We start from the raw sequence: 72,089 nt of genomic DNA on the forward strand, positions 1-72,089 counted from the left end.
TAAACAAACACACTGTAGCACCCACTACACACACTTTATAGCACACACCCACTTTAAACAAACACACTGTAGCACCCACTCCCCACACTTTATATTTATGGATGAAGGATTGCACTACAACTCGTACACCTTACTGTAAATTGTACCTAAAATTGTACCTCATCCCATTTCTGCTTTGCACTAGATAGTACTGTACATTAGTACACTGCATAGTTGTGTATTGTATATTATATGGTAACTCAGAACATTGTACATATGTCTATACCGAACAACTGTGACCTCATTTTCTTCTTCTAAATTCATGCTATATTATGTTATTATGTTATTTGATACTATCTTGTCTAGCACAGTCTCTGGAGCGTAACAGTAAGAAGCATTTTGTATGAAAGTATTCTGTACTTCTGTATGACAACTATTAAAGAACTTGAGAACTTGAACTTGAACATGGATTTTATGTCCGGATGGTATATCTATGGAATGGTCACTGTCTCTATCACACTCTCATATGCGCATGTTTAGCCGCATACAAGTATCTAGGATACACATATTCGTATGTGTACATAATAGGTTTACACACACTCATATGCACAAGGCTAAGTTATACATGTCAGGGGCACACATACATGCACATACTCACTTATAGGAAATAGGCATACACACACCTACATATACACATAGTTGAGGTATAGGCTCTCACTGACACATATGGGGGATATACATGTACATAGGAGACACACACATACGTAGCTGAGACGCACATATATATGCACACCTGAGATATACACTCACATAGGGGGCGGAGGCACACATGGATACGAGACACACACAAGAGATAGGAGTACAGTCGCATACCTGGAAGATGCACACACACACACACATGTGAGGCATGTACACATGCTTACGTGATACACGTACCCACATACATATGTTGGAGACACACATGCATGCATGCTATCATGCACACCTACATGTGTCTGGGACGCTTTCTCTCACATGCAATATGGAGAAGGGTGGCATCCCGATAGAGTTTGATTGATTGATTGAAAAGTTTATTAACAGATTGCAGAATGGGTACAGTACAGTACAGCTCAATACATACAATTGTTAAGGGGATGCAGACCAGAGAAAGACTTTCGACTTGTTTACATCAGGGTCCCCCATTTTCAATTCATCATAACATATATGACATACATGACATACAGATAGACAGTACTGCTACATCTATACATTTATGACATATCAGATTTGCAAATACAGTACTGTTTGTGATACAAAAGTGTCCAGAAAAGGAGTGTATATACATTTGGCATAGAAACTGTACATTGGAGGAGGTTGGTTGGGTGGGGTGGGGTTGGGTGGGTTGGGTGCGGGCTGTACATTGGAGGTGGGGGGGGGGGGGGGGGGGGGGGGTTGGGAAGGGGACACACACACATTTTACACTGTACATTTGAATATTGACAAAGCCTTACTTGGTCATTTACTGTACAACTAGGTTAGGACATTTGTAGGGGCCAGTTTCGAATTGCAGTCTCACGTAGGTGTTTTTTGAGAGTGTTTTTGAAGGTGGGTAGTGATTCACATTCCTTTACAGCTTTCGGCAGGGCGTTCCACATTGATGTGGCATAATTGCGAAACGTGTTTAGTCCCTTGTTTGATCCGAATCTGGGTTTTACATGATTTGTGGAGCTCCCTCTGGTGTTGTGATCGTGGTATTCACTGACCTTTGGGAAGTATTTTGACATGTACATGGGTACCTTGGTCGCGTAGTGTATCTTGTAGACCAGGCCCAGGATGCAGCACATACCTGCTCGCAGGTAGATCGGTCTACATGCAAAGTATATATATCAGGGATGTATACGCACAATGTATAGTATAGTATTTTTCTTTTTTTCGTAAGTCTTTTTTATTTTCCATGTCAGTTGTTAATGTATTTGTATGAGTCCTTTACATGTTTTGTATGTTCTTACAAAAAAGAAAAAGGCAAATCTTGGAAGTTGCATATGGTGATGTGGAAAGAGATGTTTTGAATATTGGAGAGATTTGTGCAAAAAATATCAAAAAAAAAAAAAAAAATGAAATGCGGGTGGTCGTGCCCGCAAAGATGTGCATAATACAATAGTAATAACATATAATAGAATCCAATAGAACGACATTGTGCAATAAAACAAGTAAACAGAGTAGGGCATATCGGTATATGTACATAAGTTATTTACAGAGCATGGTAGGACATGCTAGGTCCTGTGGTAGTGCAATATTAGCTACGGATGAGGCACTGGGTCTTTATGTACATGCTATATTGGTGGTCAATGTCACTTGGGATTGCTACGACACATCTCTACTGCTTGTGACAGGCTGTGGTGCGTTCCAGACTTTACTCCTGTTGGGAAACTATAGCGATGGTCTGTGCTCACCACACTTTTCTTCGGCCTCCCCGCAGCGAGCCGTCGTCGACCCCCGAGCTTCATTTTACGACGGGCAACAGAGGTGGGTTGAGCCGCTATACTTGGCCCAGCACGGTTAGCGACTCGCCTGAGTGCGTGTGCACGTTTTGATGCATGGCTGATACCAGAGCGGCCGAAGGTGTGTAGCGCTGACAGCAGCTTGGAGGGATTCCCCTTCAGCTGATTGAAGGTCTTTATCATGGCTTTATCATCACCACCCTCTGTAGAGCCTCTTGCTCTGCCTTTGTGCAGCTGGATAACCACACAGACTTCACACAGACTGTCTGTACAATACTGCTGTAGGCCTATAATACTTATGTAAATAAGTAAGGCAATTGAAATATATCTGCAGTACAGCTCAATACACACAATTGTTAAGGGGATGCAGACCAGAGAAAGACTTCCGTCTTGTTTACATCAGGGTCCCCCATTTTCAATTCATCATAAATGTACAGTTCCCTCCCCCTTGTATATATTTACTGTATGTCACAAATGTAACAGTACTGCATGGTCTGCATCCCCTTAACAATTGTGTGTATTGAGCTGTACTGCATTCTGCAATCTGTTAATAAAGTTTTCAATCAATCAATCAATAAATCAATCAATCAATCAATCGGTCACTGTACCCATTCTGCAATCTGTTAATAAAGTTTTCAATCAATCAATCAATCAATCAATCAATCAATCGGTCAGGTCACGTGTACCCATTCTACAATCTGTTAATAAAGTTTTCAATCAATCAATCAGGGCCTGTGGTCACGTGTACCCATTCGGCAATCTGTTAATAAAGTTTTCAATCAATCAATCAATCTGTTAATAAAGTTTTCAATCAATCAATCAATGAATCAATCAATCAATCAATCAATCAATCAATCAATCAATCCCGCAGTGCAACGTGACCCAAATCATACGGCAATCTGTTAATAAAGTTTTCAATCAATCAATCAATCAATCCCGCAGTGCAACGTGCAACGTGACCCAAAATCACGTGACCAAAATCAGCCAATGGAAGCGAGGGGTTGCTATGTGCGGGCTTGTATGTGCGGGGCTTGTAAGCGCTGGTCTGAACGGCTGCAGCTGGGTACTATTGATAGAACGCCAGGTAGTTTGCAGGCTGTTTGGCGTGGAAATGGGCAAAGACACAGCTCGTCACGGATTGGGCAAACGCGTCAGTGGCCAATCAGAGAGCGTCTCCGAGAAATGCGGCTTGGTTTCGTAAGCACGCTTCCTGGACACGTCAACATCTACTTCCTGGACACGTCAACAACATCTACTACTGCTGCGGAGCTTGACGTAGCCTGACCCCCCTACCGCTGCAGCGAGAACACAGCCGGCCGCCGGTGACCATCATGGAGACTCTGTACGGGTTACCTTTCGCAGCGCTGGAATGTCCAAATATCAAACTAAAGAAGCCTTCGTGGCTGCACATGCCGTCCGCTATGACGGTGTATGCGATCGTGATTGTATCCTACTTTCTCATCACTGGAGGTAATGTAACGTTAAAGATGTTATTATGCTAATGCTAACCGTAGGTAGCTATAGCTTGCTGCTAACACATCGGCTAACTAGCTAGCAGGCGACATTGCATCCCATGTCCAACTACAATAAAAACACTACGGTGGTGGGTTGTATCGATTAATTATTAGCTATGTAATTGTAGTAATCTGCAGAACTTGAGCTAGTTAGTTAAAGGCTAAGTTTAGTTTTATGATGAATTGAAAATGGGGGACCCTGATGTAAGTTAAACAAGACGAAAGTCTTTCTCTGGTCTGCATCCCCTTAACAATTGTGTGTATTGATTGATTGAAAGTTTTATTAACACATTGCAGAATGGGTACAGCACAGTACAGCTCAATACATACAATTGTTAATAAGGGGATGCAGACCAGAGAAAGACTTTCATCTTGTTTACATCAGGGTCCCCCATTTTCAATTCATATAGTGTATTGAGCTGTACTGTATTGTACCCATTCTGAAATATTTTTCAATCAACCAATCAACGTTAGATCTAGCACCAACACCGATTCAACTGCCAAACATTGACATTAAAGAGTGATTACTTGAATGAGGATGGGCTTTTTTGTTGTTGTTGCAAATGCATATTCTTATGCATTTGTGATGCACAGGGCAACATTGCCCAAAGAGTCAAAGTCAACTTCAGTGTTCTGAAAACAGATTTTTAGATTAGAAACATAGACAACAAGTGTGTAGTAGAGCAGCCCCTACAAGACCAGTCTTTACAAAGACCTTGCTTTTTATACCCTGGGTCTAAATTGATTTAATGTTTCTAGAATCTAGAAGCATCCTGCTAACTGGGTGATATCATTCATACGACACAACTACCAGTACTGATGACAGGCTGAAAGAGGGCAGCCGTATCCGATAACTTAACCCATTGCTGAAACAGACACCAAAGGCCTTAGGGGAGATGAAGCATTGAACAATGTTATCCTAGTTTGTTTGTTGTGTACCCTGTGTAAGACAGGGTCCTATAATCAAATGTGAAATCCTGCTTATTTGTCTGAAAAACCAAATATAATTTCCCTGTTTTCCCCATGGGGGCGCTGCCATTTTGTTGCTGACGTCACGGTGTTGGTTTGGTCTGGCTCCTGCTGGGTAGCTGCCTAGTAAACATGGAGTGTCAGTAAATGCAACGTTGCCTACCAAACAACGGGACCGCAGTGGTTCTTTTTGTATTGCTCCTGGCTGTTCAAACTAATTTTACCGTGTGAAAGAGAGGAAAGCTAGATTAAATTCGATTACGATTCTTCAGGCAACGATTCAATGCATCATGAAATCTCTTCATTTGACTTCGATTCGATACATCAGTTCATTCCCCAAATTTTTTTGAATACACATGTGGGTGGGGGAACTGATTCACTCAGCATGAATGGACTATAGGTCAATAAAAACTCTACTCTGCTCTACCGCCCCCTGCAGGCATCATCTATGACGTCATCGTGGAGCCGCCGAGCGTGGGGTCCATGACTGACGAGCACGGTCACCAACGGCCGGTAGCCTTTCTGGCCTACAGGTACCTGAGCCACACGGGCCACATGATATAATGATATGATATTTGCATTTATAATGCGCCCCTCAGCCAATTTTTACATCGGTCCGGGACGCAGCCCGGGGAAAAAAAAGAATACGAATAAAATGGACAGGACAAAGAAACAGGGAACCAGGCAGACGGATAGACGGAGAACATAAGAACACCTCAGACACGCAACACGACAGCAAAGTAACTAGTGATCATCCAGAGTGAGGTGGGTTTTAAGCAAGGCCTTGAATGTCTGTACAGTGTTGGCAGACTTGATCTTGAGGGGGAGCTTATTCCACAGTGTCGGCGCCATCACTGCAAAGGCCTGGAAACCCTTTGTCACCAGTTTGGCCCACGGGACCCTCAGACACAGTTGGTCATTTGATCTGAGGGACCTGGAGCTGACGGGTTGGACCAAGAGTTATGAATGTTATTTGTAAGAGCCAATTTACATGGTTGTAGTGCCATATGTTATATTTTATGCATTTGTTTGGATTTATGTATTTATGATGAATTCTGCCTGTAATACATTGTGCCTGCCAGCCTGCCAAATTGAGTTTGTGGCATCAGTTCCCGTTGCTCACCAGTAGGTGACATACGTAGCTACTTAATGAGTAACGGGACTGATGACAGCAGGTGCGTTTGGTTACCGGTAGAGCCAAACAGTTTTTGACCGTCAAGTCGTCAAGTTGTCACGTCGACACGGCACGTTGTTTGTTATCGTTTTGTTTGTAGGGTAAAGTGTTTTGTTTGTTCTTTTGAAAGGTATCGTTTGGCAATTGCGTTTTATCACGTTTGTGTGGTAAATAAACCCATTTGGGGTGTTATTGGAACGAACCTTGTGGACATTCATTCCTTTCACCAGACGGTTACAACAGCGGCCACAGACGCGTCAATTATAGGTTTTTAGCCGGTAGCAGCCTCCTCAAGGGCTTATAGATTTATTGTTTTGTTAAATCAAGTTTGGCCCTTATACAAGTCAAAAACTAGTGCTCTTTAGTATAAAGGTGGATTGAGAACCACACCAAGAGCAAAGCAAGTCAAAAACTTGCTCATCAGTAAAGTGGATCAGCCAGAACCACAGCAAGACGAGCAAAGTAGGTTTAAGCTTTGCGCAACAAGAAACGTTGAGGACAGCGGGGAAGCCATTCAGCCTCGCTTTGATGCGCGCGCGGAGCTGATGCGTTGAGGACTGCGTGGGATTTGCGCAGTTCCAGCTGTTGGATGTCAACATAGCCAGGAGCTGAGAAGCGCTGAACGTCAACCTACTCATCAGAGCTCCGACTACAACCAACGGTACCCAACGTCAGCTGCCAACATTTTCATTGGTAGGCTACAAGCCGAGGTAAGGTAGCGCTACCCCCTTTTTTTGGCCATGGTAAATGTGTGCACACAACTCTTACGTTTTGCGAGCATAAAGTCCAATGCATTGGTAGCTGAAAATAGACTGCGCGTACCAGTCTACCGTTAACTTTGATTTGTTTGTGCGCGTTGAATCCGTTATGTGCGCCACGCACAACTATCGTTGACTGTTTGAATCCCTTCGTGCGCGCCGGGCATAACGTTATTGCTTCAATCATTTCACTGCTGATTGTCAACATGAGCGTTGCGGATGACAATCAAGACATTAATAATGAGCAACTCGTCGGTGCAGAGGCGGCTGTGAAAACTGTCACAATGGAAAAAAGGGAAATTAAACTGACCTTAAAGGCTGTAATGGAAAAATTGGGAAAATTGGAAAATAAAAGATCAGATATATTAAATAAGGCACAAAAGTTGTACAAAATGATGGAGGTATTTATGCACAATGCTGACGTGACAGGGGTACAAGATGTATTATGTGAATATGTAAGGCTGTGTGAGACAGCCAAATCTGTACAAAATGAATTTATGAATACGTCAACTATGTCCCCGGACGAAAATACATTACAAACTGCCTGGTTTGGGTCAAGAATAAACACGTTGGAAAGCTTCCACATGCTTGTTGAAAGTTGGCTGGCACAAAATATGGCAATTACAAATAGCCAGGGTGAAGTGCACTCAGAACCTGTGCACACAGAGGATGTGCACACTGTCTGTGTAGACACAGAGGCTGTGCACACAGAGGATGTGCACACAAGGGAAGTGCACACTGTCAGTGCACCCACAGAGGACGTGCGCCCAGACAACATACAAACAGTGGTTGATGATGTGAAACCAAAGGACAGTATTTCAAATATCTCCTTTGGACGCTCACAAGGCAGCAGAAAGAGTGGTAGCAGTGCCAGCTCTGAACGCCTCATAGCAGAGGCTAAAAGAGCATCACTGCTGGTGAAAGCAGCGTACTTAAAGGAAAGACAAGCTCTGGAGGATCAAGAGGAAGAGTTAAGGAGGAATAATGAGGAGCAAGAGCAACAGATAAGGAGGAGCAAGGAAGTGTTAAGGAGGAAAAAGGAGCAGCTTGAAATGGAGGCTGAGTTGGCTGTATCCACTGCCCATTTGGCTGTTATGCATACTACGTCAGATGCAGGGAGACGGTCACGAACCTCTAGCCAAAGGCATGTGGGAAATCACACTGGACCTCCTCATTCAATCCATACTGTGCTAAATACAGCAGCACAGCAATTCAGCATTCCTATGCCAGAGCCTGTTGTCAAGCCAAAGGTTAAACCTCACCTCTTCCACATGCCCTCACAAGGTGGAGCTGCTGCACAACCAACCCTCTTCCACTTGCCATCACAAGTTGGAGCTGCTGCACAACCACCCCTCTTCCACTTGCCATCACAAGGTGGAGCTGCTGCACAACCACCCCTCTTCCACATTCCACCACAAAGTAGAGCTGCTGTCCAACCACAATTGTATCAACCTTTTCAAATGCCACCACAAGGTGGAGCTGCTGCGCAACCACAACTGTATCAACCGTGTCAAATACCACTTCAAGGAGACTTGAGTACAGTCCTGCAACGGCAGAATGAAATCACTAATGCTCTTGTGCAACAACAGCTCACAATGTCTCTACCATCCAGAGACATCCCTGCCTTTGATGGTGACCCGCTTCACTACAGGAGCTTCATAAGATCCTTTGAGCACAATATTGAAGCAAAGGCCAACAAAGCTGATTGTTTATATTTTTTGGAACAGTTCACAAAAGGACAACCACGTGAGCTGGTAAGGAGTTGTCAGCACATGATGCCAGACCGTGGTTATGACATGGCCAAAGGTCTCCTGAAAGAACATTTCGGGAATGAATTTAAGATCGCTACGTCATATATCGAAAAGGCCTTGGCCTGGCCCGCAGTTAAGGCTGAAGATGTAAATGCACTACAGGACTATTCTCTGTTCCTGCGCAACTGTTGCAACGTGATGACAGAGATGCAACACATGCAGGAGCTTGACATGCCTACCAACATGCGCATGATTATAACCAAGCTGCCCTACCGATTTAGGGAAAGATGGAGGACAACAGCTTATGAGCTACTTGAGCGACGACATCATAGAGCTGTTTTTAATGATCTGGTCACATTCGTGGAACGTCAGGTCAGGATCCTTTCTGACCCACTTTTCGGTGACATCCAGGATAAACCAACCATAAAGGATGGATTGAGCAACAGGAGCAAGTTCCAGCCTCAGTCCAAGTTTGGCAGAGCTGAAGGCAACAGCTTTGCTACAACTGTCACACGTCTGGACTCCAAGGACCCAGACTCAGGCTCTGTCCATAGGGGACAGGATAGCGGAGCATATTCAGGCTCTGTCCATAGGGGACATGATTCCAAAGCCAATTCAGGCTCTGTCCATAGGGGACAGGATAGCGGAGCATATTCAGGCTCTGTCCATAGGGGACATGATTCCAAAGCCAATTCAGGCTCTGTCCATAGGGGACATGATTCTAAACCAGACTCAGGCTCTGTCCATAGGGGACAGGATAGCGGAGCATACTCAGGCTCTGTCCATAGGGGACATGATTTCAAAGTCAATTCAGGCTCTGTCCATAGGGGGCAGGATTTTGAAATGGAGAAATCTGAGTCTTGTGTATGCTGCTTTCAGGATCACTCTCTGTCAGAGTGCCCGCGGCTGAAAGGCAAGAACCACAATGATAAAATTATCTTCATAAAGCAAAATAGGATTTGTTTCGGATGTTTATGTTCCGGTCACATGAGTGCTGGTTGCGACAAGCGCCTAACCTGCAAGGTTTGTGAGAAAAAACATCCAACCATGCTTCACATTGACAGGCCTTACCTCAGCACATACCAGCAGCCTAATTCATCTGCAAGTGTCACTTCAGCTGTCAAGTCAAGTGTCACTATAGCCACGCAGACGTGTGGTCTTACTGGGGCCGGCGGAGGAAATTGTAAGCTGTCCATTCTGCCAGTCCAAGTCAAGTCCGCAAATGGAAAGATACTGCAAACATACGCCTTTCTCGACCCTGGCAGTTCTGCAACATTTTGTTCGGAACATTTAATGAGTGCATTGGATGTGACTGGACCACAGACTAACTTCCTTCTGCGCACTTTGAGCCAGGAGCAGGTGGTATCAAGTACCTCACTGAAAGGTTTGGAGGTCTCTGGTCTCAATGGGGACACTTTCTATAGCCTCCCAGAAGTCCTTTCACAAAGGAAAATGCCTGTGACAAGTGACAATGTTGTATCACAGGAAGATTTGCTGAAGTGGCCTTACCTGTCCCATGTCCAAATTCCCAGCATAAAGGCAAATGTTGATCTATTGATTGGTACCAATGCTCCCAGGTTATTGGAACCTTGGGAGGTGATCAACGGCCGTGGAAATGGTCCGTATGCTATGAGAACTGTTCTGGGCTGGGTGGTCAACGGCCCCCTGCAAGAAAATAATGGTCCTGAAAATGGGATTTCAGTGGCCACTGTCAATATGATTTCCGTGAGCAGATTGGAAGAGACACTGAGCAACCAGATTTCGGTGTGCCATCCCTTGAGTTTCCTTGGCCCAGTTACACTTCCTGCCAAGTCCATGCTGCTCAAACTGTGGAGAAGAGTGTGCAGCTGGGATGAAAACATTCCCAATGACATTGAGCGCCAATGGACAAGATGGCGGGAGATTTTATCACTTCCTGCCAAGTCCATGCTGCTCAAACTGTGGAGAAGAGTGTGCAGCTGGGATGAAAACATTCCCAATGACATTGAGCGCCAATGGACAAGATGGCGGGAGATTTTATTGACATTTGCAACTCTGCAGCTCCTCGGCAGAGTTTTTAGAGGCCTTCCCAGACGAGAACGGCTTGGGGTGCTCGGTGCTTAAAGCCAAGACATTGATCTTGGAATGACCATTGACCGGGCTTGGTCCTAAGTTTGTTTTGCACGAGGCGATAGTCTCAAATATTTGATTTGTTTTGTGGTTATATGGCACACTTTGGCTCTTTTTTGTTTTTCATTTTATGTTATAATTGTTATATGTTATGACATTTAACAATTAGAGGCCGGCGTGTAAGAGCCAATTTACATGGTTGTAGTGCCATATGTTATATTTTATGCATTTGTTTGGATTTATGTATTTATGATGAATTCTGCCTGTAATACATTGTGCCTGCCAGCCTGCCAAATTGAGTTTGTGGCATCAGTTCCCGTTGCTCACCAGTAGGTGACATACGTAGCTACTTAATGAGTAACGGGACTGATGACAGCAGGTGCGTTTGGTTACCGGTAGAGCCAAACAGTTTTTGACCGTCAAGTCGTCAAGTTGTCACGTCGACACGGCACGTTGTTTGTTATCGTTTTGTTTGTAGGGTAAAGTGTTTTGTTTGTTCTTTTGAAAGGTATCGTTTGGCAATTGCGTTTTATCACGTTTGTGTGGTAAATAAACCCATTTGGGGTGTTATTGGAACGAACCTTGTGGACATTCATTCCTTTCACCAGACGGTTACAACAGCGGCCACAGACGCGTCAATTATAGGTTTTTAGCCGGTAGCAGCCTCCTCAAGGGCTTATAGATTTATTGTTTTGTTAAATCAAGTTTGGCCCTTATATTATTGTTACAAGGACGGCACATTACAAAAACATAATAAACCAATAGGCTTACAGTTTCACATGACTGGCGAGAAACTGAACGACTTTATTCACCAGACAACGAGATGTTCCAACAACTCACAGGTTACATAGTAGGACAGGCAGGCATGGTACACTGATAACAGGGACTGCAGCCGACACAGTAGGACAGGCAGGCATGGTACACTGATGACAGGGACTGCAGCCGACACAGGACAGGCAGGCATGGTACACTGATGACAGGGACTGCAGCAGACATGGTACACTGATGATGGGGACTACAGAAAAAAGCATTTAATGGAAAAGTATTCTGTATTTTTTACTATGACAACTAATAAACAAACTTGAACTGCAGGACTGCAGCAGACTTATAACTCTCCATACATCACATTCTAGTACTCAATTCACACCTCAAATCACTCAAAGATAAGTATTTCTATCCACCAGTAGGAAATAAAATATTCTTTTAAATAAACAAGGCCTGGAAAGAGTACAGTGAAAAATATCACAATACTGGAAATCACGTTATCCGTTTAATATCACAGGGGGGGAGGAGTATCGCAAGATCATGTTGTATCGATATTTTCCCACACCCATATCAAATACTATGCATCAGTTTAGTGAGGTAGGGAGTCGGGACTGAGGTGATTAGTGTCAACTAGTACCGGTAGTTCATATAGTTCATTCTAGGGACGTATGTGATTAGTTTAGTGATAGGTTGCAGCAGGATAGGTTGCAGTAGGATGGAAGTAGTGATGCACCGATGTGAAAATTGTGGCAGATGCCGATAACCGATATTAATATTGCTGTTCTGGCCGATACCGATATTTACCGATGTCGATATCTCTGTATAGAAAACACTTTTTTATGATAATCAAATAAAGAGCTATTTTCCAAAACACTTTTTTTTTTTTTTTTTACTTTTCTAACTTATTTTCAGAAATGACTGATATTTTAAAACTATTTAAGGCCAAAACATGTAAAAAGAAGAAAAAGAATACACTGCACTCTTACAATGAAGGCCTGGGAACAATAACATTCGGTATGTACATGCACATGAACCAGATATAGAAGATCAATAAACCCTCATAACGGTTTAATGCCCACACTTGTCGGGGGACGAACTGCATACAAGGATTTAAAAACTTCATTTTCATCTAAATGTATAAGCTTGGCAAAGTTATTTTAATATTTTAAGTAGGGCTGGGCATAGATTAATTTTTTTAATCTAGATTAATCTATATGCAATCCTGGAATTAATCTAGATTAATCTAGATTAAAATGGCTCAAAAAAAAGAAAAAAGTCTGCCTAAGGCATTCAAAATATGTGTGTTCTACCCAAATAATGACCAGAAGTAAGTCCTTACTTTTACTTTCCTCCTTACGTTTCTCAGGCCAGGTGGCCCATTACACCATGAGCCCATCTCCCGTTTCCAAAATGCATTACAGACTGTTTGAAAAAGCTGTTTTGCTATAATTGGTAATGAAATATCAAAATAATGTTCAATAAGATGTACTTGTGTTTAATAAATCGTTTTATTCACACAAATAAATAATATTATCAGTACAGAACAGTACCGCATTTCAAACTTTCAAAGAGAGAGAGAGAGAGAGAGGAGAGAGAGAGAGAGAGGAGAGAGAGAGAGGGAGAGGGAGCCTCTGAGTTTCTGCAGTTTTCCCTTCATCTCTCAGACAGCAGCAACAGAGACACCAAGTGGTGACAGAAGGGAACAGCAGCAGACTGAACGGTTCAACTGAGGTTAACTGAATGAAAAAAAAAAAATATGCCGCTGAAGTGCTCTTGAGCAAGGCACTTAACCCCCAACTGCTCCAGTGGAGTTACTCAGTGTTGTTTTATTCACACAAATAAATAATATTATCAGTACAGAACAGTACCGCATTTCAAACTTTCAAAGAGAGAGAGAGTTTCAGCACTCTTTGATGAACATTGTTACTCAGTTGTGACTACAGTGGAGTAGAGAGCACATTATAGACAGGTCTGCAGGCTAAATCAGTCTGTAGACTACAGTGGAGTAGAGAGCACATATCAGTCTGTAGACTACAGTGGAGTAGAGCATGTAGGGGCCTATACAGACAGGTCCAGTGATGTGACAAACTACCAAACTGGAAATCAGTTAATATAATCTGACAGAATGTGTGTTAAAGGAACATGCCAACCAGGGGTGGCCTTAAGCATCTGGAGGCCCGTTTCAAGAGCTAACTGAATAGCACTGTGTTGTTTATCAACTAATAGTCTGCATTGAATAGCAGTGTGTTGTTTATCAACTAATAGTCTGCATTGAATAGCAGTGTGTTGTTTATAAACTACTAGTCAGCACTGAAGAGCACTTTGTTATGCATCAGCGGACATAAAGACCGCTTAAACAAATCCCTCAATTAAATGAACAACAAAAGCAATGCCATATATTTATCTTGGGAATTAAAAGTGCATGAAAGTACTGCTGCTGGTCCTTCCTGCTGACCTGTCGTACAGAACTTGTAAGTCGCTTTGGACAAAAGCGTCAGCTAAATGACAAAATGTTGAGCAAGGCACTTAACCCCCAACTGCTCCAGTGGAGTTACTCGGTGTTGTTTTATTCACACAAATAAATAATATTATCAGTACAGAACAGTACCGCATTTCAAACTTTCAAAGAGAGAGAGAGTTTCAGCACTCTTTGATGAACATTGTTACTCAGTTGTGACTACAGTGGAGTAGAGAGCACATTATAGACAGGTCTGTAGGCTAAATCAGTCTGTAGACTACAGTGGAGTAGAGAGCACATATCAGTCTGTAGACTACAGTGGAGTAGAGCATGTAGGGGCCTATACAGACAGGTCCAGTGATGTGACAAACTACCAAACTGGAAATCAGTTAATATAATCTGACAGAATGTGTGTTAAAGGAACATGCCAACCAGGGGTGGCCTTAAGCATCTGGAGGCCCGTTTCAAGAGCTAACTGAATAGCACTGTGTTGTTTATCAACTAATAGTCTGCATTGAATAGCAGTGTGTTGTTTATCAACTAATAGTCTGCATTGAATAGCAGTGTGTTGTTTATAAACTACTAGTCAGCACTGAAGAGCACTTTGTTATGCATCAGCGGACATAAAGACAGCTTAAACAAATCCCTCAATTAAATGAACAACAAAAGCAATGCCATATATTTATCTTGGGAATTAAAAGTGCATGAAAGTACTGCTGCTGGTCCTTCCTGCTGACCCGTCGTACAGAACTTGTAAGTCGCTTTGGACAAAAGCGTCAGCTAAATGACAAAATGTTGAGCAAGGCACTTAACCCCCAACTGCTCCAGTGGAGTTACTCAGTGTCAGACTGTGGTTGTACTGGGCAGCTCCCAGGTGTGATTGGAACTGTGTGACTGAAGCAGGGCGTAGCTGAAAAAGAGCATCTGTGCTCAGCGAACCTACCCTGGGTAAATAAAGGTTAAACAAAAACAAAACAAATGGCTTGACTCAATCAGTCTCTATTTCTCCTTCTTCCACCAGTCACTAAGGCAGACCAGCTTGTTGACATTGTCTGGTGACAAACTAGCTCTCCTCTTCTGCACAATATGGCCCGATAAAGAGAACAGTCTCTCGCATGGGACAGTTGAGGCAGGGCTCCCCAAGTACTTCAGGGCAATGTGGGCCAGCTTACCGTAGGCGGCAGTGTGGTCTGACCACCACTTCAGTGGACACTGATCCAAGCTGGCACTTGGCTCTACCTTGTACCTCTCCACAAGATTGGGCACTGGTGAGTCGTCATCAGACTCCGAGTCTGATCCCATCACTAGTGTTTTCTTTTTAGGTGGCTCAGGGTTCTCCTCCCTCGGGGGCTGCAGAGCAGGTTCTTCTGCCTTCACCAACCCACTCAGTGTTGCCCACACTGGCCCCCTCTCTGCTTTGGGCAGGCATTTGAGGTCCTTAAAGCGTGGATCCACAGCAGTAGCTACCTTTGATGAACAAAAATAAATAATAATTAATTGATGATGAAAAAAATAAAAATTAAAGTAACTTTGCAAATCCAACCACCATATTTCTTCATGACTCATTCATCTATCCATTGATCAATCTACTGGCTTAACAGTCTATAATGGTCAGACAATACAGTTATTTTCTAGTCTAGTCTAGTCAGCCATTCCAGGTTACTTTTCTCCCTCCGCTGGTTGAGGTCCTGGGTGAAGGCATTCTTGAATCGCACAATGTAGGCAGGATCCTCATCCGAGATCTTCATTGCGTGCTCAAGGTGGCGCAGGGCAGGTAGAACCACAGAGCAGGATACATACTTGTCCCCACCAAGGAGCTCAGTGATGTACCTACACACACAAAATATGGCCAATTAATTTAACTCAGATTACACTTTTTTAAAGTTCTGAAACACACACACACACACACTTTAACTAAGATTACACTTTTATAAGTTCTGATTCTGAATCATTTATAGTATTTAAGGGCATGCATTTCTTAATTAAATACAAAGTGACTTTTAAAAGAAGTTGTATGCCAATTTAAGAACACGCTATCTTTGTAGACCATACAGTACCTGCATGGCTCCAGCAGTTTCTCCAGCTTTGCCAGCTTCTCGTATTCAGCATCTGTTGGGAGGACCAGCTTGTGCTTATGCTGGGCCAGCGTTGCGTGCACTGGGACTCTGTTGCGCCTCAAACGATTGATCATTGCAAGGGTGGAATTCCAACGTGTTGGAACATCTTGCACGAGTGACTCTGGCTCTTGTTCACAGGATGCTTGCTGGACATTCAGCTCATCTGTGTTGGCCGGACTGTGTTTGAAATGTCCGACCACTTTTCGACACTTGGCCAGGACACCATCAAAACCACTATCCCGAAGGGACATTACAATGGCCCTCTGTATGAGGTGCGCAATGCAGGGCATGTGCTCGAATGGCAGTATCCTCCCTGCTGCTATCATGTTGGGAGCGCTGTCTGTCCCAATGGTGGTGATTTTGTCGGCTATCTCCCACTGATTAGCGACGTCCAGAAACTGCCTGGCACACGCCTCTGCAAAGTGGCGCTCCTCTGTTTTAATCACACCTAGTACAGACAAAGTAGATCAGAATAAGTTTGCTAGTAAAAAATGTATACCATATACAAGAAAAACAATCCACAGTTTAAACAAGAACAAATTAAATGATAATAATAATAAAAAATAAAAATAAAATAAAATATCTCGCTATTCAGATCACATTTGACTTTCATACTGACAATTTTTAAAATGTATATTACATCCCTTAAGCTCGCTATGGAGAGAATTCCAAACCTTTACACCAATAACTGAAGGACACATCTGTTTAAGTTTATTAATTTTATTTAATACTACATGCCACGGTGGGTTGGTTTCAGGTTGGAATGAATATTCAGCCAGTTGGATGGTTATATGGTTGGATGGCTGGGTATCCAGCCTGAATGAATGAATGAATGAATGAATGAATGAATGAATGAATTAATGAAAATGTTATTAACAGATTGCAGAATGGGTACAGTACAGCTCAATACACACAATTGTTAAGGGGATGCAGACCAGAGAAAGACGTTTGTCTTGTTTACATCAGGGTCCCCCCTGAAACCAACTTAACCGTGGTCAATTAAATAAATTAAATAACAAACGTACCCAAGGCGAACGAGTGAAGTTCCCAGCTGGCATCGATGAAGTGTGCAGTAACGCCTAGGTAATTATCGTTGCTGACCGATGTCCAATGGTCCCCAGTCAGTGCTACACACGACGCCGCGGCCAACTTCTTTTCCTTCACAACTTTCTCTGTGGCGTGTTGGTCATGAATTCTCCTCATGATAGTTCGCCTCGCAGGTAGCTTGTAACACGGGTCGCCTGTCGCCGCCCGGAGAAGAAGCTCAAGTCCATCATCTTCAACCACGCCTTCCTTCATAACATCAATTTGATGCTTCTTGCTCAGGTGGTATTTAAGACTCGAGGAACTCCTACAGTAGGTCATTTGCGCTTTGCACAAAGTGCAAATCACCTTCGTCTTGTCGAGGTTTCCATCTGGAAGCTTTTTGAAAATAAAATACCCCTGAAGCAAACTGTGCTTAATGTTACCATAGATATCTCTTCTGCTCACAGCGTCCGCCATTGTCATGCAGCTCAGCTGATGGTAATGAGCTTCACGCATGCCCCGCTCACGTGTTCACGAACTTCACGCCCCTCCCCCTCCCCCCACACACACACACACACACACACAGAGTAGTTCGACCAGGTTGGTATGGTATACATCCGCGAATGTCCCAGACGAGACCCAACGCTGAAAAAAATGTTAACGGCGTTAATTATATTATCGCGCGACACTAGTCTTGCGATAACGCAGCACGTTAACGCCGTTAACGGCCCAGCTCTAATTTTAAGCAATTGCTCTCTTACTTTAGGGATTTATATAATTTAGTTCTAAAAATCTATTTTTTTTCTCCTTTTTTCTGTAAGGTTCCAACATATGGAGGCCTCTCACTAGGAGAGCAATTACTCCTCACCCACCAGCAGGGGACAGGGGGGGACACAGGGACCCCCCCGAACGCCTTGGGAGCACTTTATGTAAAGTTTATGTTTTTTATTTATGTTAATCATTATATGTATTCGGTGAAGAGAGCGGAGGCTCCAACCGGAGGGGGGAATGAATGTGACATGGGGGGGACTGACAGACGAAAGAAGAAAGATGACAATGGTTAAAGGTATAAAAATGATGTCGTTAAACATTAATGGAATGAATAATGCGATAAAGAGGGGCAAAGTGATGTTGAAATGTAAAAAAAGTGAGATGGAAGTGATTTTTCTGCAGGAGACACATTTGGTAGCACAGGATCATGAGAAACTGAAGAGATTTGGATATGAAAATGCATACTATAGTTCCTTTAAACGGAACCCGAGGAGAGGAGTAATCACGTTAATCAAAAACACAGTCAAATTTGAATTGATCAAGGAAGTAAGAGACAAGGAGGGAAGGTTTGTTCTGGTGAAGGGGAAAATGGAGGGCCAAATGGTTACGTTAGTGAATGTTTATGCACCCCCAGAGAGTGAGAGGGATTTATATGAGACCATTTTTGATATGATAGTGATGGAACTAGAAGGGATATTGATATGCGCGGGAGATTTTAACATAGTACTGAATCACGACCTAGACACCACGAGTACTAGAAAAGGACGAGCACCCATCAGTAGATATATGAATATTCAGATGACGGAAATGGGAATTACAGATGTTTGGAGGGGGATGCACGCCATGGACAGGGAATACACACATTACTCACACCCACACGTGACATATGCGAGAATAGACTATTTTTTGATGACGACGGGGGACAGTTACAGGGTACGGGAGAGCAGAATAGGAGTAGCGGACATATCGGATCACAGTGCCATATATCTGACAGTAGATCTAGAAGGGAGACGGAGGAACACGATCTGGAGACTAAATGTAGGAATACTAAATAACAAGGGGGTGGTGAGTCAGATCAAGGAGGAGATATCCAGGTATAAGGAGGAAAATGACAACGGGACGGTAGACCCGAACATTCTATGGGACACACTAGAGCTGCCGCGGTATTGATATTTTCCTTACCGCACGAATTTGCGAAATATTTCCTACCGCCGCGGTTATTACCGCACAGTGCGCACAAAAAAAAAAAAAGGTTTGAATGCATTTTTTTTTTTTAAGTAGTCTACTCTTATAGCCTGCCTCTAGTCTAATGGCGCTTTTCCACTGCATAGTACCTACTCGACTCAACCCGCTTTAGGCACCTGGTACTTCGTTCCTTTTCCAATGCAGCCAGGTACTACTCCGTTTGTCTCCGTCCGTGTGGGGATGCAGGCGGGGCTGCTCGCTTGTGTACACTGAAAGCTCCGTGGGCATAGATGTCCGAGGGCTTGCAGCAAGCCAGAGTTTAACACAGTTTCAATCAATCAATCAATAACAACATTAACCAGACTCTCGTTGCGTCTATTCTGCCAAAGCTAACGTTACCTCTCATTGTGTATTCTACCAAGCAAACCCGGGTTTAACGTTACCTCTCGTGTATATCGGCTGACGGTAGTATTACGCTAATAACAACAACAAACTTAACACATCAGCGATCTTGTTGTGACACTAAACTCTCCGCTCTGTGGTAAATTGGGTTGATGTCGGTTTTGTTTCATCAATAAATAAGGCAGAATACACAGTGAATCCATTCTTTTGTTTATTGCACTTGGTTCTGTCGCAAACAAATCCTGAATGAAATACATCCTTAGCGAGGCAGTAAAGATGGCGGCGCGGCGTTCTGTTTCTGTTCAGAGTAGGGATGGGTACCTTTCACATTTGAACCGATACCGGTACCGGTACCTGTGAATCGATACCGGTACCCAACGGTACCTTTTTTCGGTACTTTAGTCTCAAGAAATTTAATTTACCTACCTCAGTCGTAAAAAAAAAAATCCAAACTTCAAATAACTACAATTTCGACAGTTTTCGGCTTGTCATTGCTCCGACTGCTTTGTTGTTGAATCAAGTCAAATCCTAGGTAAGCATATATTGTGCGTGTGAACGTTGACATGAAAAGAAAAAAGTAAAAAAAAAAAAAAAAGGTAAAAATAAAAAGTAATAAAAAATATTTTTTTTATTTTTTTTTATTTATTTTTTCGGTTTCTCACTTGATTCGATATTCGGTAGTACCGACGTGTTTCGGTTCGGTACCTCAAAAGTACCGAATTCGGTACCCATCCCTAGTTCAGAGGCTACAAAGTGTGACGCGTCTCTCTTCTGACCAGTCAGTGGTCTGCAATGTTTCACATGACTTTTCTGGTACCACTTCTACCCAATAGGGTCGCTTGGAACCGAGTAGGGTATATCTGCAGAGCCGCAAGCCGCAAGCCAACTTTATTATTATGATAAAAAACAGCGGTGACGCGGTATTCAGCCTAACTGAGCGTGATGCAACAGCGATACCGCGGTAATGCGGTTATCGCGGCAGCTCTAGGACACACTGAAGGTGGTGATAAGGGAGAAATTGATGGAGAAGACAGCAATGCTGAAGAAAGCCAGAACGGAGACATATCACAATCTGATAGGGAAGCTGAAGGATCTAGAGGGGAGACACCAGATATCAAAAGAACAGGGAACGCTCGGAGAAATCAAAGAAGTAAAGGCCAGGATAAATAGGGAATTATTGACGGAAATAGAAAAGAAAGCGAGGTTCATGAAACAAACGTACTATGAAGGGGGACCAAAAGCGACCAGACTGTTGGCTAGGAGAATTAGGACGCAACAGAAGTTGAACACGATACACACAATAAGGGATACAAAGACTAATGAAATATTGAGAGACCCAGCGGAAATAGAGAGGACATTTAGAGAATACTATGAGAAACTATACACACAGCCAAAAGCAGCGGGAGAAGAGGAAATAGAAGCATATCTGGAGAAGCTAGAGCTACCATCGATAGGGAAAGAACAGAATGAAGAATTAAATAAAATAATTACGGAACGAGAACTGGAAGAGGCAATTAGTAGAGCTAAAAACAACAAGTCTCAGGGGAGCGACGGATTCCCATCGGAATTCTACAAGACATTTAGAACTGAATTAGCACCCATGTTAGGGGCGGCGTTCAGACACACGATGGAAGAGGGAAAAATGCCCCCCCCCCCCCCCTCGTGGAAGGAAGCCATAATCACCACGATACCGAAGGAAGGAAAGGATAGAGAATTATGTAGTAGTTTCAGACCTGTGTCCATACTCAACGTGGATTACAAGATGTATACATCGATAATATCAAAGAGATTTGAGACGTTTATGCCAGACATTATAGATGAAGATCAAACTGGATTTATTAAAGGGAGACAGACACAGGACAACGTGAGAAAGACATTACACATAGTAGAGGAGATACAAAAACAAGGAGGTAGCGCGGTACTGATTAGCCTAGATGCAGAAAAAGCATTCGACAGTGTGAGCTGGACATTTTTATATAAAACATTGATGAGGTTCGGACTGAACGGGAGGGCGATGAAGATGATCAAGGCGCTATATCAAGAACCGACAGCGAGGGTTAAGGTGAATGGCAGCTTGACAGATAGAATCAGATTAGAGAGGGCTACCAGACAGGGATGTTGTCTCTCACCGACGCTCTTTGCCGTTTTCATAGAACCACTGGCACAACTGATCAGACAGACCGAGGACATTAAGGGAGTAAGGATAAAGGGAACGGAATATAAACTAGGCCTATTTGCGGACGACGTGATAGTATACATGAGGCAACCAGACAAGAGCTTCCCGGCACTGATGGATCTACTGAAGGAATATGGCCACTACTCAGGATACAAACTAAACGTGACAAAGACACAGACCTTAGCATGGAACTATACCCCAACGACGGAAATTAGGGAACAGTACGGGATAAGATGGGACATGGACAAGATTAAATACTTAGGGGTGAACATCACGAGAGGGGTGGAGAAACTATATGAGGCGAACTATACACAGATAAATCAGAACATCAAGAGAGACTTAGAGAGATGGACAGTAATGCCCTTGGACTTCAATTCAAGAATAGAGGTCATTAAAATGAACATACTATCAAGGTTACTGTACCTATTCCAGTCACTACCAATACAAATACCACAGAATCAATTCAGGGAGTGGGACAGACTGATATCGAGGTTCATATGGGCGGGGAGAAGACCACGGGTCAGATATAAAACACTACAACTACCAAAGGAAGAGGGAGGGATGGCAGTACCCAGCCTACAAGATTATTACTATGCAGCACAACTGAGAGCAGTGACGTGCTGGTGTAATGACAGATATGAGGCAAGATGGAAAGACATTGAAAAAGAAGGGGAGGGATACAAGGTACAAGCTCTGGTGGGAGATAGGGAACTATTTAAAGAAAAAGAGGGACTATTAGATCCAATCCCCAAATACACCTTGACCATATGGAACAGAGTAATAAAAACACACAAATTGGAGAAGCAGTCAGGGGTCCTGAGATGGGTAGCACATGACAAGAGATTCAAACCAGGGAGGTTAGACCATGGATTCAGAAGGTGGGAGAGGGGGGAGGGGGGCAACAGCGATATGCAAAATGATAGAGAAGGGGGAAATGCAGACACTACAAAAATTAAAGGAGAAATTTGGACTAGAAAACAGGGACCACTTCAGATATCTACAGGTTAGAGCAGGGGTGGGCAATTATTTTTCCCGGGGGGCCGAATGAGCAACTGAAAATATGTTGGAGGGCCGGGCCAAAATTCCAAACTCAATTATGCATAATATAAAAAAGCAGTAAATGGCATTGTTTTGACCCCTGGTAAGAGTGTATGTCAGGGTTAGAAATTAACATTTTTTTTCAAGGGCTTTTTTTGCCCCCCTTAATTGATTTTCGGGGGCTTTTTTTTGTATTTCGGGGGCACTGAATTTTTATGATAAAAGGTAGGGGTGGGACGGTTCACAAAATGGACGGTTCGGTTCGTATCACGGTTTTGGGGTCACGATTTTCAGTTCGGTTCGATATACGTACATTTTTATAAAATAAAATGTAACACTCAAATCTAAACATGCTTCTCATTTATTAAAAAGAAATAAAAAAGTTTACAGTGTTACAGTGTTTACAGCCTTAAATAATGTTTGGCACACAAAGACCGAACTGACTGAAAAATATAGGCTACATTTGTAGTATTAACTTAGTGCAAACAAACAATATGCTCAGCCAGCACTAGACGTTCCTTTCTTTAATATAAACACAAAAAAACAATGTCAACCATGTTTAAATTCCCTGATTGTCAGTTCTTAATGGAAAGATTCGTGTTCTGCTTGAAATTATTATGTATCTGTCTACATTTATTTAGACTAACATTATTTAAATATTGAGTGCAACTGTGGTGGATTACGTAATTCGGTGAGTTGGAACTATCTATGGGTTGGCGCCGGGTCCCCACGGACATTTTAGTGTCACGCACCTTCAGCTCAGGCAATGTTATTATCAGCTCCGGTAGCTCCGGTAACGTTAGGAGGTGATGGCATGCAGTCCCGGTTGGAGTTAGTAAAACACAGTTGTATGTTAGCCTTCTTGGATGTTGAATAAACGCCTATCATTGTCTTTAAACACCCCGCCTCTCAGACTCCCATTTCCTCCTCTGCTAGCTAGTAGCTACGTTAACATTTCGTTGACTGTATTACCTCGCGGGCTGATTCTATAGTTAAAACGTGCATTGTGTTGTACAAACTGCTAACGCTATGGCAAGATGTGTGTATGCCTATGTAATGTTAATGGCTATGTTTTTAAAGTCGTAATGAAGATTGATTTAGATTGTGCTTGCCATTTGTACACAAACTGACTAGCACCTGGCTCAGCTGCAGTGCTGCTGCAGCAGCAGCCAGTGCTCACCTCCGCCAAATGATTTTTTTTTTTTGCGCGTCATCTGAACCGTACGATACACAGACGCGCCATTACCGGATAAATATATATATATAATTAGTAAACTGTCGGGGGCATTTTGTGCCCCCCTTAACTGATTTTCGAGGGCATTTTGTCCATTTTCAAGGGCATTATGCCCCAAGCCCCCGTTAATTTCGAACCCTGGTGTATGTCATTATTTGGCAATTAAAAGGTGAGGTTAGCTTTCAAAAATATCATTTATTCAAATAGAATTTATTTCCAAAATGATAAACAAAATGTGAAACATTAATAACAAAGGGCATGTATGAAAAAGTGCTATACAAATAAAGTTATTATTTTGAGTTTCATATACTATTGAAACAAGGATTTTCTTAGCTTTCTAAAGACATCACATCATCTTATAGCCAAAATAAACAAGACATGAAAAGTGTCCCAGTAGCCTTTTTTACTCTACATGCCTATATTAAACATTTAATGTTTTCAGAACTGTGCAAAAAAAAGAAGAAAAAAAAGATCAAGTGTCCCATTTCACTTGTTATATTTCCACATTTTAGTGTTCTTCAGCTTTTTTTTCTTCTTTCATTCAGTGTGATAAATCCAGTCTCTGTTGAGCTTTAACAAGTCCATCAAAGTCAGGTTGCATGTCTGAGGTGGAGATGCGAAGCACAGCTGCCAGATGTTCATCAGTGAGAGAGGATCTGTACCTGGACCTGGTAAACGTCATGACTGAGAATGTCTGTTCACATATAGGTGGATCCAAAGAGAACCAACATCTTCTGAGCATGTCTCCTCATGTTTGGAAAGTTCTCCTCCTTGAGAGCAGAGTAGAACTCTAGCAGTGATGCTGACTTAAAGTGCTCTTTCAGTAGTGAATCAGACTGCAGGTCAATGAGTTCAAGCTGAACATCAGTGGGTGCACTATCAACACTGCAGGTAAAGGGAGAGGAAACCAGCTGCATTTCATCCTCAACCTTTTTGAAATCTTAAACCCCTTGAAAATTCATCATGCAGTGCTCCCAACATGGATGAGTACCTGTGCCGGTGATCAGCTGATGGTTTGACTTCTTTCAGGGTTTTCATGTGTTTGAGATTGTTGCTGCCTAGTTGCCTTGAAATTAATTGCAACTTTGTCATGAAGGCTTTCACATGGCTATGCATTTCATGAGCAAAAATGCCCTTGCCCTGCAGTTGTGTGTTCAGTAGGGATGGGTACCGTTCACATTTGAACCGATACGGTACCGGTACCTGTGAATCGATACCGGTACCCAACGGTACCTTTTTTCTGTACTTTAGTCTCTAAAAATGTAATCTACCTACCTCAGTTGTGAAAAAAGAAATCCAAACTTCAATTAACCACACTTTCGACCGTTTTCGGCTTGCCCCGACTGCTTTGTTGTTGAATCAAGTCAAATCCTAGGTAAGCGTATATTGTGCGTGTGAACGTTGACATGAAAAGAAAAAAGTAAAAGTAAAAAAAAAATAATAATAATAATAATAATATTAAAAAAAATATTTTTTATAATTTTTTTTAATTTTTTTTTATTATCATGTAATCTTTCGCGGGCCGGTCAGAATCATCCCGCGGGCCGTATCCGGCCCGCGGGCCGTACAATGCCCAGGTCTGGGTTAGAGACTACTACAACAAAGAAATAAGGGGGGCCAAAGACGAAGAACAGAATGGAATAATAAAGATGATAGTATGGGCATACGAAGGGGGGCAAGGAAGAGTAATATCAGCAATATACCGGGCTATAATGAACAGCAAGTGACACACGACCGATTACATAAGGGAGAAATGGGAGAGAGAGCTAGAGATAGAAATAACAGGGAAGGAATGGGGGAACATATGCGAGGTACAACATTCAACAACAGGATCGAGGATATGGAAAGAGTTTGGATGGAAAAACATAATCAGATTCTTTATAACCCCAGAACTGAAGGGAAAATATGCACCAACACAAAGAGCTTGCTGGAGGATGTGTGGGAAGGAGGGGGCAAATCACACGCACATATTCTGGGGATGTCAGAAGCTGAAGGGGTATTGGGAGGAGATAGGGGAGGCAATGATCAGAATACTAGGATACGGATTACCACAAACAGGACTGGTGCTTTACTTAGGAGATCTGACACGAGGGAATACAAGGGGGGGACAAATATTTAATAAAGATAATGTTGATAGCGGCCAGAAAAGCAATAACGAGACTGTGGTACAAGGAAGACCCACCGACAATAGCACAATGGGTAGGAATAGTGGAAGAGATACAGGATATGGAGAGGATAACACACAGGAAGAGAAATTTGGGGAAAGATGGGGAAAGTGGGAGGACTATAAGGGGAACGAAAACGACATCACAGAGGAAGAAACAAATGCAACACAAGAGGGAGAAGGGTAAAGGAGGAAAGAGGTTCAAGGAGGGTCTCTGAACCCATGTCACACATTTTTGCTTTAGTTAGTATTCTCTATCTCTATCATTTGGGTAGGACGATTGCTTTATGTTTTTTCAATTTATTATTTATGTCTGTGGAACTTTTGCTTAAGTCGGTATTTATTATTTCTGTTTTTGGGTATTATATATATATATTTTTTTTCCTTTATAATTTGTCTGTTTAACGGTGTTGTACATTATGTCTATATAATATGTACCTGGAAGACCGACTGAGAGGATAACAATATTCAAATATGATGTAAGCGCGCGAGAGAATTTTTTTTTGTCAATTTTTTTATTGATAAACGCATAATATGGTTTTTACCTATACATTCGGATCAGCAGTTCAGCACCTGCACTGTTGGTGGGTGAGCCTAGTAAAGGATGTCGCATTGCGTTCATCTTCAATGAATGGACCAATGCAATAGTCTACCAAAGCCCCCCCCCTCTCTCTATATATCTCACACACACACACACACACACACACACACACACACACACACACACACACACACACACACACACACACACACACACACACACACACACACACTTCAGAAACAAACATAGTATCAATCATGAGAGCATCAATAATACACCTGAGTGATGTCTAGTAAAATATCATTTTTTTTTCTTTTTTTTGGGGCCCCCCCAGTGCTGGGCCCTTGGAATCATCCTAAGCTACCCCCCCCCAACTACGCCCCTGCTTGTAATACAAAAATGCAAATAAAATTTGAGTAAAAAAAAAAAAAAAGTTCCAACATATACGTGTTAGTAGAAGGTTCAAATTAATATGCTAATTGAGGTATATTTTTCATTTCATTTAATTTTTATTACATTAATTGGAAGGTGCTAGACCAGTGGTTCCCAACTGTGGTGCGCGAGCTACCTCTAGGTCAGGGGTGTCAAACTCATTTTCACAGAGGGCCACATCAGCATTATGGTTGCCCTCAAAGGGCCAAAGACCGTAATGTAAAATAAATGTAGCTATACATTTACATATTGTTAAACATGGTGTTTCTGTATTTATTACTTATTCAAGTTATACATATTGCATATTCATTTGCATAAATGTAAAAATATATGTTAGCTTATGTTATTTTAACAAATAATTTTAGTTTATCAGAACCCCATATTACTCCACCAATCAATGATCAAACCATTCAAGTAAATAACAAAGAAGAATATCATCAAATACAAGCTATGATATTAAGTTTGTTCAAAACCTTTTTGTCACAGTCAAGAGGGGCAGAACTAACAACTGTGAGCTGCAAAGAACACGTGGGACAGATGTAGCAGATGTTACAAAAACAAATGGCTGCACACAACCTTGCAGAGGCCATACATCCAACTAATGGAAGATAGTTTAATTAACTTTAATTAACAGATTGCAGAATGGGTACAGTACAGCTCAATACACACAATTGTTAAGGGGATGCAGACCAGAGAAAGACTTTCAGGGTCCCCCATTTTCAATTCGTAATGAAATTGCTATTATGTGTCTGCATGAACACACAACTGTAACTGTACTCAAAAATAACAAAATAAGGGTTGTCTCAGTTCACAACTATATTGGTCAAGTTTTGGGTGGGACTTGTTTGCGTCCCTACAGCTTCTTATTCAATTGAGCGAGATGCTCGGTTATGTCACACAGCCAGTTTGCATCTGACAGTTCAGACAATATTTCTTCAACCCTTTGTTACCTATTCCGCCTGGATATTTTTTGTATTTTGGGCTGTAAAATTGTCAAAGAATGTCTGAGGAGTAAGTGCTTTTGGCTTTTTTCCTTTGTTACCTCAGATGTTCAACATACATGTATGTGTAAGAATGTGTAATAACTAAGGCTGTCAAAGTTAAAGCTTTATTAACGCATTAACCCACAATTATTTTAACACTGCTATTTTTTAACCCAATATTAATGTAAAAATTTTTTTTTTTTTTTTTTTTTTTTTTTTTTTTTTTTTTTTTTAAACCTGAGCTCTTGGGGGGCCACATCAAATGACGTGGCGGGCCGGATTTGGCCCGCGGGCCGTGAGTTTGACACCTATGCTCTAGGTGGTGCGTGACATGAAAAGGCTAATGGCGTTATTTTACTAATAAATATATAACTAATATACATTATTTCAAATGGGGATTTTCACTGTGTAAATCATGAAATTCAAGAAACGTTTTAATAAAAAACGTACGTTTTAATAATAATAATAATAAACAATGTCTCGGGCGAGGTGCGTGTCGTCTGTGCTGATGCGCTCCGCTCTGCCTGGAGTCTGTCCAGCGGGCCGATGACGGTAGCGAGCGCGAGCCAGTGCACTTAATAACTTCCTGCCAAAAGCGCGGGACCAGCGCGCGATTGTGGCACTTACAACATGCAGAGCTGGCTAAAAACATGGAAACTGTCAGGTGAATCTAAAGTCAATAAAAGTAATGAAAGAGGACAGGAGGCGAGAGAAGCGGAGAGCAGCGTTAGAGTGGAGACAGAGAGTGATGATGACACAACAGCCCAGCCCTCCACCAAGAAAACAGGGTAAAAAAGACAACGAGACTGGGCGACAGACTGGAAAAAGCAAAGGGAAATATGATAAATTATCTGTGTCTGGGCTTCACTTAGATTGGTGATGTGGATCACCCAGATCCCCAGTGTGTGATGTGCGGTGACGTCCTATCTAACAGCAGCATGAAGCCCTCATATCTACGTCGCCACTTAACGACTAAGCATGCCGAAGTTACTAAAGAACCCCTTGCATTTTTCAAATCAAAATTGGAGGACTTGAAAGGCAGACAAAATAAACTCCAGTTTCATTCATGTGGTGGAGCTAACACAAAGGCATGCAAGTCTTCTTATCTCGCAAGTTACAGAATTGCTAAAAAGGGACTACCTCACACACTTGTGGAAGACGTGTGCCTGCCAATTGCCAAAGATATGGTTGAATGTATGATTGGAGAGAAAGAAGCAAAAACATTGGATATGATCCCGGTGTCCAACAACACGGTGTCGCGACGCATCAATATGATGTCCGAAAACATCCTGGCTACATTAGTCAGTCGCGTGAATAACAGTGAGTTTTATTCTCTCCAAGTAGATGAGTCCACTGATGTGGCAAATCTGGCCAATCTGTTGGTGTACATTTTTGAAAATAATTCCCTCTAAGCACAGGTCTAATAATGACAACGATGTGTGTTCTATAATTATGTGTGTAGTGTTCTGATGACGACTATTGGTGAAGCGATGTCGAGATTCATTTGGTTTGGCAGCGAGAGCTAGATTTGCGAAAAGCATGCAGCTGCAGAGCCGCAGAGCAGACAATTGTGCGCGCACAGTGGCAATTCAGCTGTTGGGTGGGTGGCGCTGCTGAGCGGTCCCAAGACCGGACTGAGAGCGCCGCTGGCTCTGCGGCTCTGCAGTTGCATACTATTGGTATGTGCTTCGTTGGGACTGGGAGGGGAGATATAATAGTCATCACTAGGGATGGGTACCTTTCACATTTGAACCGATACCGGTACCTGTGAATCGATACCGGTACCCAACGGTACCTTTTTTCGGTACTTTAGTCTCAAGAAATTTAATTTAAAAAAAAAATCCAAACTTCAAATAACTACAATTTCGACAGTTTTTGGCTTGTCATTGCTCCGACTGCTTTGTTGTTGAATCAAGTCAAATCCTAGGTAAGCATATATTGTGCGTGTGAACGTTGACATGAAAAGAAAGTAAAAAAAAAAATTAAAGTTTTTTTATTTTTTTATTTTTTTAAATTCGGTTTCTCACTTGATTCGATACTCGGTAGTACCGACGTGTTTCGGTTCGGTACCTCAAAAGTACCGAATTCGGTACCCATCCCTAGTCATCACGCAACGTTTATATTTCACGATAATGTTGCCGTCTCTCTGCTAAATTTCTCAGTTATTCGCTTGATATAATTAATACAAATGTCCAATATAACGGAATTCGTTAGCTCATAAAAATGTGATTATAACACACTGCTGTTTATTAATGTCAGCCGACTGCCCACAGACACCTATTTGATTTAAAGTCAGCACGGAGTCTCTGGACTTATTTATTTATTATTTCTTTATGTTTGCATTGGGGGGTGCGCGAGCTAGGTCGGGAGGTGACAGGGGGTGCGCGGCCAAAAAAGTTTGGGAACCGCTGTGCTAGACCACGAGTGACATTCTATTAAATTAGAATTAAAGTTTTAGATCCTATGGCAATTAGCATAGGAAAGTTAAGGTTAAAAGGCTCACCTTGGGCTAACCGGTGGTGTAAGGGAGGGAGTTATACGCGAAGGTTGTGTCTAAGGAACACAGCCCTGTACGACTCTCTGAGGGAGGGGGATTGAGGGGTTTATTTGTATACATGTATGTTTTTAAGCTCGGCTCTCAACGGGACCTCAATAGTTGGATGTATATCCATTGTGAATTCGTACTCCAGAAGCATTACCAACAATTACACAACAACATGTATAGATTATGGCTAGTTTGAATATAATGATCTGGAATACTGGGGGAATAAATAATCAACAAACGCAAAAGCGTGCTCACACTGATGAAAAACAAACAGGTTGACGTGGCTCTTCTAAGCGAAACGCACATTTTAGTGGAAGACAAAGCTACGCTAGCGGACAACATATATCATAACATTAGTCACTCTTCCTTTGGAACGAGATCCCGTGGAGTTGCTATAGTCGTGAAACGGAAGTTGAATATTGAATTTAAGGAAGTATGGTCTGATACAGATGATCGGATAACCATAGCTAAAATGTTATACAGGAATAGGAAAATAGCGTTGGTAGCGGTATATGCCCCAAATTTGTACGAAGCTAACTTCTATGCTACACTTACCAGAACAATGTTAAACCTTCCTGAATACTCATTTATAATTGGCGCGGATTTTAATGCCATTTGGGATTCCGGGATGGATAAATCTTATCCCACCTTTTCCAACGACCAGAAAAATTCATCTAATGCGTTAAATGATTGGTCTAAGAATACAGGTGTAAATGATCTATGGCGATCACTCAACCCTACGACCCGAAAGTACTCTTGTCGATCTGCAAGACATAACACACTTTCCAGAATAGATTATATTTTTGCATCCCCTAGACCATAGGTGTCAAACTCATGGCCCGCGGGCCAAATGTGGCCCGCTACGTCATTTGATGTGGCCCCCCAAGAGCTCTGGTAAATTTTTTTTTTTTTTTTTTTAAACATTAATCTTGGGTTAAAAAATAGCGGCGTTAAAAGAATTGTGGGTTAATGCGTTAATAAAGCTTTAACTTTGACAGCCTTAGTTATTACACATTCTTACACATACATGTATGTTGAACATCTGAGGTATTGATGAAGTAACAAAGGAAAAAAGCCAAAAGCACTTACTCCTCAGACATTCTTTGACAATTTTACAGCCCAAAATACAAAAAAGATCCAGGCGGAATAGGTAACAAAGGGTTGAAGAAATATTGTCTGAACTGTCGGATGCAAACTGGCTGTGTGACATAACCAAGCATCTCGCTCAATTGAATAATAAACTGCAGGACGCAAACAAGTCCCACCCAAAACTTGACCAATATAGTTGTGAACTGAGACAACCCTTATTTTGTTATTTTTGAGTACAGTTACAGTTGTGTGTTCATGCAGACGCATAATAGCAATTTCATTACGAATTGAAAACGGGGGACCCTGATGTAAACAAGTCGAAAGTCTTTCTCTGGTCTGCATCCCCTTAACAATTGTGTGTATTGAGCTGTACTGTACTGTACCCATTCTGCAATCTGTTAATTATATAGTTATATAGTTAATTAGTTAATTAAACTATCTTCCATTAGTTGGATGTATGGCCTCTGCAAGGTTGTGTGCAGCCATTTGTTTTTGTAACATCTGCTACATCTGTCCCACGTGTTCTTTGCAGCTCATAGTTGTTAGTTCTGCCCCTCTTGACTGTGACAAAAAGGTTTTGAACAAACTTAATGTCATGGCTTGTATTTGATGATATTCTTCTTTGTTATTTAGTTGAATGGTTTGATCATTGATTGATGGAGTAATATGGGGTTTTGATAAACTAAAATTATTTGTTAAAATAACATAAGCTAACATATATTTTTACATCTATGCAAAATGTATAACTTGAATAAGTAATAAATACAGAAACAACATGTTTAACAATATGTAAATGAGTAGCTACATTTATTTTACATTACATTAACATTTATATGGTCTTTGGCCCTTTGAGGGCAACCATAATGCTGATGTGGCCCTCTGTGAAAATGAGTTTGACACCCCTGCCGTAAAGGCTAGTGGTACACGATAGCTATGAGCTAACTAACGCTACAGGCTCAAACACCCTACGTTGTCGCGTCCACAAGCTCGTCCGCAGGACACCCGCGAGGACGGGGGCACACAAAGAGGAGAGAACCACCCGCAGGGACGGCGGAGCTATAGGCTAACTGTGATGCACCGAGTGGGCCACCATTGATCTACATGCCCCGATCTCAAATGGTTCACGACAGTAGACATAATGCTAACGTTAGCCAGCGCCATATATCGAGTAGTACTATGACCCGGACGGGCAAGGCATACGTTTCCTGAAGTGACGTCACGGCCGTGCTAGCGTCTGATAAGCTTTTAGATTCGGCTCATTAATATGCACCAGTAGTGACGTCGGCGTTTGATAAGCTTTTTTGATTCGCGCGTGCATGTTATTCGTGCATGGACCTTTTTAACTCTTTCTGAGTGGCATTTTCCGGTGTCAAATGGAAAAAAATAAATAATGAAATTATATACCAATGATGTAAACTACCCATAATTGATCAGTAGGGTTTAACCTGGATGTTGGGCTTTAAGCCTCCTCGGAACCGATATCAAGCTGTACTCCAAGGTATTAGCCATCAGACTTCAAAAGCATATGACGTCTTTAGTGCATCCTGACCAGACTGGCTTCATAAGAGGCCGCTTGATCACGGATAATATAAGACGGTTATTACATGTGCTAGATGCCAGCAAGGATGACACCACACCTAAGGCGATGCTGTCCCTGGATGCGATGAAAGCCTTTGATAGGTTGGAATGGTCTTATCTATGGGCAGTATTAGAAAGGATGGGGTTAGGAAAAGGATTCATTGATATGATTAAAGTATTATACAAAGACCCATCGGCCATGATTACAACAGGTATAATCGCCTCCGAAATCTTTCCGGTATCGCGCTCCTCTAGACAGGGTTGCCCTCTTAGTCCCGGACTATTCGCTTTATCATTAGAGCCTTTAGCACAATATATAAGACAATCCCAATCCATAGAACCAATCGCAATCAAGGGCACACAACATCATATTAGTTTATATGCGGACAACGTAATATTGTTCATGCAAAACCCTAACACCTCAATGCCTCATCTTCTCAAGTTGATTGATGACTTTGGCAATCTATCGGGATTTAGGATAAATTGGCCAAAGTCGGCTTTCCTTCCACTTAATGCCCCTGCAAAGAATATACTCCTTCCAGAAGAAATACCAATGGTTAAACACTTCAGATGTTTAGGAGTTGAAGTATTCCCTACTATAAGCCAAACAGTGAAGTACAATTACATAAAAATCCAAGATAAGATCAAATACGACTTTGACAGGTGGTCCAAACTTAAAAACTCAGTACAGGCACGGGTATCAATAGTTAAGATGGATGTTCTACCTAGAATCAACTTCATTAGCTCAATGCTACCGTTACCCCCTCCAGATGGTTACTGGCAAAAATTACACTCCACAGCATACAAATTTATTTGGAATAACAAACCTCCACGTATAAAAAGATCCACCGCACAGAGAAACAAAGCCGACGGAGGTATGGCATTTCCAGATTTTTACCACTATTTTAAGGCGTACTCTTTAAGACCACTGCCAACCTGGTTTGATTCCCAAGCATCTGTATCCTGGAGAAACTTAGAAGTAAATATAGTAGCACCACATAGACTGCAGGACATAGTATACACCATATTATCAATTAAGCAATGCGAATTGAAATTTGGCCCCCTTATTACTCATGTGATCCGGATATGGCGTGAAACACACAAAAAACTATTCTAACCTACATAAATGGCATAGTCATACTCCCCTATTCAATAACAATGCACTCCTGATTGGAAAACAACCTATAAGATACGCTAAATGGGAAAAGCAGGGCATACACACATTAGGAGATGTTTTCAACAAACAGGTTTTTTGTAGCTATAAAGACATGCATACAATTTTTTATCTCACCAGTTCCACATATTATTTTTACGCACAGTTATTGGTCTGTTTGAAGGCTCATGGAGTCCCATTAAGGATACCAATTGAGCACCACAGATATCACATTCTTCTATGAAAGAGAGACATCGAGAGGTTTCGTATCTGATTTTTATCATCAATTACTAACGTTCTCGTATGGAATCCTCCCCCTAGACTCAGTCTGGAGGAGGGATATACCAGACTTGGAAATAAATTTTGATTGGCAAGAAGTCTGGGCAAACGTTCGAATTGCGTCACGTAACCCGGACCACCAACAAATTAATCTTAACTATATTCATAGGACATACCGGACTCCTATAAGATTGAACAGAATGGGACTTAAACAAGACTCCAGATGTTCCTTATGTACAAATGGGGATGAGGGTACATTTATGCACATGTATTGGGATTGCCCACCAGTTAAGATATTCTGGAAAGAAGTGTCCCAGCAATTATCAAATTTCTTATTTCTGAACATACCTGTACACCCCTCTGTATTGCTGTTGAATGATGTTTTTGAGTTTGCAGTCCCTATACCAGGGTTTCCGTTAGAAGAAATTGTTGCCGGTCTCAGGGTCCGGTAGATTTAAATCTACCGGTCAAATGAGAGAAATTCCGGTCAGAGTTTATTGAGCTTAAAAACAACAGGCTATAAAGAATGACATCCTCAAGGCATGTAGATTTATAATATTTTAACTTAAAACTAGGCTACTTTTGCGTATACAGTCATTATATTCCAAATAAAATAAGTCCAGAGACTCCGTGCTGCTGCCGACTTTAAATCAAATAGGTGTCTGTGGGCAGTCGGCCCGACATTAATAAACAGCAGTCTGTTATAATCACATTTTTATGAGCTAACGAATTCCGTTATATTGGACATTTGTATTAATTATATCAAGCGAAGAACTGAGAAATTTGGCAGAGAGAGACGGCAACATTATTGTGGGTTTGCGTGATGACTCTCTACCTCCCAACGACTTATTTGTGAGAGTATGTCGCTGCAGAGCAGCAGATTCAGCTGTTTTCAGGCTCTATCTGGGGACCGCTCAGCAGCGCCCCCCACCCAACAGCTGAATTGCCAATGGCTGAATTGGAGTATTGCACTGTGCCGGCATCGCTGGTGGGCTGTGCCGGCTCTGCAGCTGCACATGCACTCGCAAACCCAGCACTAAGCTCTCGCTGACAACGTCGTTGTCATCATTAGACCTGCTTTGTGAAGCAACGATGAAACAAATGTAATGATTGTTTCGTTCATCGCTTAGGCTATTTAATTTTAGCCTATTTTAATATAATTCAAATAATCAAATTGTGCTTAGAGGGAATTATTTTCACCGGACATTAAGACCGGAGAGATTAAATATGTCGGATTTCAACAGATTTTGCCGGTCAAATACCGGTAATTACCGGACAACGGAAACCCTGCCCTATACAGCTAAAGAGATTAGTTTTATCTGGTATCACAGCGGCTAAAAAGCTGATAGTATCACGATGGTTTCAACCGGATCTCGGCCTGTCTGTCCGACATCTCCGCCTGGATGACGACCAACCACCTCAAACTGAACCTAAGCAAAACAGAATTGCTCCACCTGCCGGCCAAATCCTCCCCCCTGACCGACCTTTCCATCACAGTCGAGAATGCAGCTGTGACCGCGTCCCCGACCGCCAAGAACCTTGGTGTTGTCCTCGACGACCAGTTGAACTTCTCTGCTCACATCGCAGCGACAACCAGAACCTGCCGATTCCTCCTGAGCAACGTCAGAAGGATACGCCCCTTCCTGACAAAAGAAGCCACCCAACTCCTCGTCCAATCAACAGTCATCTCCCGCCTCGACTACTGCAACGCACTGCTCGCTGGCCTCCCGGCCACTGCCACTAAGCCTCTTCAACTCATTCAGAACGCAGCGGCCCGCCTGATCTCAAACCTACCGAAGTCGGCCCATGTCACCCCACTTCTTAGGGACCTGCACTGGCTCCCCATTGCTGCACGAATCCGCTTCAAGGCCCTTGACCTAGCATACCGTGCGGCAAAGGGAACTGCTCCCGCCTACCTCCGGTCAATGGTCTCTAACTACACACCCTCAAGACCCCTACGCTCTGCATCTTCTGGCCGCCTCAGACCTACTCCTATCCAAGCTCCGGGAGGGTCATCAAAGAGAAGTCGCCTATTCTCAGTCCTTGCCCCACAATGGTGGAATGAACTACCCACCCCAGTTAGGACAGCCGAAACACGTCCAATCTTTCGCCGTCGACTAAAGACTCACTTCTTCAACCATTATCTGAATTAAAAAAAAAAAAGAAAAAAAAAAAAATCTAACCCTAACTAACCATACTGTCATGCACTTGTCCTAATAAACTAACCTACACTGTAGCACTCAACACTTTGATGAACATTGTTACTCAGCTGATAGAGTTGTGCTCTTCCTGATGGCTTGTCGTACAGAACTTGTAAGTCGCTTTGGATAAAAGCGTCAGCTAAATGACTAAATGTAAATGTAAATGTAAATGTAACCGGAAAAAATGTGTCGGAAGGTATGGGTTCTTACATATCTCGATGTGATTTATCTAGAAATATCTACAGCAAGAATTTTAGGTGTCAGTGAAACCAAAATTGCAATGTGGTTAGAAGTGGTGGAGAGAATAAAAGCTAGCATATGAATTGTAGTGCCTGGTTAGGAGCGAATGATAATGGATTGATTATCCAAGTGGGGGTCCGGGGGGGGTGAACGAGCGAGAGCATATGTATATAGGGTATTAGATAGCAAGTATTGGGTGTAGGGCTGGGCGATATGGCCTAAATATGATATCACGTTATTTTCTGACCTTTCGGCGATACACGATACGCATCACAATGTTTTTCTTTTTTTCCCCAAACAATTCATTATGAGGCTTACCAAGACAGTATTTGAGTTTGCAAGCTAACATTAAAGACAAAATAAAATACCCATGCATTTAGCATTTTTATATTATATATTAGATTTAGATTATTGGATTATTAGATTATATATTGCATATTTAGCAATGAGATATTATATGATTTAGATATGAAATATGATGAATTGAAAATGGGGGACCCTGATGTAAACAAGACGAAAGTCTTTCTCTGGTCTGCATCCTCCAGTCCACTGTTGACTGTTGTTGTATTGAGCTGTACTGTATTGTACCCATGCTGCAATCTGTTAATAACGTTTTCATTCATTCAGTCGGCAAACAGAATCATTTTGAGTGACAGTCGCGTCTGCCAATTACGTCACATCGCTTGCACCCGCCCTGCTGTTCTTAGCACCAATCGGCAAGCGCATATTCATTTTTTACTTCCGCCATTGGAGAGCTCAATGACAACAACAATGGCAGCGGTAGCTCGCCGCGGCCGACGTTTAGCTTTTAGCTCCGCAGGAAGACTAAACGACTGGAGGCATAATGATTTTACTGCAACGGATGTTATAATAAAAGCCTTTCCATACATCTGTCTGATTGAAAACGTTATTAACAGACCGCAGAATGGGCACAACTGAGTCAGATATGAACGACTAATGCTTGCTATATCTAGGTCGACCTCGGTCGTTGCTATGTAAATACGCTGATGTTATTGGAAGTGTAACTATATAACGTTAATGCCACAAAACGAATGCCTTTATTATCATAAGTAGTAACTTTTGATGCAGTAGTGTGTGTGTGGGGCGGCGCTGTTCAAAAGTGTCAACGTGTGGACCAGATTGACGTGACACAAGCCTCTTGGGCAAAACATCACGATATCCACGATACGTTTAAAAAGTGTATCGTTAATGAACTGTACCCGATATTTATATAATATCGTCATATCGCCCAGCCCTAATTGGGTGTATATCTCGTATACTACATTTATTTAAATGGTGATTTCATTGGATGTGTAGTGTTAATGCTTGTATGTCTAATTTTATGTTATGTTTAAAAAATAATAAAAAAATAAAACACAAAAAAGAAAACCGATCGAAAAACATGATCCAATTCTTAGCGGAGATCTCACTCGCTGACTTCTGTAGACACACAGAGTTGCAAACTGCCGCTCCTCCTCCTCCTGCCCCTCCCTTACCCGTGTCAACAAGCTCCGGCAATAGTCTGCTCTAGTGCATGCAACCTCTGTGAGCTAACGTTAGCTACCTTAGCTATTGTTACTGTTTAAACAAAATTACCCAGTCAACTATTCACTTTTAGTTTAATACATGAGGCATTGTCTAACGGTATCTAGCCGGCTACTGATAGCTCCTGATATCAACAAATGCTCCAGCAATAGTCTAGTAGTGCATGATACCTCCGTTAGCTCACGTTAGCTCACTGTTCAAAACGAAATGTCCCATGATTAAACTAAATAGTTCAGGTAGTTGTCTTAACGTTATCTAGCCGGCTAGCAGTAGCTCCTGATATCAATGTCTTATAACATTGATTCGATGCGTATTCGAGCCCCGGCTTGCATCTCAGTCACGAACGGGGCTAGCTGAGGGAGTAGGGTATATCTGCAGAGCCGCAGAGATACCCTGCTGAGGGCATGCTGAATGTGATTTGACCAAAGCAGAGTATACCCACAGACAGTGGAGATAGCGAGCATTTTGACTTGTTGCGTGGTGGCGATGTCTCGCAGATAATACAACTACAAGTATAATTATATAATATATATAATTTATATAAAAATAAAAAAAAGTATATATATATATATATTTTTTTTTTAAATGATCGGTGTTGCGGCAGTAGACTGTAATAGACAGACCTGCCGAGGGGCTGAGCGATGGAGTTCAAACAATTGACGCGCGACATGAAATAACTCCGTTCCACGTCCAGGAAATACTTTTAAGGCATTTATTCTTTCGCTTCATCATGAGACAAACAAAATACGATTTGCACTTTGCGGTATTGCGTTATTGCGGTCAAAAGATAATATGCTCTCCTAACTCTCACCCCCTCTCTCCGTGAGCTGTCAACCTCTGTGAACTGTCAACGTGAAAAGGTGAATGAAATTCCATAAGACGCTCCCATTAGCGCCACACCCCCGTGAGCACGCCCACCACCTAAAGTGACAGTACAACTAATAATACAACAAAACTAGAATACTGAATCATAATAAAGAGACCTCCATTACGGCGCCTACAATCGGTATCGGCCGATATGGCTCAAGATGACCGGTTATCGGTGGCAAAAAACGTGATCGGGGCATCCCTAGATGGAAGTGATTCGTTTAGTGATAGGTTGCAGCAGGGTGGAAGTGATTGGTTTAGTGATAGGTTGCAGCAGGATGGAGGTGATTAGTTTAGTGATGGGTTCCAGTAGGATGGAAGTGATTAGTTTAGTGATGGGTTGCAGTAGGATGGAAGTGATTAGTTTAGTGATGGGTTGCAGCAGGATGGAAGTGATTTGTTTAGTGATAGGTTGCAGCAGGATGGAAGTGATTAGTGTGTCAACTAGTACAGGGCTGTACGCTAAGCTTTTTCACTAGGGGCACACTTGCCCCTAAATGAGAAATTTAGGGGCAAAAAATATTTTTTAGGGGCACATTTTTAAATAACAATTTTACCATTATTAAAAAAATATGTTCCTCCTGCCTCATTACTGTGGTCCTTTTATTTAACATTTAAGTGCGTTTGTTTTCAGGTTTGAATCTTTTATAATGAACCAACTGAGAAAGTGTGTAAATCACTAATAGAACAAAAACAACAAACTGTGTGTGTGTGTGTGCGCGCGCTTGTGTAGTGCTCCTTGAATGAGATCACCACAACACACACACCATTGCATTAATCAGGAGGACAAGAAACTCTGCATACATTTGTTTCACAATGAAAAGTGCTTTAGAAATCAAATGAATTATTATTGTAAATAACCCCATGAAAGGTTTATTATTTGTATGGGTAATTACCTGCTTCATATTTGTGATGTTACTGGTTTCAGTGTGTGCCTAAAGTGATCAATGTGTTGGGTCGTTTATAGAGATCTATGCCAATTAATGTTTATGTATATCCGGGACTTTTTTTTAATAAGAATTGAGAGGTATTTGTATATGTGACCTTTATTTTGAAAACCGTGTTGCGACGCAACCTTATTTACATTTGCGCTTTTGACAGTGAAATGTTCAGTCCAACTTAGCTCGAAGGAAAGACTAATCAAAAAGGTTTAATTGACCTGTATGAGGCTCTTACGGTAGGTCAAGGACTTTGATTGTTTATAGAAGTGGAATGTAATACTATGCTAAACGAGAAATAAACAGTGATTTTACCAGCAGTAAAGTTGCAAGCCACTTTCATTTCATATACGGGGGAACCGTGACAATTATTAGTATTATCTTATTTGCATATTGTCTCATTATTAGATAGATAGATAGGTTGATATTTTATAAATTTAAGTACAGTATTTCACGTCCTAATAGTGGGCTACTAGTACTCACCTAATGCATGGCTGAACGTGAACGTTAAAAGTGTCCATGTCCCCGTCAATCAATCATCACATCATCACGTCAATCATCTTATCATCTCTCCACATCGGACGTGGTTGTCATAAGATGGACTGATATCCACTCAGTTGTTCTTGCAGAGCAAAATTTGCGTCTTAAATGTATTGAAAGGAGCCGGAGGTGCTTCTTTGGCGATGCAATAGCCCATATTGAAAGGAAGAGAGGCCACATTCAGTTTCGTTTTGCTAGGAATTATGGGATTTGGTGTTGGATGTATAGACTACGCAGATAGGGACATGGTCTTTAATCGCACGATAGACTACAAGTACCAAGTATATAGCGTGACCCAGATTCACTCCACACGCAAATCTTTTTTTTCACTCAGGCTATCGGTGATCGCAGTAAGTTCATTCATTGCCGACAGATTCTTTCATAGCACCACGACATTGTGTCGCACTGTACAGCCTTGGTTGTAGGCTAATGTTTTTTTTTTTTTTTTTTTCTTTTTAAATGTATCCAATTTGTATGGATTAATTTAGGAGTGAAATGCGAATGAAGGGTTGAAATCACAACTCGCAACGTTGCTCCCAAATAATATTTCCAACTCGCAACGGCCAAATTAAGGGGCAATTTGCGACGAGATCGTCGCAGTGTACAGCCCTGAACTAGTAGCACATAGTCAGAGTCCCTCGGCTCCCTTTACCATTCCTTGAGTGTCGTACCATAGTAGTTCTACTGCCACCTAGTGGAGAGCGAGTGCATGCGCCAGAAGATAAAGAAGCAACCTGTGTGAGTGTTTTGAGCTCCACGATTCCCGAGTTGCAAGTAACATAGTGTAGACCTGATGTGTGTGCATGTAAAAACAATGCAAGAATGTACAAAACATTGCTGACCAATAATAATGGCAGCATACCGCTACACTGCAGTTGTGAGCAGAATGTTAATGGCCAGGACATTATTAGTGGTGGTCTGGGCCGTTCCACTGGTGGTTGGAGGGGCTGAGTCGTTTGAGGTCGGCATACAGGGATTAGTAGTAGTAGTTTTATTCAGTCATCATCTCACACAATACAATATGCACAATCATTTTACAATATTTTATTTGACAGTGACTGAAAAGGTACAGACTGAAGCATAATGCTTATACATGCCTGTCCTATATTCTTAACAAAATTAAGACTCAAACAGTATTCTAAAAGAAATGAACCAAAAATCACCTTTTGTAGTTTTCAAAAATAGCTTTACAAACTATTTTCTTAAACCAAAAGCAAATTACTCATTCTTAACTTTATAGCATTGTTTCACATGTTAACCCCAACAATAGAAATACACCTCCCTTTAATCCCTTTCTTAGCTTTTTTAACAGTAAATTTACAAATGTCTCTCAAATCATATTTTCTTTCATGTATTAAAAAAAACCTTTGCACACTGTCCGGGAGTAACTTTGCTTTAGCTCTGTACATTATTTGCATAATTTTATAATAAACCAAATCATTAAATTTCATAACATGTGACTTTATAAACAGTGGATTACAATACACTGCACATCCCTAATTCGTATAGTACTAGGTAGTAATATAGACAAGGAAGATGAATTAGTGGAAGAAGTTTTTAGTTTTTTTTTCATCCATTTCAGATATTGATTGAAGACATTTTTAGTCGACGGCGAAAGATTGGTCGTGTTTCAGCTAATTAAAACAAATCAGACTTGTATCTGATTTAGGAGAGTGGTCCAAATCGGAATTGAAAATATCAGATTTCATGTAAAAAAAAAAAAGTTAAAATCAGATTTGGACCACATTTTGGCTGCAGTGTGAACATAGCCTATGCTCCACCGTCTCCGGTCCCGGGAGTCTGGCGCGGCCCATAAAGGCGTCTTGAGCCCCGGCCAGCGTGGCTGACGTCCTGCTGCTTGTCTTCCAGGGTGAACGGCCAGTACATCATGGAGGGCCTGGCCTCCAGCTTCCTCTTCACGATGGGCGGCATGGGCTTCATCATCCTGGACCGCTCCAACGCCCCCAACATCCCCAAGCTCAACCGCTTCCTGCTGCTCTTCATCGGCTTCGTCAGCGTGCTGCTCAGCTTCTTCATGGCCCGCGTGTTCATGCGCATGAAGCTGCCGTGAGTGTTTACTTTTATTTGTTTTACATTTTAATATATACAATTTTTCTTTTAAGCGCACACGCATGTTCTTCCAGCAGAAGCAATGGAAGTTCTGTCACAGTCTGTATTAGAATAGAGATGGAAGTACTTTATTGATCCCGAGGGAAATTCAGCACCACAGATCGCTCACAATGAACATTCAGTTAGTCAAAAGTCTAAATAAATTTTCAAATCTGAATAAGAGTACAGTCAGAGATATACATTCTATAATATGTATATACATAGTAAAATATACAGTAAGAATGTACAGTAAAAGGAGGGATGAGCATCGATTTCAGTCATTAAATTACAAGAAATCGAATAGTTTATGTGACTAAGATACAATGAAATATTATTTTATTGATCCCCTTGTGGAAAGTCGGGCGTCATAGCAGCATGGGGGAGGGGAGGTACATGTATGGCAGGGTAATAGTAGAAAGACATAAATATAGGCAATAAAATTTGATCTGAATATAAAATACAAGAAAAAATAAACAGTGTAAACAATATATTTAACTCTGAATATAAAAATATGAGAAATAAACCATTGATTGAAAACGTTATTAACAGATTGCAGAATGGGTACAATACAGTACAGCTCAATACACACAATTGTTAACACATTGAGTGCCACGCCCCTTCCGGGAAGTGACCCTTTCCTTGCCTCCATTAACACATTGGGCGCCGGGCATTGTGCCCATCTTATACCACTCTCTGCCACCGGGGGGGTCGTTTATAATTCCTTGATCGTCAGTAACGGCTTTATGTAGTATGGGTTGATATATTGATCAGATGGTTTGCAGTGAAATGAATAAACAATCAAGCTGAAAGTAACGTTAGTTGCCTCTTACCGTTCATCGATGAGACTGGAGGAGAAAGATCCCAATTATTCGACGCAGATCTCCTACATCCATTTCCGGTTTGTATGGCGCAATAAACACCGAAATCATATCGATTATTGCGTTATGGCAGCGATCCATATGCACGCCAGTGTTTGTCTGTAGTCTTGTAACGAGATGTGACTGCCGGAGGAATTTCCTCGACGCACCGATGACAACATCCGGTGTTGAGTGTAACTCGCCCGACCATCCACCAGGTGGCGGTATTGAGGCGTTGCAGTCTCATTCAGGGTCCCGCTAGTGCACTGGAGGTTGGGTGGATGAATTATGAATGCCATGGTGAAAAAATAAAATTTATCTCAAAAACGCTGTACAGCGTTGTTGGCGTTCAACGCATGGCGGGCAATAACGCTGTAAACCGATTTTGGCAACCAATGTGTTAACCCCATGTAAACGTAGTTGTAGTTTGTAGAGCTAAACCTATATTTTATAGTATAGCTATGGGTCTAATAACACCGTAGAGTCTCAGTCAGTTGCTTCTGGTCAACGTGCAAAAAAACGGATAATTTTTTTCATCCGTACATTTCCGTTTTATACCGTTTTGAATATGAATATAGTTTGGTTGCTTCTGAGTAATTCCAGGGAAAAGACGTGAAAACAGCGTTTTTGTGTAATTCAATAAACACAATTTTTCGCCTGATTATCGGAGCTTCCTGAAATCAATGCTAGATTATCATTATTATCCTTCCTCGTGCATACATGAAATGTGCCCTGGAGCACGGCGTAGCATAGCTTGACTTAAGCCAGACATTTCCGTTCCCCGACGTCGGATTTTCTAAATCGCTGACAACAGATCAGAAAGTTTTAACCTGGTCGAGGGCAGAGTTTAGTTCAGTTAGCTCGATAACCTGCATGGCCACACCCTCGCAAAGAAATCCAAGCTCGCTTCCTGAAATAATTCTCAGTCTAGATCCCATTATACCATTCTGAATTATGTTTTTGTGCTTTGTTTTTCTAGAGGGGGCTTTTGAAATGTAAAATAATAGACCTAAAATGCTGATAATAAATCATATTCAGCCTATGAATGAATGAATGAATGAAAACTTTATTTAACAGATTGCAGAATGGGTACAATACAGTACGGCTCAATACATACAATTGTTAAGGGGATGCAGACCTGAGAAAGACGTTTGTCTTGTTTCCATCAGGGTCCCCCATTTTCAATTCATATAGAAATTCATAATGAATTTACTTTGTCCTATATAATGCACCAGGGTTTCCGTTAGAATTTTCTTTTGCCGGTCTGAGTGTCCGGTAGATTTCAATCTACCGGACAAATGGGATCAATTCCGGTCAGAGTTTATTGAGCTTAAAAACAATTGATAGGCCTATAATAAGAATGACATCCTCAAGGCATTTATAATATTTTAACTTAAAACTAGGCTACTTTTGCGTATATACAGTCATTAATATATTCCAAATAAAATAAGTCCCTCGAGACTTCGTGCTGCTGCCGACTTGAGGTGTCGGTGGGCAGTCTGCCCGACATTAATAAACAGCAGTCTGTTATAATCACATTTTTATGAGCTAACGAATTCCGTTATATTGGACATTTGTATTAATTATATCAAGCGAAGAACTGAGAAATTTGGCAGAGAGAGACAGCAACATTATCGTGGGTTTGCGTTAGGGCTGGGCGATATAACGATAACGATAAATATCGCGATATATTTTAATAATCGATATCGAATATCGAAATTAGATTTGCGAGAGCATGCAGCTGCAGACCCGCAGAGCAGAGGTGTTTTCAGGTCCGGTCTGGGGACCGCTCAGCAGCGCCCCCCACCCAACAGCTGAATTGCCAATGGCTGAATTGGAGTACTGCACTGTGCGGGCACAGCTCTGTTGGACTGCGGCTCTGCAGCTGCATGCTTCTCGCACATCTACCACCAAGCTCCCGCTGACAACATCGTTGTCATTATTAGACCTGCTTGGTGAAGCAACGATGAAACAAATGTAATGATTGTTTCGTTCATCGCATAGGCTATTTCATTTTAGCCTATTTTAATACAATTCAAATAATCAAATTGTGCTTAGAGGGAATTATTTTCACCGGACATTATGACCGGAGAGATTAAATATGTCGGACTTCAACAGATTTTGCTGGTCAAATACCGGTAATTACCGGACAACGGAAACCCTCTAATGCACGTGACGTCATAGTTATACGGATACGGCGTTCGCGATCGCAGGGATTTTTTTAATGAATGAAACCTATCAGCGTTTGGCTCTGATTCGTTTAATATTCTTCGCTGTGTATTTGCTTAATGGAGCGCCCGGATTGTGTTTCATTCAAGCATACATTACAAGATACAAGAGTTTTATTTGTCACGGCATACAGGTATACAGTGAAATGCGGGGGGTGTCTATGCGTGGATTGTGGATATGAATTATGAGGAATCTGAATCTGTGGATTGTTTAATTGTATCACTGTCACTGACAGTGTCACACGTTATTGTGATATTGTAACTGGGTTTAAAATATATGAGGAGATGCGCTGTTTGATGGATTTGGTGACGTGACTTGATAAATTGAATGAGCCTTTGACGTTTTTGATGAATGAATTTGAGAAAATGCATTTATCTTTTCAAGCACTTATCTGGTGATGAACATGAGGTGTCACTGGTATAAACCAAAGGTTAATCAATATGGATGATGTCCGAAACAGATTAAAACCTGATTTAATAGTGTAACTGCAAGCCTCCCTCCAAGCCTCTCTTTGGGAACCATGTATTTATATAGTATATAATACCTAAGCACATACAGTACAGATATCCTCATAATATAATTCGTATCAATTAGATATACTATTTGGGCTTGTTTTTATCCTTATTCTGAAAGAGTTGAACAAATTATTTTCGCTAGCAAGATCTCATTTGTTTATTCATTCCAGTCGGCGAGGCTATTGAGCCGTACTGTATTGTACCCATTCTGCAATCTTGTTAATAAAGTTTTAAATCAATCAATCAATCAATCAATGCCGTTAGAAAATCAGGATTTCTGTGATCGACACCTGCTGTCTTTTCAGGTGAGGCGGCCGCGCGCAATTATCCTGAGTATCAAGTCTGGTTCGAATTAACGAGACTGAATCAGCATTCGAGGAACAGGGTAAAGCGCGGATTCAAATATCGGGTTAATTGAATCTGGATAATGGGACGGGGAATAGGGCCCTGTTCTCTGCTGTAATGCAAAAAAAATAATCCAATTATCTTATCGCCATTCCAGTTATCCACAGCGATCCTGTCTCCGACGCTGTTGGGCATTGCACTTCAACGGGCGGGCGGGGTCAGTAGTCCAAACCATCCCTACAAGCGTGTGTTTTGCCGGAGTGTTTAGGACCCGCCCCCACGCCGCAGCTCGGTAGAGAAAAGAAACTAACCTGTTTCTAACGGGGTGCAATAATGGCCGAAGGTGTTAAGAGGGCGGTATAAGACCGTCTGCCAGCTCAGACACACTCAGAACAGTATGCACAAGGTGCCACGCTGAATTATGAATGGCAATGGCGATTAAAAGAAATACTGTGAGAAAAACGTAGATCTACGTTTCTGTGACGTAGCCGGCACTCAACGGTTGGGCGACAGAAACGTAGTTCTACGTTAATGGCACCCAACGAGTTAAGGGGATGCAGACCAGAGAGACTTTCGTCTTGTTTACATCAGGGTCCCCCATTTTCAATGCATCATAACATATGACATACACAACATACAGATAGACAGTACTGCTACATCTATACATTTATGACATACCAGATTTACAAATACAGTACTGTTTGTGATATAAAAATAGTCTAAAAAAGAGAGTAGAAACTGTACATTGGAGGTGGTTGGGGGGGGTGGGTAGGCGGGGTGGGGTATAAACAAAGGTGCAGATGAGGGTCTGTATAAGTTTTGTCACAATGTATTGAGTAGGTATCAATATCAATCGATCGATTTTGGAATTTACATTAAATTATAAAAAAATCTAATTGTTTATGTAATGTAACGTTCATAACGAATGCCTTTGTTCCTGGAAATAACGTTAGCCTGCTGCGACTCACAAATATCTATCTGTTAGCGACGACGGCAGCCAGCTAACTCGCTCGTTTGATTATGTCACGTTTGCTATTAAGTAAAAACTCAATCATACAGTCGGGTCCATAAATATTATCAACACAATTTTCATCATTCTGGCTCTGTACATGGATTTTAAATGAAACGATGAAGATGTGCTTTAACACTGCAGACCTTCAGCTTTAATTTGAGGGCATTTACATCCGAATCAGATAAAGGAATTACAACCATTTCTACATGCGCCTCCTTCTTTTTAAGGGACTAAAAGTTAAGGGGACCAATTAAAGCTGGAAGTCTGCCCTTAAAGCACATTTATTGTTTAATTTCAAGTCCATCGTGGTGGTGTACAGAGACAAAAATGTGATAAGCCTGTCAATGTCCAAATATTTATGGCCCTGTCTGTAAGTATGTTAGTCGATTCGGATTAGTAATCAAGTAGTCCTCAGTGACTTGAATAGCAATGTTGTGAGTTTTGCTCTCATCCCTAGTATTGAATATGTAATTAATGAGACTTTTCTTCCTTTTCAGTGGATACCTTATGGGTTAAAGGCAGATACACTGCAGATCAACCAACACAGATGACTCGGATGAGCAAAGAACGTCAAAATGAGTGTCCCCTAATTTGCGCAACGTGTGTGTGTCTCTGTGTGTGTCTGTCTGTCTGTCTGTGTGTGTGTGTGTGTCTCTGTCTGTGTGTGTGTGTGGGCTATGAGTAGTCGCACTCGAACTTCTGATTGAATGAGAAGTCAATGAATTCAACAGCTCTCAATGATTTAAAAGCACTGAACTCTTAACGAAATTAGAAATGTATCACCGGTGCCGGTGGTTGTTGGTTCAAGCTCTGAAGCCAAAACTCATCACAATTTCCGTTCTAGTTCTAACCTCAAACGTAAACCCTAACCGCAAACGGATATATTTTCCAAATATATTATTTTGTGTTGTTAGCGATTTTCAAATAGTGGATTTTTGACTTTGCAGCTTGGACTACACGGGGGGCACTTCATGGATTATTTCAAGACATTCAATCGGCAATACATGCTGGCCAGTGGGGAAGCTTTCGGTGTCGGTCGAGTTTTTTTTGTAAACACTTGTTTGAAAATACCTTCAATCTGTCGCAATCATGTTTTTGTATGAGGGAGTGAAATAAACGTTATTTCCAGAACGTCTCTGTCGTGTCCATTCTTATCAATATTACAGGTTCAAACAGTAGGCACATTAGTATTTTACCAGTAATAGGTAAGTTATTGGAAGGAATTGTGTTCAAGCAGATTCAAAAGTATTTCAACGAAAACAACATTAATTCTGATTTCCAGCATGCATACAAAGTAGGATACTCTACAGCAGGGGTCAGCAACCTTTTTGACATGGAGTGCCTGTTTGAAATATAGTTGTAACTAGTGTGCCTCAACAATATTCCATGCATCGTAATTTTTTTTCCTCATAATCAGGTCTTTTTAATAATTTTTACATTATTACATCATTATTGTTATTGTTATTATTAACAATATTATTATGATGGTTGTATCAACCCTAAATCTGAGTTGGGGGGGGGGGGGGGGGGGGGAATGCAATGCAAACAAACGGCTGCATACAGTGCGACCATTTCACTCACTTTGCCCATTCATTTTTGGACACATCACACACCATCGGTGTGCTGTTGTGAAGCACTTTGAGCTGCAGTTTCTGTATGAAAGGTGCTATACAAATAACGTTTATTATTATTATTATTATTATTACTGTGTACTGTACGTGTGCTGTCATAGCTCCACCTACAGGCCTAATGGAGAACACCAGGAGAACACCAGGATGTGAATGTGAGGTATATCGTGTAAATAAGTTTTGATTGATCGCAAGACTACACTGTAAAAAAAAAATTATTAGTTACCAGAACTTAAAAATATTGAGTTCAGTTACTGTGCATTAAGGTTTTCAGTTTTCAATCCATAATAAGTTAACAGAAAAATAAGTACACAACCACATTATTTCAACCTAATAAAACTATGTTTATTGTCATTGTTTTAAGAACACAAGTTGACTTGGTAATACTCACATTTTGAGTAAAAAAATGGCTTTTAACATGTGCAATGTTCAATGAAATAGAAAAATAAATAATACAATTTGTTGATTAATCCCACTGGTCACAATGGTGACCGTAATAATGTTTTTGTTATAAGGCTCTGCAAATGTTACTGAATGATGTAGCAATGTATTTCCAGCTAAATTGAAATAATAAACAAATAAAGGGTCTCAATTAAATATGTGGAAGTAAAAAGAACCTGTGGGAGGATTTCAACAAGATAAATGCGACAACAGTGCAAAATAGTTCACTATAATATTTCAAAGCAAAACAAAAAAAAATAATAATAATTTCTTTTATATTTTTTTATTTTTTTTAGTGCTGCCCCCTGTGCCTATGCAAATGCCCCCGCGTGCCTATGCAGGCACGCGTGCCTAGGGTTGCCTACCCCTGCTCTACAGGAACTGCATTAACATCTCTTACAGATAGCTGGCTACAGCTGATCGATAGGAAGTTAGTTGTGGGTACAGTGCTCTTGGATTTCAGTGTGGCTTTCGACATCATAGATCATGACCTATTATTATTGAAATTACACACATATGGGTTTGAAGACACTGCCATGGAATGGATGAGAAGCTACTTGTCTAATAGACAACAATGTGTTATATTTAATGGTTCCATGTCAAATATGGTAACACTCCAGTGTGGTATTCCCCAAGGAAGTTGTCTTGGACCCCTCCTTTACTCTATATTTGTAAATGATATGCCTTATGTATTGGAAAGTGCAGGTACAGCGATTTATGCTGATGATACAACTATATATGCATCCGCTGAAAGCACAGAACAAGTGAATAAGTTACTTCATAGTGAATTATTTATGATTTCGAATTGGATAACTGAAAACAGACTAAAATTAAATGTAGCAAAAACAAAATGTCTTATACTCGGCTCATTACAAGACGCTGGTATTGAACAAGTGAAGGAGGCCAAATTGTTGGGTGTAACTATTGACGAGGCACTACTTTGGTCTACCCAGATTAATAACATGGTTACCAGGATGAGTAGAAACATCTCCATAATAAGAATAAATGCCTACCTCCTAACGAATACAACAATTAAAATGGTAGTACAATCTTTAGTCTTGTCCCATCTTGATTACTGCCCAGCAATTTGGTCTAGTGTGTCAAAGCAAGAGCTTAGTAAACTCCAGCTCACTCAAAATAGAGCTGCCCGACTCACTCTTCACTGCTCTATAAGGAATAGTGTGGAGGGAATGCATGTTAGACTGTCGTGGATGAGGGTGGAGGAGAGACTAGCATGCAGTTTGATTAGGTTTTTAACTCAATTGTTTTTTTTTTTTTTTTTAACTTTGACCAGTCACCTGGTTCTTTTTAGCGTTTATCGCTTTTTCTTCGCATTCATACTTGGTCAAGTTCGACCGACAGAAGCAGGCTGAAAGGGTTCAGATGGGGGGGAAAGACACTCTGGGAAAGGCACGGCTGCCGTCCGGGATTCGAACGCGCTCAGCCCCAGATCCGCGCGAGCGCGGTTGTCCACGGCGCTGAAATAGCACTCGCGGTACGTGGTGAGCTACTGGAGCTCCCCCTCAATTGTATTCTATGCTTTTATCCACCAATGATAGACATGACCATAATACCAGACATGCTTCAAGTAGTCGCTTCACCCTACCTCTGCCTAGAACCAACGCTCTAAAGAAAACTGCAATGTATAGAGCCATAACATACTGGAATAGGATCCCATTACAAGGACGGTTTCAAAAAGAAACTCAAAGGAGCCATAATCCGGAAGGAAATTAATATATGTCATGCATGAGTGTAGTTGCAGCCATGTTATCCAAAACTTCTTCTGATTACTTTGTGTTTTTTTTTTCTTTTTAAAGGTATGGTGAAATTGATGTTTTAGTAACATTGAGCATTCTAAAAGCAATTCTTAAAAAGATTCAATTTTAAAAACAATCTTAAATTGTATTTAACACTGTATTTTGTTTTGTTTTTTTGTTTTCTGTTTCTTTGCTTGCATGTAATTTTAGCCATCTTGTTAGTTTCATTGTGTATTGTATGTTGAGTACTGACTTTTAATAATTCTGTTTTGCAATAATTGTTTTTGTATGTTTTTTTGTGTGGACCCCAGGAAGACTAGCTGGTTGCCATGGCACCAGCTAATGGGGATCCGTAATAAAATCAAATCAATATCTGAAATGATGGAAAAAACAAAAGAGAACTAACCTCCTTACTGTCTATCATGCACTCTTCCTACTATACTAAATTATGTCTTTACTACTATGCGCTCAACACTGTTTGATGAACATTGTTACTCAGCTGAAAGAGTTGTACCCTTCCTGCTACCTTGTCGTACAGAACTTGTAAGTCCCTTTGGATACATGAGTTGAGCTAAATGACTAAATGTAAATTTATGAACTGCGTAAACACACATGTGCTGTAGATACACATCTAGAGGACATTGGGTCTCATTCTCCAACGGACTTAAGACAAAAAATTTGCTCTTAGGGCCATTTAAGACCTCTTAGATTTTGGGATTCCCTAACTGTGTTAAATATCTGTTTTATTGATTAATTATACATTTGAAAGAATGCAGGTTATAGCCAACATGCAATATATCCCATTGATTGGTACAATGGGACAGACATTTGTCGTTTTATATAGCTATAACGTTAGGTTATGACTATAACCAAGTTCTGTTAATTAGGGGTGACGCTCTGCATCACTCATGCACTCCCTCGCGTACGTGCACGCGCACTGAATAAATTCCACAAATGTACCTTTAATACCAGTATTCGTCTGACCACACCCCTCGTTAGCTTACCTTCATAAGCAGGTGTGTGGTCACCTGCTCTCCTTCCCAAGCTTTCACCACAAGGTGAGGTCAAGGGCTGCAGCGGCGTCGGATGCCGAGCGTCACCCCTAATTAACAGAACTTGGTTATAGTCATAACCTAACGTTCTGTATCATTAGGGGATCCGCTCGGCATCACTCATGCACATAGGGAGGCCGAGCGGAGCCACCGGCCGACAAATACACCCCGCTGAAAGCCCCCCACGACCATCAGAACAGGGAGGGCCGAGCCCCCCCGACCCCCCCTAATGGAGGGCACCCCCCCTATTAGAGGTTTCCCGGGAGGGCGACGGACCCGACCGTGCGAAGAGGCACTCAAGCAACTCAACGCACAGGGTGAGCAGACCGTGGCCTGACCCCACGACTACACACACACGCAACCCGCATGCCACCCGGGAACGAACGGAGGGAACAACCTCGTTACTGCCCCCAGAAACACGGGGTCAAGGGCAAACCCAACCCCGTGGCAAGGCCGTAGCAGCGGAGCGCGAAGGAAGGCCCAGACCTACCAAAGGGACTGGACCCCCTGGAACGGGGTCCCGGAGAAGTCCATGATGCCAGCATCAAGACCCCACCAGGTGGGCACTTAGTGACCCCGCCCCCCACATCGCCAGCGTATTCGAACAAAGGCCCCTCAGCCGAGCGGGCCCTGTCCCCCCAATAGTACACCGCCTGGCACACTGACCCTGCAGAACAGGCAGTCAGCATGGCCGTAAGCACACAAAAAAGGTTAACCAACGGAAGCAGGCAGCGCACCGGGGAAAAACCAGGCAACAGGCTGTTAACCCGAGCCTGGAGACTGCGGACGAGACAGGCACCAGAGGGGACAGCTGAACACAGCCGCCCCGGCGGAAGGGGCGCATGCTGGCGTTGTTGCATGACCAAGCCTCCATTTAAAAACCCCCACCCAGAGGGGTCGAGGCAGAGAAGGCTGACACGATTGGCAGACGTCATGAACGTGCAGGGGCACCCTCAACCGGTTAACCCGGGAGTTGACACTGCTCCAACACACCAGAGAACCAACCACCTAGTCGTTACCCTATGCTGTGGTTGGTCCCATAACCCCTCAGGAAAAAACTCCAAAACATACCTGCGGCACTGCCGCAGTACCCGTGTTCCAGTTTCCAACAGGGTTATCCCGGGCCTACGGGTCAACGAAAACATTACTTCGGACCGGGCCCGGTGATATACGGGGAGCACAGGGTCCCCCGAGGAGGTCAAAGACCACCCCAACAGGCTCCTCTTCGCCATGCGTAAGAGAAGAGCGCAAGAATGGAAAACCAGCCCCAACACCCCGTACTTGGTATTCCCAGGAGGTCACCCAACCAAGTACTAACCAAGACCAACCTGCGTGGCGGCCGAGATCCGACGAGATCGGGCGTGTACAGGTTGGCACGGCCGTAAGCCATTACGACAGTGTAGAATACAATGCACCCAACAAGGGTTCCATAGCGCTTAACCCTGCGACACCCGGACCGACCTAGCATTTTTCCCCCTGAAAAAAGCCCAAGTCCCTCAGGGTACCAGAACAGCAGATCTGCATCCCCGGCAGACAACGGGTTTAACTGATCCGGACCAGCGTGACCAGAACCAGTCCCGTGCCCTAACCACGCCGACATGCCAACTCCAGGAGAAGGGGCAGATATGCGTGTTGATCTTAAACATAAAAAGAAGGCGCCACTCAGATGTTCGGTGTATAAAAACGCTGTTTTAACCCCAAGCAACCAAGGCGCGCCAGTCAGTTGCTTAATGTCCAGCAGAACATCCCGAGCTAGCACTATGTGTGCGTCGGGCATATCCACATCAATAATAGGCTATGTAGACCATCTTATTGAATCCCCAAGGCGCCCAGGGGAATGACAAGAGGGGCGGGATGCAACCAACTCCATGAATGAAAACTTTATTCAACAGATTGCAGAATGGGTACAATACAGTACGGCTCAATACACACAATTGTTAAGGGGATGCAGACCTGAGAAAGACGTTAGTCTTGTTTCCATCAGGGTCCCCCATTTCCAATTCATATAGATTCATCCAACTCTTTATAATAATAAAGAAGAAGCATCACCCGTATGAACCCAACTGCACAGCTGGGAGTAAAAAACCGTTTACATGTTTTTACATCCAGTCACTCCTTTAGTCAAAGAGTGAAGACCGAACTTTCCCAGAAGCCTTCCCACATGAGTCGTAGTTATGAAAAAGACATGTCAACTGTGAGTCACGTGACCAACTGACTCAAGTTTACACATAAATCGAGCGTAGCAGACCCGTAAGCCCTACGCTCTAACTCGACACCTTAACACTCTTTAACTCACGGAAGGCGTCGCCATAGCAACATTGCTATGACGGGGGGAAACCCTGTACACGGCTCCTGTTTGTAATAGGAGTCGGCAGGACAATCTCGTAATCTCGTAACACAACATGACTCATCTCTCAACGTAATAGTGCAGATTCACATTCACGCAACCCCATCATATGATTTGTTGAAGAAACACACAGTTTGTTTGGCCAAAAACATAGTTCCCCTTATATCGGGGAACTTTTTATTTACATGGCACAAAACACAATCATAAGGGGCCGGGGAGGGTGTAGAGGAGAGGGGACACAGAGGGAAAAAGTCACTTTTAGCGGCGTCTGCCACCTCGAGGAGCCCCGGAGGGACGGTAATTAACTGTCTGCTGGTCTCGACGTTCCCTACCGTCTCCTCCGGTCGTGGATGGGTCGGCGGTAGCAGAAGCGCCGTCTCTTCTCCTGGCCTTCTTGGAGGGGCCAGCGGCGGCGGAGGCAGTGGTAGGCACGGCGGAGGGAGCTCGACGTCGTGGAAGCCTTCTGACTCCACCGGCAAGGACGGGAGGCGGAAAATGGGGTTGGAGAACGGATCTCTCCTCTGCCATCTCTCTGCACGTTGAGGTCATCAGCTGCAGGGCCTTCCCGAACAGTCCAGCATCGGAGAGGCTGGCCGTCAGAAGAGGGGTTCTCTTCTTCTCCGGCATTCGAGCCTGCTCCAGCCAAAGGTGGCGCTGGATCAGGGTGGCCAGGGCGCGCACTTTCCCCGAGGCTATGGCCAGCACCTGGGTAAGGTGCAGGACAGCTCCTGCCGCCTGGGTGATCTGATCGCATTTTACCTCGGTCAGATCCATGCCGCCCGTCATTATCCCCGATACAAATCTAGCCAGGTGGGCGATGTTAGAAGCCGCAGCCAGCGATTGTGTACCAGCGATAAATGACTGGTCACCCCAATATGCCAATCGCCTAGCCGATCTTCCATGGAGAACCGGCTTGCATAATGGTTCCCACACCACATCCGGACAGAGGAGAGCGGCCATCGGACTATCAAGCCGTGGCACGCCCTCTCTCATACCTTTGACCAACCCCGACACCCGCGTAACTGGTACGTAGGCGGGGGCAAGTCAAGTCAAGTCAAGAGTTTTATTTGTCACGGCATACGGATATACAATGAAATGCGGGTGGTCTTGCCCGCAACGATGTGCAATTGGTACAACATATAACATATAATAGAATCCAATACAAAAAATGTGTGCAATAACAGGTAGCAGGTAACAATAAATTTGTGCAATGACGGGTAACAGTTGACAGTTAACAGTAGTAGTAATAGTAGTGCAATACACTGTTACTGTTGCTAATACTAATTTAAAGTGGCCTTTCCTTTTGGCAATAAGTGAGGGTGCGTGCGGCCTGAGTGTGTGCCCGCTCATGCTAAAGTGTTACAGTGGTACTCAATGTTCATTGTTCAGGACTCTGATGGCCTGGGGGAAGAAGCTGAGCCTAAGCCGCTCTGTCCTAGTAGCTGGGGTTCGCAGGCGTCTGCCTGACCTCAGCAGCTGGAACAGGCTGTTATTGGGGTGGTGAGGGTCTTTCATTATCCTGCAGGCTCTGGATTTGCACCTCTTGTTGTATAGAACCTGCAGGGGAGGTAGTGCAATACCCGTGGTACGCTCGGTTGAGCGCACCACTCTCTGTAGGGCCTTCTTGTCTTGTGCCGTGCTGTTTCCATACCAGGCAGTGATGTTTCCGGTCAAGATGCTCTCTACAGCTCCTGAGTAGAAGGACTGGAGTATCTTCCCTGATACTCTGAACTTCCTTAACTGTCTCAGGTGGTAGAGGCGCTGTTTCCCCTTCTTTACTACTGTGTCTATGTGTGTTGACCATGTCAGATCCTCTGAGATGTGGACCCCCAGGTACTTAAAGCTGCTCACCCTGTCCACGGTAGCCCCGTTAATCATCAGTGGTGTGTGTGTCTCCTGCTGTCCTCTCCTATAATCCACGATCAGCTCCTTGGTTTTACCAATGTTCAGGAGCAGGCTGTTGTCCTGGCACCAGCGTTCCAGTACCTCAACCTCCTCCCGGTAGGCCTTCTCGTCGTTGTCCGAGATCAGCCCCACCACCACTGTGTCGTCTGCGAACTTCACTATGGAGTTGGAGCTGAACTTGGCCACACAGTCGTGTGTGTAGAGTGAGTACAGCAGGGGGCTTAGAACACAGCCCTGGGGGGACCCGATGCTCAGGGTGATGGTGTTGGAGGTCTGACCCCCCACCCTGACCGCCTGGGGTCTTTCACTCAGAAAGTCCAGTACCCAGGCGCTCAGGGCGGAGCTCAGACCCAGCTCGATCAGCTTGTCCACCAGTCTGGTGGGGACTATGGTGTTGAACGCTGAGCTGTAGTCAATGAACAACAGTCTCACATAGCCCCCCTTCTGACGGTCAAGGTGGGAGAGGGTGCTGTGCAGTACCTGGGAGACCGCGTCGTCAGTGGACCCGTTTGTCCTGTATGCAAATTGCATAGGGTCCATATCACTGGGGAGGGAGGCACAAATGTGGTCCTTGACCAGCCTCTCAAAACATTTCATGACCACAGAGGTGAGTGCCACCGGTCTGTAGTCATTTGGACATGTTGGGGAGGGTTTCTTCGGTACAGGGATGATGGTAGACATCTTGAAGCAGGCAGGGACCACCGACTCCGCCAGGGATTGATTAAATATGGCGGTGAACACAGGGGCTAGCTGGTTGGCACAGGACTTAAGTATGCGTCCTGTTATTCCATCTGGGCCAGCAGCCTTCCTGGTGTTCACCTGCATAAATGCTCTTCTCACACTGTGTACCGTCAATGAGAGAGCGTCCCCGCCCCCCCGCGGATGCCCCCCCCCTCCACAGCAGCCGGCGCACCAGTGACGTCACTAGCCGTTGGGCTAGCAGTGCCACTGTTTGCACCAAACCGAGCGTAAAAGGTGTTGAGCTTGTCCGCAAGGGAGGCGTTGTCGCTCCCCATTGAGGGGGCGCTGACTTTGTAGTCAGTTATAGCCCTCAGTCCTTGCCATAATCCTCTTGTGTCATTCTGTGCCATTTGTGCCTCCATCTTGTCGGCATACTTAGCAAGTTTGACAGCCTTGCGCAGAGTGTAGACTGTTGTCTTGTACTCTTCCATGTTTCCTGACTCTCTGCCCCGGTTATAAGCAGTGGTGCGAGAGTTCAGGGCTGCTCTGATAGTACTGTCCACCCATGGTTTCTGGTTTGGGAACACCCTCGCCTTTTTTGTGGGGACGATACTATCAGCCAGTGTTGTTATGAATGACACCACAGCGTCTGTGAAATCGCTGACGTCACTGTTACTCCTCCTGAACATTCCCCAGTCGGCGTCATCCAGTGCGTCCTGAAACGTGGCCTCTGATTGGTCGTCCCATTTTTTTACATCACGTGACACGACGGCGTCCCGTGATCTCTGTTTATATGCTGGGACAAGAAAGATGGCATCGTGATCCGACGTGTTTGTTGCTCCCGCTAATGGTGGAGCCGGTACAGCCTTGTATCCGGCTCTGAACGGGGTGTAACAGTGGTCGAGTGTATTTCCTCCCCTTGTGGAGCAGACGATGTGCTGGAAGAAAGACGGCATGACTTTCTTCATATTCGCCTGATTGAAGTCCCCGGCTACGATCATGGCTGCGTCCGGATGCTTGATCTGGTGCGCGTTCAGATGGTCGTGTAGTTCCGCTAGCGCTCTGCCGACGTTCGCCTGGGGATGGATGTACACTGCAGTCATAATCACCAGTGAATTCGCGCGGAAGATGAAACGGGCGACATTGGATCGTGAGGTGTTCCAGGTCGGGAGAGCATGAACGGGAGAGTATCTTCACTTCCCCGGGGCTAGTCCAGCCGTTGTTGGTCATAAGGCATAGCCCCCCGCCGATGCTCTTCCCGGAGGCTTCTGTACGATCCGCTCTGAAGATGGTGAAGGAGTTGGAGGGAGAGATGCTGTGATCAGGAGTCACTGGTTTCAGCCAGGTCTCCGTGAAGCACAGGATATTGCATTCCCTCATCTCTCGCTGGAATCGGACCCGCGCTCGTAAATCATCCATCTTACTCTCTAGCAAACGAGCATTCGCCAGGAAGATAGATGGAATAGCCGGGCGGTAAGCAGATTTCCTTAATCTTAATCTGATCCCGCTCCTCTTTCCTCTGTGTTTCTTCTTTGTCCTGCGGCCGTCTTTGTCTCCCGTGTCTTTGTCCCGCCTGATCTCCGTTGGCCAGTCCCATGATGTTAGAAACCGCCTGACCCTGACGAACATAGGCCCCCATTGAGGGGAAAAATGGGTAGACAACATCCACCCCTCTCACCGGGCGACGCTGCCAGAGATGACCTATGAGATCGACAGGAGCAGGCAATGGCAGCGGCACGCCGTTTGCAGCGGCGGCTACCGCCATGAGCTCGGGAAACAAAGCCCGCAGTTCCCCCTGCTGACCTTCCTCCACCGAACCCGCATCCCTCACATGCAGCAGGCTTCGACTCATTGAGGAGCCACAGTCTGATGTGGCTGATAGCAGGGCATCCTGCTGATGAGGCCGAGGTGGTTCCACGACATCTTCGAACAAGGCGTCCCAAGGAGCCATTTCTCCCCCCTCCGGTGTTTCCTGGATAGGAGGGATACTCGCCTCCACAGGACCTTCAAACAAGAATCCGTCCGACTCTTCCATGAAGTCCTCAGTTTCCATCGGACATCCAGAGCCGGACGCATCCTCGCTGGTCTCCAGCAATTCCCCAAACCCAGGCCGTTCGCGCCTGCATGCCACCATCTTGCGACGTGAACGGGCAGACGCGAAAAGTTTGCGTCGCAAATCCTCCGGACCCAAAACAACCGACCGTTCAACAACGGACGATTCCCTGGAACCAGAGGAACCAGAGTCGAGATCAGGCCATCGCCGGAGCGACGGCACCGATGCCTCGGCTCCTCGGAGAGGCAAACTACCCATCGGCTGCCTCCTGGGCTGGGTCGGCAACCACGAAAGTGGCAGCAGCCCCGCACCAAAACGCACGACGGAGGCGGGAATGGAGAACCGCTGGTGAAGAGTAGGTCTACTCTCCGAAGAAGACATTATGACTTAGCTTTTTCCTATGAACGGTTATGAGAGAAGAAAAAACTAAGCACAATGTAAACTCGTCACAACTCTTTTCAACTAACAACACGTCAAGTGGGGTACTACCGAGGCACTTCCTTGTGGTGAAAGCGAGAAGGAGGAGAGCAAGTGACCACACACCTGCTTATGAAGGTAAGCTAACGAGGGGTGTGGTCAGACGAATACTGGTATTAAAGGTACATTTGTGGAATTTATTCAGTGCGCGTGCACGTACGCGAGGGAGTGCATGAGTGATGCCGAGCGGATCCCCTAATGATACAGAACCTGCATTCTTTCCAAAATCTAAGATGTCTTAAATGGCCCTAAGAGCACATTTTTGGTCTTAAGTCTGTTGGAGAATGAGACCCATTCCTTCTGTGCAGGTTGCCATAAGGAGGTGTAGTGGTTACGTCAAAGCAAATTCATTGTATGTAAAAACGACTTGGCAAATAAAGACCATTCTGATTCTAATACATTTCCCCAATGATAAATCCCTATATGGGTGGACCGTGCGGGAAACTAAAGTGACGTCAGACTACACCTCCCTATTTTGGCTATGTTCACACTGCAAGCCTTAGTGCTCAATTCTGATTTATTGCTCAAGTCAGATATTTTTTGTTTAGCCAAGATCAGATTCCAGTGTGAACCGGTCACTGCTCCTGAACTGACCCACATGCGCAGATGAACAATAAAGAAGATGGATGTAATTTTTTTTTGACAAATGTCAATCGGTAGAGTGACGTAAAAGTAGCATGAATTCTGATTCAGACTGAGTGCGCGTTGCAAAATAATATTATCTCTATCTGACTTAGGACCACACATGAAAATGGCCCAAATCAGAATTGAAAAGATCAGATTCCATGTGATTTGTGTTGCTCACACTGTCATAAAGAAACCCCAGATCTGAGTCACATATGAGCAAAAAATATATCAGATTTGGGCCACTTTTTCCTGCAGTGTGAACATAAAGAATAGAACCATAAATAAAACATATCCGTTTTAGGGTATAGGATTCGCCTATATCCTATATAGCCTTTATTATGTTTAACTAGCCTGTTACCTTTATAACCCTTTTAACCACCAGTTCACACTGAACATGTAATTTCCCTGGATGTCCAGAGGGAGGCGACCTTGCTGTTATCAAGTCACACTGTAGTCCAGGCTTGTCCTGATCCAGAGCACTTTCTATTTTAACCATATGAATGAATGAATGAAAACTTTATTTAACAGATTGTAGAATGGGTACAATATACACACAATTTGGGGTTTGTCTTGTTTACATCAGGGTTCCCAATTTTCATTCATAGTGAAACTGCATTTCATAGAGTTCATAGAGAGTTGCTCATAGTGAAACTGTGTAACAAAAAGTGACACGATTGCAAAGGATTCACGAATATCTGTCAGACATGATCCATTCTTTGTAACGGAAAAAACATGTGAACTTAAAGGAAAACTCCAACATTTTGGGAAATTAGCTTATTTAACATCTTCCCTGGAGTTAGACAAGAAGATACATACCTTTTTCGTGTCTCTGCATGCATTAGGGAACGCCTGGACTTAGTTTCATCACTGGAAGTGGGTCAGACATTTACCCGAGTTCCCTACAGTCACGAAATACACACTCTAAATACAATCAAAACACAACTCCAAAACGTTCATTTTTTTTATCTACTTTTTCTCCTGTTTTTGTGTATTTTTCTCCCATCCCAATTTAGTCGTTATGCCAATTCCCCCCTCCCCTTCCTGGTCGTTGCGCGCATGTGCCCCCCACTTGCCGGTCTAGGGAGCCCTGAAGTCTATCAGATGCTTTCTCCAATACATAGGAGACAGCCAGCAGCCTCTTTTCACCTGACAGCGAGGACTCTCACTGGGGAAGTGTAACGCGTGGGAGGGTCACACTACACTACCTTACCCAGTTCCCTCCCTCGCTGTGCAGGCGCCCTGACCGACCTGTAGGAGTCGCTGTTTACAATGACCAGGATACAACCCACCGGCTTCCCACCCGCTGACACTGCCAATTGCGTCAGTATGACGACCGACCAAGCCGGAGGTACTGCTGACAGCCGGATTCGATACCAGTGTCTCTGTGGTGGTAGACAGACGCTTAGTCCGCTGCGCTACCCGGCCGCCACTCCAAAACGTTCCTGTAAACATGTTGTGACCTGTGTATTTACCACGTCTCCCAGTCACACAAGTCACATGAGTCTCCCAGTCACACAAGTCTCCCAGTCACACAAGTCTCCCAGTCACACAACTCTCCAAGTCACACAAGTCTCCCAGTCACACAAGTCTCCCAGTCACACGAGTCTCCCAGTCACACGAGTCTCCCAGTCACATTAGTCTCCAGTCAAACAAGTCTCCCAGTCACACAAGTCTCCAAGTCACACAAGTCTCCCAGTCACACGTCTCCAAGTCACACACGTCTCCAAGTCACACAAGTCTCCCAGTCACACAAGTCTCCAAGTCACACGAGTCTCCCAGTCATACAAGTCTCCCAGTCACACGAGTCTCCCAGTCACACAAGTATCCAAGTCACACAAGTCTCCCAGTCACACAAGTCTCCCAGTCACACAAGTCACACAAGTCTCCCAGTCACAGGAGTCTCCCAGTCGCGTCTATGCCTTCTACAACGCTGTTCGGTTTCTGGGTTCCTCTGATTGGCCACTAAGCCCATGTGACCCTACGCTAGCACGCCCCCCTTATCGCCGCCAGTTATCACGTACGCCCGTGCATGCGCATGAGCCGCGACAAGCGCCTTCAATGACTTGACTTAAGCCTTTGCACTCCCTGCGGAGCATAGGCCACTGACGATTTCTTTCCATGTTGCACGTTTTTTGGCCTCCCGAACGATGTGCCATCCCAGTCCAGCCTCTTTCATTTCCCCTTCCCAAGAACGGCGCCAGGTGTTTCGAGGCCTGCCGCGTTTCCTCTTTCCAGGTGGGTTCCATCGTAGGGCTTGCCGGGTGATGTTTGTGTCTTCCTTTCTCAGGGTATGGCCTATCCACATCCACTTTCTCTTCTTTATTTCTTCTGGCGGGGGTAGTTGTTTTGTGCGCTCCCACAGGGCCAGATTTGTAATAACATTTGGCCATCTCACTCTTAGAATGCGGCGGAGGCAGGCATTTATGAAGGACTGTACTTTCTGCTTCAGCCCTACGGTTGTCTTCCAGGTCTCCGAGCCATACAGGAGGACTGATTTAACATTGGAGTTAAAGATCCTCAGCTTTGTGTTGGTTTTTATTTCGCGAGACCTCCATACTCGACCAAGTAGGTTGTATGCCGCTCTTGCTTTTCCGATTCGCACTCTGATGTCTTCTTCTGTGCCACCCGCTGTATCTACTACGCTCCCAAGGTAGGTAAAGGAGTTAGTTTCTTCGATGGCCTCTAGTTCAATGTTTTGCTGGCACTTTGTGTTGATCTTCATAATCTTGGTTTTTACCCTATTGATCTTCATTCCTAGAGTTGAGGCTGTTTCCTTTAGTTTGTTGGTCTTTTGTTGGTGACTGTGTGATAAGAGAGCTAGGTCATCTGCAAAATCGAGGTCCCCCCACCCCCCCCTTCCCCTTCCCCTTTCCCGCCACCCCTCCCCCCTCCTCCTCCCCCCCCCCTCTCTGTCACAGAAAGAGAGGTGAACCGCCTGTTCAAGAGTCAAAACCCCCGGAAGGCAGCCGGTCCTGACTCTATTTCACCCGCCACCCTGAAGCACTGCGCTGACCAGTTGTCCCCAGTGTTCACTAACATTTTTAACACCTCACTGGAGCTGTGTCGGGTCCCAGCATGTTTTAAGGCCTCGACCATCATCCCCGTCCCCAAGAAGGCCTGACGTCTGTGGTCATGAAGGTCTTTGAGCACCTTGTCCTGGCCCACCTGAAGTCCACCACAGACCCTCTTCTGGACCCCCTGCAGTTTGCATACAGAGCCAACCGTTCCACGGACGATGCTGTGAACATGGCTCTGCATTATGTCCTGGAACACCTGGACACTGCAGGGACCTACGCCAGGATTCTGTTGGTGGACTTCAGCTCGGCCTTCAACACCATACTCCTGCACATCCTGGAGCACCAGATGTCCCTGCTGCAGGTGCCGGACTCTACCTGCAGGTGGATCACGGACTTCCTGACTAACAGGTCACAGCGGGTGAAGTTGGGAATCAACATCTCCGATCCCAAGTCCATCAGCACTGGCTCCCCACAGGGCTGTGTTCTGTCCCCACTACTATTCTCCCTGTACACCAACAGCTGCGTCTCTCTGCACCCCTCGGTCAAACTCCTGAAGTTTGCGGACGACACCACCCTGGTGGGTCTCATATCCAGGGGGGACGAGTCCGCCTACAGGAGGGAGATCGAGAGGCTGCTGAGCTGGTGCAGCTGCAACAACCTGGACCTCAACGCCCAGAAAACAGTGGAGATGGTAGTGGACTTCAGGCGGAAGGCAGCCCCCCCCCCACCCCGATCATTCTGGGAGGCACCCCTCTGTGGAGTCCTGCCGCTTCCTCGGCATGACACTCTCCCGGGACCTGAAATGGGAGCTGAACACCATCACTCTCAATAAAAAGGCCCGGAAGAGGATGTACTTCCTACGTCAGCTGAGGAAGTTCAGGCTGCCGAGGACCATGATGGTCCAGTTTTACACCGCCATCATCCAGTCCATCCTCACCCTCTCCATCATCACCTGGTTCCCTGCAGCCACGGTCAGAGACAAGGCCAAGCTGCAGCGGGTGATACGCTCGGCGGAGAGGGTGATCGGCTGCCCCCTTCCCTCCCTCGAGTCCCTACACTCCACCAGGGCCTTGAGGAGGGCGAGGAAGATCATGGCAGACCCCACCCACCCGGGTCACAACCTCTTCAACATGCTCCCCCACGGCAGGCGGCTACGGCTGCCCAAGACCCGCCACAGACTGAGTTTCTTCCCCTCAGCAGCTCGCCTGGTAAACGAGTCAGGTGTCCCCCTTCTCCCCCCCCCCCCCCTCTATGGCGAGCTGCTAGGGCTGGACTTCTGGACATGAACTTTGTGTTGCACTGTATCCATGTCCCCAACCACCGCACTTTCACAGTCTTATTGTTGTCTCACTGTTCTGTCCTGTCTTTACCTGCACTTTACTTAAAATAATTTATTTACTGTTGTATTGTTCTTAATTGTGAAAAAAGTATGCACTGTAATGTCAAAACACGTTCCATTTTGTACCTGTATGAAATGGCGAATAAAGTAATCTGAATCTGAATCTGAATCATGTGCACGCGCGGGCGTACGCGATAACTGGCGGCGATAAGGGGGGCGTTCTAGCGTAGGGTCACGTGGGCTTAGTGGCCAATCAGAGGAACCCGGAAACCGAACAGCGTTGTAGAAGGCATAGATGCCTCCCAGTCACACAAGTCTCCAAGTCACACGAGTCTCCCAGTCACACAAGTCACATGAGTCTCCCAGTCACACGAGTCTCCCAGTCACACAAGTCTCCAAGTCACACAAGTCTCCCAGTCACACAAGTCTCCCAGACACACAAGTCTCCGAGTCACACAAGTCTCCCAGTCACACAAGTGACTTGGAGACTTGTGTGACTGGGAGACTTGTGTGACTGGGAGACTTGTGTGACTGGGAGACTTGTGTGTCTGGGAGACTTGTGTGACTTGGAGACTTGTGTGACTGGGAGACTTGTGTGACTGGGAGAGTCGTGTGACTGGGAGACTTGTGTGACTGGGAGACTTGTGTCTGGGAGACTTGTGTGACTGGGAGACTTGTGTGACTGGGAGACTTGTGTGACTGGGAGACTCGTGTGACTTGTGTGACTGAGAGATGTGGTAAATACACAGGTCACAACATGTTTACAGGAACGTTTTGGAGTTGTATTTTGATTGTATTTGGAGTGTGTATTTCGTGACTGTAGGAAACTCGGGTAAATGTCTGACCCACTTCCAGTGATGAAGCTAACGGTCCAGGCGTTCTCTAAGCCTAATGCATGCAGAGAGACAAAAAAGGTATGTATCTTCTTGGAAGATGTTAAATAAGCTAGTTTCCCAAAATGTTGGAGTTTTCCTTAAAAAAACATGTTTTTTTATGCAGATGTACATTTTTTATCTCAAATTCGATTTTTTATTTCAATGGCCTAGACAGCTCAATCAATATTTGTGAACACAAGCTACTTATCTCCGGACGCCAGAAACCAGAGAAGTAAGAATACATTTATTTATTTGTATAGGACCTTTCATACAGGGGATTGCATTTCAAAGTTCTTTACATCAGTAAGAAATAAGACATACAATCTGTGTAAAACAAGCAGCAAAGCATAACGTAGGATAAAATAATGCAGATATATATTTCAAATATCAGAACCTCACGTTCCAATAGGCTTCTTGAATTTCTGTAATCTGTTACAAAACATGATAAAGGTCATAGTATGCACCCAGCGGATAGTGGGGCGTCGAAATAAAAGTTAAAATAAGTAAAATAATAGCAAGGGTAAAATTAGCAGACATATCAAATCACAGTTTTTCACATTAGGATATCAAGTATAAAGTTGGAGCTGCACGGGCCCATCTCGGAATAACATTCTTCACAACGGATCATCGCCCACCCCTGGCCAGGGGAAATGCTGCATATACCTATTTAAAAACTGCTTTTTATTAATTGGAAATACTTCCACTACTTCTCCAATTTATACTCTAGGTGTTTAAGCATAACAAAGCTCTTTCAAGATCTAAGTTAATGTTCTCTTTTCTTGTTTTTCTTTTCTCTGATTTTTTGAGGTTCTCTATTCAGTTAAATACCTCTCTATTATTCTTGGGTTATTATAAATTACACAAGTTCTTATAAAATGTAAGTGATTATGGTAAGATAATTGAAGCTTACTTTTGGTCTTTATTTTAAATTTTATTTTCATTTTTATTTAACAGGAGAGTGGCCAAGCCACAGTTGACATTCTACTTATGGTAGAATTTAGAATGTTAGATCCTATGGTATACATAGGAAAGTTAAGGATAAATGGCTCATTCTGGGCTATCCGGTGGTTTAAGGGAGGGAGTTATACGCGAAGGTTGTGTCTATGGAACACAGTCCTGTATGAATCTCGGAGGGAGGGGGGATTAGGGGATTATTTGTATATATGTATGTTTTTAAGCTCGGCTCTCAACGGGACCTCAATAGTTGGATGTATATCTATTGTAGCTTCACTCTCCAGAAGCATTACCAACAACTACACAACAACATGTATAGATTATGGCTAGTTTGAATATAATGATCTGGAACACTGGGGGAATAAATAATCAACACAAACGCAAAAGCGTGCTCACACTGATGAAAAAAGAACAGGTTGACGTGGCTCTGCTAAGCGAAACACACATTTTAGGGAAAGACATAGATACGTTAGCGGACAACACATATCATAATATTAGTCACTCTTCCTTTGGAACGAGAACTCGTGGAGTAGCCATAGTCGTTAGACGGAAGTTGAATATTGAATTGAAGGGAGTATGGTCTGATTCAGATGGTCGGATAACTATAGCTAAGATTGTACACAAGAACAGGAAAATAGCGTTGGTAGCGGTATACGCCCCAAATTTATACGAAGTTAGTTTCTTCACTACACTTACCAGAGCAATGTTAGACCTTCCCGAATACTCATTTATAATTGGTGCAGATTTTAATGCCATTTGGAATCCAAGGATGGATAAATCTTACCCCTCCTTTTCCAACGAACAAAAAAAGTCATCTAATGCATTAAAGGATTGGTCGAAGATTACAGGTGTAAATGACTTATGGCGATCACTCAACCCCACGACCCGGAAGTACCCTTGTCGATCTGCGAGACATAACACATTATCCAGAATAGATTATGTTTTTGCATCCCGAGACTATTTGATAACTACGATGTGGAAATGATACCCAATGCATTATCAGATCACTGTTATTTACTCCTAAAAGGAATATTTGGTATAGTATCATCCCGAGCCCCAAGATGGTGATTTAACTCGATGCTGCTTAATAACAAAGAATTCATTACACAAATCAAAGAAGCTCTTACAGTATTCCTACGGATTAATGCGAATTCGGTGCAGGACCCCAGAATATTATGGATGTCGGTAAAGGGAATGATCAAGGATTTCACTGATAGCTTTTCCTCCAAAATACGCAAGAATCAATGCTCAAAACTGGCTGAACTGGAAACGCTTTATTCAACGTTATTTAATTCTTTACAATACAACAACTCGGTTCGACTGGAAAATCAAGTCAATATACTAAAAAAAGAGATTAACGCCATATACAGACAACAATCTGAAATGCAAATACGTAGCACAAGACAACAGCAGTACTCCCAAGGTTCCAAACCAAGTCACCTATTAGCTATGCGATTAAGAGTTAACGCAAAATTTGCAGATATAACTACCATTAGAGCACAACAAGGACTTGTTACAGAACCCAAAGAAATAAACGCGACATTCAAAGAATTCTACTCCAACTTATACAAATCAGAAACGACCTTCGATCAAAACAAAATGGACACATATCTTAATCAAATTAACCTCCCTAAACTTTCAGAGGATGACGCTAAACAGTTAGAAACACCGATCACACTAGATGAACTTAGGGAGGCCATATCTGAAATGCAAAGTGGTAGGGCTCCTGGAAGAGACGGTATCCCACCAGAAATGTACCTCTCTTGTTCGGACATAATTGGACCCTTATTACTAAATATGATTTTATACTCAGTCAATGAGGGGAACTTCCATAAACACGACAATATTGCACTCATAACAGTCCTCCTTAAAAAAGACAAAGACCCCACCGAGTGCGGTAGTTATAGACCTTTAAGCCTCCTCGGAACCGATATCAAACTGTACTCTAAGGTATTAGCCATCAGACTACAAAAGCATATGACGTCTTTAATTCATCCGGACCAAACTGGCTTCATAAGAGGCCGCTTGATCACTGATAACATAAGACGATTACTACACGTAACTAGATGCTAACAAGGAAGACACCACACCTAAGGCGATGCTGTCCCTGGATGCAATGAAAGCTTTTGACAGGTTGGAATGGTCGTATCTATGGGCAGTATTAGAAAGGATGGGGTTAGGAAAAGGATTCATTGATATGATTAAAGTATTATACAAAGACCCATCGGCCATGATTACAACAGGTACAATCACCTCCGAAATCTTTCCGGTATCACGTTCTTCCAGACAGGGTTGCCCTCTTAGTCCCGGACTATTCGATCTATCATTAGAGCCTTTAGCACACTATATAAGACAATCCCAATCCATAGAACCAATCGTAATCAAGGGTCACAACATAAAATTAGTTTATATGCGGACGACGTAATACTGTTCATGCAAAACCCCAACACCGCATGGCCTCATCTTCTCAAGCTGATTGAGGACTTTGGAGATTTATCGGGATTTAGGATAAATTGGCCGAAGTCGGCCTTCCTCCCACTTAACGCCCCTGCAAAAAGAAATATAACCCTCCCAGGAGAGATACCGATGGTAAAACACTTTAGATGTTTGGGAGTTGAAATTTTCCCTACCATAAGCCAAACGGTGAAGCACAATTACATAAAAATCCAAAACAAAATCAAATACGACCTTGACAGGTGGTCAAAACTCAAAAAACTCAGTACAGGCACGGGTATCAATAGTTAAGATGGACGTCCTACCTAGAATCAACTTCTTCACCTCAATGCTACCGTTACCCCCTCCAGAGGGTTACTGGAAAGAATTACACTCCTCCACATACAAATTTATTTGGAATAACAAACCACCACGTATAAAAAGATCCACCGCACAGAGAAACGTAGCAGACGGTGGTATGACATTTCCAGATTTCTACCACTATTTTAAGGCGTACACTTTAAGACCACTGACAACATGGTTTGATCCCCAAGCATCAGTATCCTGGAGAAATTTAGAAGAAAATATAGTAGCTCCACATAGGCTGAAGGACATAGTATACACCAAATTATCAATTAAGCAATGCGAACGGAAATTTGGCCCCATAATTACTCATGCGATCCGGATATGGCGTGAAACACAAAAAAAATATTCTATCCCACAGAAATGGCATAATCATACTCCCTTATTCAATAACAATGCACTCTTGATTGGAAAACAACCTATACGATTCCCTAGATGGGAAAAGCAAGGCATACACTCATTAGGAGATGTTTTCAACAAACGGGGTTTTTGTAGTTATGATGAAATACGCAAAACATTTTATCTCACCAAGTCCACATATAATTTTTACGCACAGTTATTGGCATGTTTGAAGGCTCATGGTGTTCCATTAAGGATACCAATTGTACACCACAGATACCACAAATGGCATGTTTGAAGGCTCATGGTGTTCCATTAAGGATACCAATTGTACACCACAGATACCACAAATTCTTCTATGAAAGAGAGACATTGAGAGGTTTTGTTTCAGATTTTTATCATCAATTACTAACATCCTCATATGAAACCCTCCATCTAGACTCAGTCTGGAGGAGGGATATACCAGACCTGGAGATAGATTTTGACTGGCAAGAAGCCTGGGCAAATGTTCGACTTGCATCAAAGAACCCGGACCATCAACAAATCAATCTTAACTATATTCACAGGACATACTTAACTCCTATAAGACTGAACAAAATGGGTCTTAAACAAGACCCCAAATGCTCCTTATGTACAAATGGGGACGAGGGGACATTTATGCACATGTACTGGGACTGCCCACCAGTTAAGATATTCTGGAAAGAAGTGACCCAATAATTATCAAATCTCTTAACTCTGAATATACCTGTACACCCCTCTGTATTACTGCTGAATGATGTCTTTCAGTGTGCAGTACATCCACAGCTAAAGAGATTGGTTTTATCTGGTATCACAGTGGCTAAAAAGCTGATAGCATCACAATGGTTTCAACCGGAAAAAATTTGCCGGAAGGTCTGGATTCTTACATATCTCGATGTGATTTATCAAGAAATATCTACAGCAAGAATTTTGGGTCTCAATGAATCCAAAATGACAATGTGGTTAGAAGTGGTGGAGAGAATAAAAGCTAGCATATAAAGGTAGTGTCTGGTAGGAACAAGTTATAATGGATGGATTATCCAATGGGGGGTCCGGGAGGGGGGGGGGGTACGAGCTAGAGCATATGTGTGTAGGGTACTAGATAACAGGCATTAGGGGTATATCCTGTATAAGACATTTAACTAAATGGTGATTTCATTGGATATGCACTGTTAATTAATGCTTGTATATCTTATCGTGTGTTGTCATGTTTGTTTATATGTTTGTTTAAAAAATTATAAAAAAATTAAATACAAAAGTCTGGAGCTGCTCCGTTGACAATGAATAGGAGACCCACAGAACGTTTGTTTTCTATTTTTATATCCAAATTATCTTTATTCTATGGTAGTGCTCTCTATTCTGAAACAGAACATTCCCCTGGTTGTTCTCATTGTCATCTATAAAATCTGTTCTAATTCATTGTCTATGGAGCAGCTTCAGACGTTATACTTGATGACATCACACGTTTGAGTTTTAACTCGTTTTTGGATTTGAGAGAGAGTTGCTCATCTTCACTAATATGTTTGTACCAGAGGAATGCATGCATTCTGAAATTGGGCGTAGTTCCCCTTTAACCTTACACAACCTCACAATGGTCTCACCTGTCATTGTAGTTGTCAGAGTAGAATCTCTTGTATGAGAGGGAGAGGGTTGAGGTTAAGAGGTGTCACTCAAGACTAAAGAGGGGTGGGGTTGAGAGGTGTCACTCAAGGGAG

At 43.2% G+C, this 72,089-nt stretch overlaps 1 protein-coding gene across 1 annotated transcript; it reads left to right on the forward strand.

Annotated features, from left to right (window-relative positions):
• The first annotated feature begins 3,709 nt into the window (after positions 1-3,709).
• On the forward strand, positions 3,710-49,199 carry ostc (oligosaccharyltransferase complex subunit). Its single transcript, XM_084312981.1, has 4 exons — positions 3,710-3,929; positions 5,382-5,475; positions 42,871-43,068; positions 48,566-49,199. The coding sequence occupies exons 1-4, from the start codon at positions 3,791-3,793 to the stop codon at positions 48,582-48,584; spliced, it is 450 nt and encodes a 149-aa protein (XP_084169107.1). The 5' UTR covers positions 3,710-3,790; the 3' UTR covers positions 48,585-49,199.
• The last annotated feature ends 22,890 nt before the right edge of the window (positions 49,200-72,089 follow it).

Source organism: Notolepis coatsorum (genome assembly GCF_963971535.1).
Source record: "Notolepis coatsorum genome assembly, chromosome: 4".
Lineage (NCBI taxonomy): Eukaryota > Metazoa > Chordata > Actinopteri > Aulopiformes > Paralepididae > Notolepis > Notolepis coatsorum.

Bases quoted from the DNA above. Each gene is read 5' to 3' on its own strand.
- ostc (XM_084312981.1), top strand. From the start codon at position 3,791: ATGGAGACTCTGTACGGGTTACCTTTCGCAGCGCTGGAATGTCCAAAT. The intron at 3,930-5,381 runs GTAATGTAACGT...CGCCCCCTGCAG, and splicing joins CTACTTTCTCATCACTGGAG to GCATCATCTATGACGTCATC. The intron at 5,476-42,870 runs GTACCTGAGCCA...CTTGTCTTCCAG, and splicing joins GTAGCCTTTCTGGCCTACAG to GGTGAACGGCCAGTACATCA.